This window comes from Oncorhynchus gorbuscha, linkage group LG03, assembly GCF_021184085.1.
Source record: "Oncorhynchus gorbuscha isolate QuinsamMale2020 ecotype Even-year linkage group LG03, OgorEven_v1.0, whole genome shotgun sequence".
Classification (NCBI taxonomy): Eukaryota; Metazoa; Chordata; class Actinopteri; order Salmoniformes; family Salmonidae; genus Oncorhynchus; species Oncorhynchus gorbuscha.
In genome coordinates this window covers 31,040,736-31,094,179 of record NC_060175.1, presented here as the reverse complement: position 1 = coordinate 31,094,179, position 53,444 = coordinate 31,040,736, and the positions used below count along the sequence as shown (strand labels likewise).

The following is a 53,444-nucleotide window of genomic DNA, read 5'->3' as shown; positions in this document are numbered from 1 at the left end:
TCCGTGCATAGTTTAAAACAACGTAGGCTAGTTTACAACGTGAGGTGTTCTATAGTTTTTACTTCGCCTTCTTGTAGAGAGGGGCTCCGCTATTTTATAATACAAATGTAGTCTATATGAGTGTTAACACTGGGCACACACTGGTTGAATCAACGTTATTTCCACGGCATTTCAATGAACTTACGTCGAACCAACGTGGAATCGACTTTGAATTGATTTCTTTGCCCAGTGGGTTGTTTCCATAGCATAAATCGCGAATATAGGGCCTAGGCTACACATTGTTGACGTTACCAAATAATTTTTAATAGACTAATGCAATCTTTCGGTCACTGATTTGAGGCTATTGTGAGCCGAGCAGTGCGCTATATTATTTTGGTCTAGCTGAGTTGGTGCTCTATGTTGTATTTTAGATGGGTCATGCTGGCCATGTGTCGTGGGTATGTAACCCACAGCAAACGGTGATACAAGTGTTCCCCCTGTGTCATGGTGCTATTTTTGGACACCCTCTGGACGCCACACTAATTTGCCGCGTAATCCTTTGCATCTTTTAGCCGATCAGTTCATTTGAGGTGTGTGAAGTATATTTTCTGGCGTTTATTTTTCTTTCTTGGTCGCTGGACTAAATTGGCTTCCCCCTTAAGTGTCAAAACAATACTGACAGGATACAGAGATTTTAGAGCCCAATATAGTTGAACATTTCCGTTGTGGTGCACAGAGAAATGTGGGGTTTTACGACCCTGCTTCGGGCAGCGCTGTTCGTCTTGAATGCAATCTAACAAAGCAAACCTAGCAGAACTGGCTAGACGTCTAGGCTAAATTACTTTATTGTTCTTATTTCAAGGTATAGTGTGCTGGTTTCAAAGGAGGCTTATTGCACTTGTTTTTGTCTGCTGCAAACGTGACTCCATCCTCCTTTATTTACCCACTTTGGTAAACTTTGTGTGGCAGAAGGGGAAATAGGAACACATGAAAGGCCCCAAATTGAACTTCCTTTATTCCAAATCTATATGAACAAAAATATAAACGTAACATGCAACCATTTAAAAGATTTTGCTGAGTTACAGTTCATATAAGGAAATCGACCAATTGAAATCCATAAATTAGGTCATAATCTATGGATTTCAGGGGCATAGCCATGGTTGGGACCTGGGAGGGCATAAGCCAACCTACTTGGGAGCCAGGCCAAAGCCAATCAGAATGAGTTATTCCCCACAAAAGGGCTTTATTACAGACATATATACTCCTCAGAACCCCCCCACATCCATCCCGGATGATCCCGCAGGTGAAGAAGCCAGATGTGGAGACATACTGCCTAATTCTCTTATGGTAGAGAAATTAACATTTGATTCTCTGGCAACAGCTCTGGTGGGTATTCCTGCCATCAGCATGTTAATTGCGCGCTCCCTAAAAACTTGCGACATCTATGGCATTGTGTTGTGTGACAAAACTGCACGTTTTAGAGTGGCCTTTTATTGTCCTCAGCACAAGGTGCACCTGTGTAACGATCATGCTATTTAATCAGCTTATTGATATGCCACACCTGTCAGGTGGATGGATTATCTTGAAAAATGATAAAATGCTCACTAACAGGGATGTAAACCGATTTGTGCACAAAATTGGAGAGAAATACACTTTTTGTGTGTCTGGAAAATTGCTGGGATCTTTTATTTCAGCACATTGTAGCACAATGCAACAATATTCTCTTGGAACACTGGCACTGTCCCCTGTCGAATACCCCCTGATTCAGTCCAACCCATAACCATGTGTCTTTATGACTTTGTTTTAGGCTATATATGACTACTGTATACATGTCCGTCATTTCAAGTTTTTTACTATTGGGGCCATATGGCAAAAATGATGAGGACCCCTGCGATTTACAGAGATTTTATTAGAGTTGTAACAGATATAGATATCCTCATTGCTCATTATTATATGGTTATTATTTCTACTTTCGCTATTAGGCTATAGTATTCTTATACTATATCCCTTACGAGGATTGGCATTTTATCAAGCTAGCAGCACTAGCAGTAGGCTCAGTAGTGGCAGAAACATTCTATTCATATGATTCATATTATGTATTTTAGTTATTGGGTACTAATTAGGCCTATGGTTTAAAATCTATCGCCGATCCAATCTTCCACTATCACGATATACCATATGTGTAGGCCTAGCATATATCTCACGAAATAATAGCCTCTGATGGTTATGTGAAAGTACTGTAGGTCTAGAACAAGTCCAATTAGTGCAGTACAAATCACACAAAAAGACCACTGGATGTCGCTGTTGACTAAGTATTTAACATTTTCGAGCCCATGTGGCCTGTTTACCTTTTGTATGGGAACCTTTGGGGGACTGGAGGGAGAAAATGTTCTTAAAGGCTGTTCTAGGGTTACTAGTCACAAATGTAGAGATGAACAACTCATGCGTTGAGCTGAACAACCAACCGCGTCCGTTTTCTCCAAACCTATTATTAATCGTCTGCATATAACCTTTATCGATATTCCAAATTATTTAGCCTATGTCTATCTACAACCATTTATTTTGTCAGTTTATTTTTATTTATTTTTATTTCACCTTTATTTAACCAGGTAGGCTAGTTGAGAACAAGTTCTCATTTGCAACTGCGACCTGGCCAAGATAAAGCATAGCAGTGTGAACAGACAACACAGAGTTACACATGGAATAAACAATTAACAAGTCAATAACACAGTATAAAAAAATGGGCAGTCTATATACAATGTGTGCAAAAGGCATGAGAGGTAGGTGGGTCTCTATCTCTGTCTTGGTGTTGTTATGAAGAACAATTATTTTAGTTATAACTGATCAATGATCTTTTACCGTTGTGTTAATCGATAGCCTATGTTTAGTGTTAAGTAGCATAAGGTAGGCTACATTTACTATGGGCTCAAAAGAACATCAGAACATGTAGGCCTAACTTAATGTCAAAATGTATAGTCTGTAATTGTGAAACATATTTTCATATTTTTATGAATTTTTAAGTAAAGACCAAAAATTCAACCAAACACGTTTATTTCACTTTTATTTTCATGAATAATCATGTAAATAATGAACAATAATTAATCAATGTCATCAACGACTATTAAGTATTATAAAATAATTCTGGTAACATAAAAAAAACATATCAAATCAAATATCTAGGCTGTATTATTAGCAAATACAATTTTGCTGCATGTAAACATTTTCGACTAAAATATTTTAATTGAAATAGGCTAGGCTACAAAACATTTCACAACCACTGGGTGTGCGCGTACATGTGTGCGTGAATGGAAATCATTGACGTAATGCATAAACCTTGCCTTCACAGAGTCAAGGGTCGAGGTTTTTGTCACTTTCTTAAGGGCAATAAACGGTAGGCCTATTAACTAGGGAGGAAGGTGTAGAACATTAACACTCTTTCAAATAGACAATATGTATAAGACTAAACAAAATGATAGTTGACACAGAGCCTAAGCTACATAACATATTCAAAATGTTATTGTATTGTAAAGCAAAATGCACAGTCCCTTCACGCTTGCCTGTTTCATGGTTTAGACGTCCGAGTTCTCAATGAGAATGGGAGGGGGTTGAAGGTTGGTGGTGAGAGAGGAGGGGGGTCGATGTCGTGAAGGGGGAGGGGGGGGGGTAAAAACGAAACGCTAGTGACTGTGTGTCGGAGGGGCTAGCCGCTTTAGCATCAACCATGCACGACATAAGAAGCTGATTTGAAGCACCAAAAGGAAAAAGCCAATAAAAACCAAAGGACTTCCTTTGGTAGCAGGGCAGTGTTTTAACAAGGGAGAGGTGGATAAGGAAACAGGCTTTATTATCTTATTCCTTAAACCTGTCTCTATGATTTCGTGGTTTCGTTCGTTGTATGTGTGGGGTTTGGAACAAAACTAAGGCAATACTTGGAATTGTCGTAAACGAAGTTCTTCCACTGTAACATTGTAAACTGTAACATGAGCTCCTATTTCGTGAACCCTCTCTTTTCCAAGTGCAAAGGCAGTGAAACGTTGGAACCAACTTACTACGACTGCAGTTTCCCTCAAGGCGTCACCCGGAGACACACGCTGGTGTACGGTGCGGGAGCGGCGGCGACGGGATTTCAGCACCCGCCCCATCACGTCCAAGCCTTCTTTCACCATAGGACGCCGGCGATCTCCACACCAGGCTACCAGCAGAATCAATGCGCCTTGGCTTGTCATGGAGATGGCACTACATTGTATGGATACGAAGCCCTTCCAAAACAAACGCTTTATGGTACCCAACAAGAGGCAAGCGTGGCGCTATACCCATACTGTAAATCGTCAAATGGCACTAACCTCGGAGAAGGACAAGGCCACCTAGATCAAAACCAGTCTCCTAGTCTCATGTTTCCATGGATGAGACCGCACGGTTAGTAGGCTACTTGTTTACATGTGAATTAGTGCAATATATTAGGCTTCTTGTGTGGTTATTTTGTTGTAGTTTCATGGCATGTAGCCTACATCCGGTAACATATGATAACGTTTTCGGAGCTTCACTTATCACTCTGTAGAACTTCGTCACTTAACCGTGGCACAATGATTCGCTCTCATCAGATCTTAGCTACTTTGATTACAGGCGTATAAATACCAGTAGATCTGCATCAGTGCTGTGCCATTAATGGCGGCTCAGTTGATCGCTAGTAGATGAGAAAATAAGCAGAGATTAATAACAACGGTAAAAACGAATTCAGTGAAAGTTCACCAGAAGCACTTGGCATGGCGTTTATCTTCACACACATCCGGACAGCTATCCAAGGGTAGAGGGTATGTATAGTCAAACACACACACACACACACACACACACACACACACACACACACACACACACACACACACACACACACACACACACACACACACACACACACACACACACACACACACACACACACACACACACACACACACACACACACACACACACACACACACACACAATTTATCTTATATTTCAAAAACAATAGTGAACCAGACACAGTCTTGCAACAATTCCTGCTTCATTGTATGTTCTATTTCCATTCTATAGCCCCCGGAAGACGGAGTGGCCGACAGACCTACAGTCGATACCAAACACTGGAGTTGGAGAAGGAATTTCTATTCAACCCTTACCTAACCCGTAAACGTCGGATCGAGGTGTCTCACGCTTTAGGGCTGACGGAGCGGCAGGTGAAGATTTGGTTCCAAAACCGACGGATGAAGTGGAAAAAGGAGAACATCAAGGACCAATTTCCGTGTCAAAGAGTAGAGACAGAGAACGAGGGTAATGGTGATGGTGAGGGAGAGGGCGATGATGAAGGCAATGATGATGGTGAAGGAGAAGAGGGAGACAAAAAGGAAACGGGAGTGGAAGAGGAGGCAAAAGAGTGATTTTTATTGCTCTTTCTTTTTATGGTTATATGGCTTAAAAGTTGAAAGATGGTCCCTGGAGAAGGAGATCACATTTTATCACAACCGTTTTACTGAGTCAACAAGATGAGAGAAAAATAACTGTTCTGGATTACAGCAAATGGCTCTCTCTATGAGGATAATAACTACTAATAATGTTTAACTTATACAGTCTCCAAACGCTGCAAAGGTTCTCATAATATAAAGATCTGAAGCACTTGCAAATAATTTTGTTACGCATATGTCCATATCACAGAATGCACAAGAGGATAGGATGCCTGGAAATGTTTAAATGTTCCATCAATGTTGTCATTCGAGGAGAAGGGTTCATTGTTAATACAAATTCTTTGTACTTTTTTTCCCTCGAGTATTTCTTTATGTGGGTTTGTGTGTGTGTATTGGGATGATCGGAGTTTTATTTGATTCATAACTGCCAGTTCCAAAGGTGGGGAAAAAAGGGTGGCAGTTGGCCCAGTGGTTAAGATCGTTCGGCCAGTAAGGGATATTTCATGTTGTTGTGTCTCAAATTTCAATCTATACGCCTATTATTTTCACAAATATAGGCCTACTATTGTGTATTGTAATGTAGCCTATATTTTGTAAACATTGTGAGCGCTGTCTGTTCTTTTGATCGCAAATGGTCCCGTGCCTATTCAATCCGATATCAAAACAAATCGGAAATTCGACATATGTAGAATATTTCTTGATTCTTGACCTAATTCTGGAAAATGTAAGATTCTAGAAGGCAGCAATAAGTTATTTTTATGTGATTGTTAGCCTATATTCGTTTTAAATAGACCGGGAACTCTGTACTACCTAGTAGATCTAGATGCACTTAGAGGTGGTGGTAAAATCTACCAAGAAAACGGTTTTGTCATTAGCAATGTTGATCTATACATTCTTACTGAAGGGACAAGCCAGTGCAATGATAGGCCTATAACACATTATATTGCACGATACTTATGGTGTTACTTGTGGCGGTATAGTAGGACCTATATTGATCTTCCAAACAAATGTCTCTGCGCCATACTACCTAGTCAGCTAAAGAACGGTGTAACAACAATTGGTATCCCAACAACTTAAACTGCCTTAAGTAGTGCACATTTATTTAACCAATATGTTATAATTGAACAAAGAATTGTACTTCAGCGTTTAAATATCATTAACCTACAATATTGTGCTGATGCAATAGACTCGTTTTTTATTGCACTGAATATGACCTCTGTATGTCTTCGTATTTCTTGTTGTATAAATCAGCTTGATTTTTATGTTTAAAATTAAAGGAGGGTATGTTGGTTGCGAGTGCACACACACTTGATTGGCATGAACATGTTCAAATAAATGGAAAAAATCTGAATTTCCCTTCCTCATTCGTGATACAATTTCGCAATTTCTCTGAACTGCAATAGACCAACACACACACATACACACACACACACACACACACACACAAATTAGGTAGACAATCTAAACATCTAATTATATCTGTTTTGTAATTGTATTATGTTTACCTAATAACATCAATGAATTCTAAGAACATTTAATCACAATATCTTACACCCAAACAAAATGACATTATAGAAAATATTTTTTATCATGACTTGTTTTCAGTCAGACCAATGGATGAGGGAATGGATACGCCTGTATTGATAGCGCCTGTATTGATAGACACAAACGCTTGCAACGTAGTTTATATTTGATAAAGGGAATATCCCAGCCCAATATCATGTATATAAGGAATTATTTTACCAATAAGCAGAGTGGTTTTATGATGTAGAAGATCCCCCTTACCTAAACGATTTCGTAGGCCTACACTTCGAGTGCACGTAATTATGCGATATCCATTTGAGTACTTCATTTATTATATTTATTTTACCTTTATTTAACTAGGCAAGTCAGTTAAGAGCAAATTCTTATTTACTATGACGGCCTACCCCGGCCAAACCTTCCCCTAACCTGGAGGACGCTGGAACAATTGTGCGCCAACCTATGGGACTCCCGATCATGGCCTGTTGTGAACCAGGGTCTGTAGTGACGCCTCTAGTGCCTTAGACCGCTGCGCTACTCATACGTCCAAGCTACCTTATAGGTGCCCAAAATACAGTATAAGTGATTGTGTGTGTGTGTGTGTGTGTGTGTGTGTGTGTGTGTGTGTGTGTGTGTGTGTGTGTGTGTGTGTGTGTGTGTGTGTGTGTGTGTGTGTGTGTGTGTGTGTGTGTGTGTGTGTGTGTGTGTGTGTGTGTGTGTGTGTGTGTGTGTGTGTGTGTGTGTGTGTGTGTGTGTGTGTGCGTGTGCCGGAGGGAGTTATATTCTTGTTTGAGACCCGCCTATACCAGAAGTTACTGACATCCACATTCAACCGCATTGGCGACCTTACTGTATGTTCACAGGACATTTCAAATACCCTCTACCCTTGGGTAGCTGTCTGGATACATGGGAAGATAAACGCCATGCTATGTTTTGTTGGTACATTTTCAACATAGCCTATTATGGACGTCAAAAGTATGTATACTCTTACCTCTTCAACACATAGTGTATGTGCACCACTATACGGAATAGAGGTATAAAATCACTAAATAGCTTAGTTATATTTGATCAATTATCTCAATTAAGTCGAGTAGTATATTATGTATATTATGCTATTTGGCCTACAAGACGAGATAAATTGTATTGTTGCCAAGTCAGTTGTTACACACTATATTAGTACTGTTTGACGTTATTTTTCTAGTTGTTGTTTGCCCAGTAACAAAAATGCAATCCAATATGTATTTTTTTTATGGAAAGAGAAACAGGTGTGTAGGCTTCTATGTGCATCTGTAATCTCATGTCGTCAATACGTTATTATGCAACGAGTATGCTACAGTGCCTTCAGTATTCACACCCTTGACTTTTTCCACATTTTGTTATGTCACAGCCTGAATTTAAAATTGATTAAATATAATTGTTTTACTGGCCTACACACAATACCCCATCATGTCAAAGTGGAATTATGTTTTCGAAAATTTTACAAATGAATTAAAAATAAAATTTGAAATATCATGAGTCAATAAGTTCTCATACTAAGCCTAAATGAGTTCAGGAGTAAAACATTTCTTAAAAAGTCACATAATAAGTTGCATGGACTCACTCGGTGTGCAATACAAGTGTTTAACATGATTTGTTAATGACTACCTCATCTCAGTACCCAACACGTACAATTATCTGTTAGGTCCCTCAGTTGAGCAGTGATTTTCAAACTCAGATTTAACCACAAACACCAGGGAGGCTTTCCAATGATTCGCAAACAAGGGCATCTAGTGGTCAATGTGTATAAATAAAATAAATACAGACATTGAATATCCCTTTGAGCATGGTGAAGTTATTGCACTTGGTTTATTAATACAGGCGTTCTTCCGAACTCAGTTGCTAGGGGAAGGAAACCGCTCAGGGATTTCACCAGGAGGCCAATGGTGACTTTAAAAAAAGTTACAGAGTTTAAGGGCTGTGACAGGAGAGAACTGAGAATGGATCAACAACATTGTAGTTACTCCACAATACTTACCTAACTGACAGAGTGAAAAGAAGAATACAAATATTCCAAAACATCCATCATATTTGCAGCAAGGCACTAAAGTAATACTGCATAAAATATGGTAAAGTAATACATTTTTTGTCTTGAATAAAAAACATTATGTTTGGGGAAAATACAATACAACACATTACTGAGTATCACTTTACATATTTTCAAGAATAGTGGTGGCTGCATCATGTTATGGGTATGCATGTAATTATTAAGGACGGGGAAGTTTTTCCGGTTAAAAAAACAGAATGGAGCAATCACAAATAAAATTGTAGAGAAAAACCTGGTTCAGTCTGCTTTCCACAAGACACTGGGAGATTAATTCACCTTTCAACAGGAAAATAACCTAAAACACAAGGCCACATCTACACTGGAGTTGCTGACCAAGACGATTGTAAATATTTTTGAATCACAGTTTTGACTTAATTCTACTGGAATTTTTTAAATATTTATTTTACCTTTATTTAACTAGGCAAGTCAGTTAAGAACAAATTCATATTTTCAATGACGGCTTAGGAACAGTGGGTTAACTGCCTTGTTCAGAGCATGGCGCTTGTAACGCCAGGGTAGTGGGTTCGATTCCCGGGACCACCCATACGTAGAATGTATGCACACATGACTGTAAGTCGCTTTGGATAAAAGCGTCCGCTAAATGGCATATATTATTATTATTATTATTATATTAAAATAAGGTGACCAAATATATTTGTAACCAGCGCAGTGTGGCAATTGGAATATGGTGCATATCCTATGCATATTTAACACCACCTAGCCTAGACTCAATATATTATTTTAAACCATCTCTTGGATTAAAATAAAAAAATGCCACATATAGCCTGCATTAGGTCTACGTAACACGACTAAAAACAACTCAAGAACAGCTTGTACAATGAGAAATCTACGTTAAATATATCCCGAGTGACGCAGCGGTGTAAGCCACTGCATATCAGCGCTAGAGGCGTCACTACAGACCCTGGTTCGATTGTAGGCTGTATCACAACCGGCCGTAATTGAGAGTCCCATAGGGCAGCGCACAATTGGCCCTTGCCGTTAGGTTTTGGCCGCCGTAGGCCTTCATTGTAAATAATAATTTATTCTTAACTGACTAAAATTCCAAAAAATATCCTTAACATGTACATTTACCGAATAAAACTCACCTTGTCAATCAATGCCGCCACAGTCAGATATTCAGATGCCTTCTTACCTACACTGGGGCACCCTAGTAAAACTCACTTGACTTGAATGTCTCCGGCTAGATTTAGCCTATTCTATATGCTATTTACTGCCGAAATTCCGGAAGTTTTCTGTAGAGTGACAATTGTCTGTGAGCATTGTCCACCCGTCTACCCGAGCATTGTCCACCCGCCTACTCGAGCATTGTCTACCCGTCCACTTCCGTAATAAGGTCGTAACCACCTGTTAACTTTATGGACGGCAAATAAACTCGACAGTGTCTCTGTGTTCTGACACACTAGTTCCCCGAAGCTCAACTTTGGACCTCGAAGCCAGTTCCACTGCATTTTTTCATTGTTCCCCTCTAATCACGGAACGATTTAGACCTGGGACACCAGGTGGGTGAAATTAATTATCAGGTAGAACAGAAAACCAGCAGGCTCCGGACCTCATAGTGTAAGAGTTGAATACCCCTGCACTAGTATACTGGTGCTTTCAGTGTAGGCCTCCACAAACAATACGAGTGTCTGGTTTTCTCTTCTTTGACCAGTTGTTTTTAAAGAGGAAAACCTAATACACAGCCATATCAACAATTCAGTCTCATTTTTGTTCTTTAAAAACTTGGTTCATTTGATAGCCCAACTTTAATGTATTTTACCGACTAATTTAAAGTGTACTGTGTACAGGCTACATATTCAATTGCTAGAAATCTTAAAAGGATATGTAGTAGGCTTACACGCTACAATGTAAATAATTCATAGAATTGAAAAATAAATCGAGTCTCAACTCTCTAGGTATAGGCTATCCATTATTGTGTTAAGTATTGTGTTAAGTGTAAACAATGATTGCCAATTGCTAATTCATTGTGCACACCGAGAATGATCTCCATTATGGCGGACATTTTTTCCCAAAAACTAAAATGCAATTCTCAATTATATTTTAGTGGAAAGAGGAATATGCATCATGTGAAGGTGGCATGCACCTTTATTCCGTTGTAGTCAAGTGATCGCCCTCATTACATCGCTTAATAATAACAGGTAGCCCTTTCTTGCAGTCAAATGACCTTGTGGCCTCATTTGTGGAATGTTATTAATATTTGTCATAATTGAATAATTAATAAAAACTAAAATAATTAAACAGACGACGTCAAAGTTTTTTTTTCAGTCTTCTGTGATGTGTACTAAAAAATATATACATTTCAACTCTATATGTGACATGGTACAGGTGTCTTCTTCTTTTTAAGCCCATAATTATGTGTGTGAGGTGTATACTTTTGTTTCAAATTAGATTTTTGTTCAAGACTCCAGCCACCCTAGTCATAGACTTTTCACTCTGCTAGCGCACGGAAAACGGTACCGAAAAAAAGGTTTCTTAACAGCTTTTACCCTCAAGCCATAAGACTACTGAACAGCTAATCAAAGGGTTGCCCAGAACCCTCTTTTACGCTGCTGCTACTCTCTGTTGAATATCTATGCATAGTCACTTTAACTACCTACATGTACATATTACCTCAATTACCTCGACTAACTGGTGCCCCCCCCCCGCACATTGACTCTGTACCCCTGTATATTGCCTCGCTATTGTTATTTTACTGCTGCTGTTTAATTATTTGTTACTTTTATTTTCTGTTTTCTACTTTTTTCTTCTTAAAACTTCTTAAAACATTGTTGGTTAAGGGTTTGTAAGTAAGCATTTCACTGTAAGGTCTACACCTGTTGTATTCAGCGCATGTGACAAATAACATTTGATTTGATTTGTTTAAGACTACACCACAGTAAAATGTTAACAATATGCAGAATAAAACTGTTAATTTCTATAGTGGATGAGTTTATTTTTCAATCCATGGTGCAACATGATCCTCCCTCACAGTGCAGTCAAAAACATGATTTTCCTGTTTTTTAAATATAGGATTGTTAAACATTTACCTGCCAACAGTACTTAGCACCTCTGAACAGAGTGTTAGCAGTCAATCTCTTTTGTGTTCACACAGCAAAGATCTTGGAAGTCATCAGCCATTTGTTAAAATAGTCCAAACCACAAGGAGGCAGTAGCGTTGTTTGTTAATGCATATCCATGCGTATTGCTTATGGTCTAGATTCCAAGCTATCTGCTTTAATGTATCTATTTTTTTAAAGCCTTTGTTGATACTAGCCAGATGGCCACAGCTAGTTAACTACCTAGCAAGAAGAGAAACAAACAATGTAATTCACTTGCCATAATCCCATACTGCCAGCGCCAGCCCATAGACAAATGTTTAGCTAGCTAGCATACGTTAGCATATTCACTAGCACAACATAACTAGCTAGCTAGCTAAGGACACTGCGCTAACTTGGCACCTAACACAGGCAGCTGTTTCTTGGAAACTAGCTAATCCATTGTGATTTAATTATAATGTCAATACTAGCTAAAGTGGATCACTAGCTTGTAGGAAGTATTTAGTGTTGTGTACATTGTGTCTGTGCACTTAGCTAGCTACCATCCCATAGCCTACATTGCTTATGAAGTGTGACTGGCTCATCCATGGATGTATGGAGAAAATGCCCTCTTTTATCCTTTTTTTGTAGGGGTTCGGGCTCTCCAATTGGCTGGTGGCCACTGACAAGCATTGTGTTGGTTCATCACTAACGTGTCTGCAAGTAGCAAGTACTGCTGTTGTTCTAGCAAGAGAAGGAACAGCCTCCCACTGTGATAAGTACCGATCGGCTGTTTATCGACAGTGAGATTCTCAGTGTGTTTCGTGTTTTAGAGCTGTTTGAAAAGACCGCCTGAAATTTCAGCCTGTTTTGGTGGGATGGAGTTTTGGCCTTCCATGGTGACATCACCATGCTGTAAATGAGTTAATAGACCAATAATAAAGATAGTTCCAAACCTCTCTGCCAGTAACAGCAAGTATTAAACAGCTGCATTAGACCATTATGAGCATATCATAGCCTATTACAATGTGCTCACATAGCCAACAAACATGTAGAGAAGGAAGGCAGGAATGAATACCAGGGCAGTCTCACATTAATAAGCAAACTATGCAGTCATCAGAATATTTTAAAATGGTATATAGACCATCTGACAATGTACTCAATAGGATTAGAATCAAATCAATTAGGCTATTTCTATTGGCAGAGTTAGACAATCTCATCCTGTCATCTAATCAATTTCTTGGAAATATATGTTTTCATGTAAACAAAGGTCTAAAACATGTTTTTTAGATATATTTCATAGCTGATCTCCATCATGTACAGAATAAGCTGCTGCTGCTGACCTGGGATGAAGGTACAGTATGCGCGTGCACATGTTTGGTGACGATATGTTTACCCGCATGACTGCGCATGTGGAGGAGTGGTTGGTGCATCTGCTGGATACATCCGCCGTGTAATTGCTGTATTACGCCCTGACTAAAATGTAGGCTATGTGACTGATGTTTTCAGATGCAGAAGCAAAGAAAAGCAGAACTATATTTATCGATGGAAATGTAAGTTGGCATATAGGAAAAAAATAACAAAATTAACTAGACTAGCTTTCATCGACACATACTGAATGAGATGTGAGTTTCTGGAGTTGTTGAGCTTATTCCATAGATAGTGAAGTGTCCTTATGCTAAATGAAAGATATAGAGAATGGGTCGGCCAGGCAGGAAGGAGGCGCAGCGCATTCCTGATTGTTTAGTGGGAAAGTTATAACTGAGTTATAAAACTTTACGACTGAATCGGAAATTGGATTGTCTGTAACTTGACATGTGACTCTCTCTCCATGAACATGAACTTTATACTGTTGTCTTCCCCTGATTACTATCTTTCTCAATCGGTACACGACCTGGACGTTTAAGCGACAGTATTTTTCGCGTTCTATACAGAAATGTGTTTTCTTTTGCAGCACACCTACATGTTTGCCATTCCATTTGACTGCTACTCCTTCTCCCCTCCCTCTCTCGCTTTGTGTCTCTCCGTCCCTATCCAGTGCTCCACTCTCTCTCTCTCTCTCTCTCTCTCTCTCTCTCTCTCTCTCTCTCTCTCTCTCTCTCTCTCTCTCTCTCTCTCTCTCTCGCTCGCTCGCTCTCTCTCTCTCTCTCTCTCTCTCTCTCTCTCTCTCTCTCTCTCTCTCTCTCTCTCTCTCTCTCTCTCTCTCTCTCTCTCGCTCTCTCTCTCTCTCTCTCTCTCTCTCTCTATTCCCTTTGCGCGATCATCGCTGTTAAGTCAGAAGTGGAACCTGAGTAGATTACTCGGATCCAGGTTGTGGATTGTTATACTTCAGAACCTGAATACCTTTAATTTCGTTTTACAGCGTTGAACAGAATACAAGCGACATATTGGATATTAACAAGTTGGGTTCCTCGGTCTGCTTGGTTTCCCTCCAGCGCTTGTAGCTGCTGGACCAGTGGATGTACGTCATTGTAGCAGCAAGGAGAACGTAGGTAAGTTTGGGTTTCTGCGTTCCTTATTGGTTTAAAATGAATCGAATGGTCTGTGGCCTTCGGATGTATTTACATTTGTTACATATATTTTTGCTTAATGGGGGGAAAATGCATCTAATGTATACTTGTATTGACACTGTAGGTCTATGGTATATGGACATATTGTTTTCCCCTGATATAGGTATAACTATTGTAACGTCATTAGATATGTTTGTGTAAACATCAAATGCACAAAATAAAGGTATAGTGTATGTATTATTGTTTAGTAATAAGCTACACACCAAGCTATATATTCTGCAATTAATCTACAAGTGGGACTGGGGAACTATTCATGATATTAGTAGTAGCTCGCTGTAACTCACGTGAGCAATCATTTTGATTCTGACAGAAATAGGCAAGAGGGCCTGTGTGCATCACTAGGACTAGCTTGTGGCAACGCTTCTTGTACCAGACCATAAAAAGTAACTGTTACCTGTGGGGTATAGAGCTTGCTGGTTGGTGCATTGATGCCTGGCATGATTTACTGTCATGGTTCCGACAAAATTTGAGCTATTTCATTTATTTAACTCTTGAATTGTATGTACATTAAATATCCAGTGTGATAAATTATGATACCCTGGTCTGATTCAGGAATTTGGTTTTCTCAGTTAGTCTGCAGTCAAGCATTCGATGTTAAAAAAAGGAACATCTATTTCATTACTACTTACTACCAGGCCTAGGTTATTATTTTTGCTTTAATGTTTAGGACCGATGTCTCTGTGTGACAATGTATTGCGATGGGACAAGCTGTAGCCTTTCTTATAAAGCTTACAATGATATTATATAGGTAGGTAAGCTGCTCCACATGCGTAAATCAAAGACCCATTGTTCAGTTAGTTACTTATCTGAACCATATTGCAACATGAGCAGGCAAAATAAAGTTACTATTGATGGTTGGTTGTGCTGACGGTTGTGGTGGTGTCATCATCATAACATTGTGCAAGTAAGTATTCGTTTTCTTTATTGAACTGGTACACTAATGTATAATGTGTATAATCTACATAGCAGCCGGTACACTAATGTGTATTGTGTATAATGTACAGGGGTAGGCCTTCGATAACATACATATATATAAATACACACTTCATAATCATGAATCACCAACGCAAAACACTTTATTTAGTTACACAATGGATAGCCTCACGATTCGAACACACCGACAGCGTAGTGTGCAAAATAGTATGCAGCATCGTCTGGATATGTATGCCACAAAAGTTTTAAAAATGCACTCTCTGCTACCATTTCTGTCAATTTTGACACATCGTTCGATAAATCCAATGTATGCACCACACCGAACGCACTGCAACTTCCTCTGCAACGCAATGATGCAAGGCAAACGCAGCGTTTCATTGGAAATTAATGTAATTCTGGTGTAACAAAATGCAATATCACTGTCGGTATGTTCGACGCGTAAGTCAATAACGCATCACAGCAATATACAATCAAACGTGTGATTGTCATGCACAGCATTTGGCAATAGCCTACAAATTCAGGCTCAAACTTTGATTACCTCTTTTCCCCACACCTAATATATATTACAGTCAACACTGCCATCTAGTGTTAGATCGCAGCACCTCAAAATCCTGTCACTGCCAATACTACTGTGTGATCGATAATGCGAGAACATACATACACACAGTAGGTCTATGTCAGTAGGGTGTGTTCAGTCACCTTGGTTTTATCTAATTAGATGTTAGCTTTGACACAATATGGGACAAAATAACAACATTATGTTGTTTGGGTAGCCCACAGTAAGCTGCACGCGGTTTTGTTCGTAATGCTCCATATATATTTTGTGTCATAGTATGGTCTATTGTAAAGATGCACTGTTAGGAACCTATATGACACGTGGCAAAAACCGTGTGACTACACTGCAGCAACCAACAACCCACTGGCTTTACCGTACTAAAGTGCCATTCCTCGCCAACATTGAGGGTTGTAGACTTCTTTCTATTGAAGATGTATTATTATTATTATTATTATTATTATTATTATTATTATTATTATTATTATTATTATTATTATTATTATTATTATTATTATAGCTTCTGTTGTTGCTGCTTTCCCAGTTCTCTACGGTTGAGAGCCAGGTGTCGCTTGGCTTTGTTTGGGATTTACATTTTATGGATGCATAGTCAACAAGTGAGGAAACTCTTTGTAGGCCTATAAGTGAACATCTATCATCACCAAAGGTTGGCATGCATGCCTGGCCTATAGAGAATTGAATCATAGACAACAGATGTGTAGGCCTATAGCCTACGTGTGAGTAGCCTACTAGACTACAACATTTCATAAACATAAACATTCTCGCTACTCAAGCTCAATATGAAAAATGAAAATCAAGTACAACAAGAGTATATATTTATTCGAGTCATCAAATTCATGCCACAAATTCATGCCACGAATTCATGCCACGATAACATTGTGGGTGTCTAGACAGAACCTGTGCGTAATATTTGGTTGAACCCAAAACGCTGCACCTAAAATGCACGGGCCTACTAGAAAAGCCATTGATTTTCTCTAGACGCACTCTGTCTATACTGTGGTTGTTTTCACATCAGTTTAATGTTAATTTATTTTGCTGTAAAAGCAGGTGGGGGGTTGCAGGACATTTCAGGACATTTCTAAAAAACTGATGAGGGTTTTAGAGAATGGCATAGGGTAAAGTCACTTTTAAAAGCTTTATACTTACAGGGGTAGGCCTTCGTTCAAATTATTTAGAGATTGTTGCACATTCTGCTATTGTGCTTTATTCAAATGTTAGAAATATTCTGAATAATTATATTCTATAATAATAATATGAAAGTGCATTGAAACAAAAGCCTTATCGTGATAATGTGAGAGAGACTATTGTAGCCAAGTTATGTGATCATTTTGGACAGCTGCTTTTCTTAATTTCTTTTAAATAGCCTACGTTTAGGGTTGTTTTGCCCATATAAGATAATATTGTAATTTAATGATGGTTTTATATAATATCTCATCTTAAACCAGTAATATTGAATATAACTATAAGTATAGTTATTTACTAACCTATTATCTTCGTGCTACTGGCGCATAAGACAGAGTTAGAGTTGCAATAGTTTGTTTTAGAATGCATAATTGTGCTACTCTTGTATGCTTCTAATGGTTTTAGTCCGTTTTAGTTGCAGACCTCAAGACCTCCAAAGTTGTTTTTGGGTGCAAATGCCAGACTGTCTTCCACAAAGGGTGCAATAAAACACTTCCCCATACACTTCCACTTCCATAGTACAATAAAAACCACTACCTCTCCCCCAACCCAATTCACGTTTCCTTCACAGATAGCGCATCAGCCTTGCAACAACATATGTTTTACGCGAGGAAGAGAGAAGCACTATTAAAGAGATAGATATAGGTTACTCAACGTGTATAATCTAATATTGTGTGTATGAGGAGGGGGGCTCAATTAACACATGTATTAATTATCTAAAGTTGCATGACAAACTAGCCCTACAGAGATACAAGGTTCCATGTAAGTTCTCTATTCAATTTACAGAAAGGCTCACCGATAACATCCCACTGCATTCCAACTGCTGCGTTTGTCATATGGCCCGCATTAAAGCAATAGCCCTTTAAAGGCGTTCGGATTTAGAGATCAAAGGCTGTTTGGGTAACACCACGTTTGTATCCGACAACTTCTGCCAGACCCGCGAGCTCATTAGTTCGATTAAACTGAGTGCTGAACTTTTATTTGGAAGGCAGAGTAGGATTGATTAGGCTATGTGAATATCAATCGAAATCATCAAACTTGTCATAAAAGTCGGGTTTATCTTTCCCATGTTACTCCAAGAAGAATAGTCTACCACTGTCTTGTCTTACAAATAACGTTAGATAGACCTACGTTGTTTGTGTGGAAGTCTAATATTTTGATTTTGATACCGAGGCCAAGACAAAACCGCAACAGACACATTTGAAACACATATTAAATATGTTTAGTGGATATTTGAAAATCAAGATGTTAGCTATATTCGTTTTTCATTCTTTATTTTGTATTGCATTGTCCTACAATAGACCTATTCCGACAATGATTCATATTTTCCATCTCCACACTGGCTTAGCTATTTCATCAAGAAATTATCAACATATTACAGTTACAACCCTCTAATGTTGCACTGCAATACTGTAATTTAGCCTATCAATAAATGTTGCTCTCTTGCTGTTGCATTTTATGCTGTAGTTTAGGCCTGTCGCCTTCTTTGTAGTAATACACGTTTTGTAAAGGCACCACTAAATGTCTTTAATTAAAGTGTATTTTCTTTCCATGCTCTAACGCTAAAGCCTTCCATTCACTAGTGCATTTAATTTATTTGTATGGGCGAGGATTTCCCACACGCGGATACACACAGTGCATGCAGGAGAAGAGTATAGACTAGAATCTGTCATTTGTCTGGTTTTATGACTTCTGCAGCTTTACACAGGGGTTAAGACATTCTTTCGCTCTAAAACTGCCATAAACCCCCCTCTTTCTGCCGAAAGAATAATTACTGAATAAAGGGGTAACGCAGCTAAAAGCCTCTTGTCCCTATATAAGACTTTTCTTACCTCTTCGAATAGGTTTCTCGAATTTTGTGCACCAGGTCTAATCTAATTCTTATAACACGTTGCCTATATCGGGCAACCTCACACGCTATCAAATGTAGCCTAGACCTGTTCGCTTTTTGATGGAGAAGCCACAAAAGACATGCCCGTCTATCCACAACAATATATACATAACTTATTTTTATGGGTAGCATTAGCAATAAGAGGACGCCTCTCTTGCCGTAAGCAATAGTGAACCCATTCCATTTTCGTGTCATACCAACTCTAATGAGAAAATAGGTGTGTGTGTGTGTGTGTGTGCGTGTGCGTGTGTGCGTGTGCGTGTGCGTGTGCGTGTGCGTGTGTGTGTGTGTGTGTGTGTGTGTGTGTGTGTGTGTGTGTGTGTGTGTGTGTGTGTGTGTGTGTGTGTGTGTGTGTGTGTGTGTGTGTGTGTGAGAGAGATGTGTGTGTGAGATGTGTGTGTGTGTGTGTTCAGTTATCCTGCCAGCCTGTAGCCTTCAAACAAAGCCTGTGTTAGGATTTATTTTATGTCAAACTGGATTAACGCAATACTTCCTATGTGGAAGTATTAGATCATTGTGTTATGGGCCATCATATTATCAGTAAATCAACACTCAGTCCATTCATATTAGGCTAAAGCATTCCCTATCTATCTATTTGTTGTAATTGTAAATAATATAATTAAAAGTCACCCAAACACGTTTTCTTGACTATATTTTAACAATTGGATTAGGCCCGCCTATTCCTCTTTTTTCAACATAAATCATGTTTTTTAATCCGTTTAGAAACTATGTAACCCACACCGAATAAAAACATATTAATCGACTTAAGAGGGCAATATTGTCAAGCTTTTTCGAACTGAATAATTCGATCACACTGTATTGCGGTTATAAACCCTAATCATCATTTTAATTACAAGAGACTGGACTCAAGTCAAATAATTTAAATAGAGCATGCTTGTCAGGCGATGGCATCTATTTCTCTCAATAATTAAATTCCACATTAAGGCTAATTCATTATTGTGAATGTTTATTGCTAATGGCCCATCTGATTTAATTCATCCACACACTGAATCTTCTTTATACCTTTGTGAACAGGAGTATTATTATGTTGCTATGGGATAGTACTGTACAACAAAGAATATGCGGTTGCAGGAGCAGATTGGCAAGAGAAGACGTGTGTGTGTGTGTGCGTGTGTGCGTGTGCGTGTGTGTACGTGCGTGCGCGTAAATGCTCCCTATGTATGTATTCCTTATGCGTGTGTGTGCACGCGCCTGTGTGCACGTGTTAGTTTACGATGACGTGTGTGTGCGCGCGCATATGCGAGAGTAGTTTTGACTGAGAATTTAAAAAAATTAAGTTACTTTTTCTCCCTCAGTCCCTATACTCCCTGCTTTTTATTGGAGCAAATTTGGTCAGCTGACATTGTCATCTTGTCCATCCTAGAGTGAGGCTTTAGCGACAACATTCGGCGGTGTCTTGTGTCTTTATTGGCGTCCAGAAATACATTATAAAGAAATCATACAGCGTGCCTGTATTAAAAGATAGACTGACAGTGAAAAAAGAGAGTGACTTAATGAGTGTGAGAGAGGGAGAGAATAAAAAGAGAGCTGATATTGAAAGGGAGGGAGGGAAAGGGAAAGAGAGGGAGCAAGGGAGAGAGGGAGGTATGAATTCTTATTTCGCAAACCCGTCGCTCTCATGCCATTTAGCTGGTGGTCAAGAGGTTTTACCAAACGTGGCCCTAAACTCAACTACCTATGACCCAGTTCGACACTTCTCCTCCTACGGATCCGCTGTAGCCCAAAACCGGATATATTCCTCGCCTTTCTATTCTCCCCAAGACAACGTTGTATTCGGCTCGACCAGGGGACCGTACGAGTATGGATCCAACGTGTTTTACCAAGACAAGGACGTGCTACCCAGCTGTAGGCAGAGCAGTTTGGGACAAGGTTCACAAAGCTTGCTCGCGCAGGATTACCCGTCTGATCAAGGCAGGAACGGCTCACAGGAACAAAAGGGGAACATTCAGATCTACCCGTGGATGCAACGGATGAACTCTCATAGCGGTGAGTAGGCCTATTACAAACTCCTAGAGATGAATTAAACGAGCTGGTCCGTTTTACGACTGGGGAAGCTACTTTTTATCACCCCATAAACCATTACTACAGCAGCACCCTGTCGCATGCAATAAAGGCCTTTTATCTTCGTAGGAAAAAGTGTCCCTCAAAACAAAATAAATATTTTAAGCTAATCCCTTTGTCACCCATATTAAAGAGTTCACGTTATTGTAAAACGAATAACCTATAATCTCTTCAAATATCACTCAGTGGACTGGGTTCCCCTGATAGCGAAGTGTATGTGTGTTGTGTCAGCATGCACCACCACTGTTGTTGATTATTTAGATAATTGCAAAACATAGGCTAGCATGTAAGAACTGACACAATTAGGCTATATCCTAGACATAGATTATTTCCGTGTTTTTTTGTGATTATGTGTGCGCGTGTGTTCGGCTAGTGACATTGCATATCCTACGCAAAAAAAATATTGATTATGCCAGATTATGATCATTCCAAACTGTTTTGTCATGTTGTTTCCATTCAGGAGTTGGATACGGTTCTGACAGGCGAAGAGGACGCCAAATTTACTCCCGATACCAAACTCTAGAACTCGAAAAGGAATTCCATTTCAACCGCTACTTGACGAGACGCAGGCGTATCGAAATCGCCAACGCACTATGTCTCTCGGAACGTCAGATAAAAATCTGGTTCCAGAATCGCCGGATGAAATGGAAAAAGGAAAGCAATCTAACGTCCACTCTCGCCGAAAGTGGTTCGGCAGGGGTAAGTCAAGACACAGGAAAAGAGGACACAGAAGAGGCGACAGAAGAGAAGAAAGAATAAACGACCTCATATCCTAGCCTACTATATGCATCTGTCCGCCGTGATGTGAGAATAACTTAACTACCTAGCAAGTACCTATCAACTATTTTTTAGCACAATAAAAAACACTAGTGTATTCAAAGATATGGCTGCGTTAAATGCAATGTGGATGCAAGATATCTTCAGACGTCAATGTTTGCCTTTAAAAAAAATCTGTATTGATATGAACTTTTCACATTGAATTTCTTTCCTTTCCTTGACATTTCCTCATATAGCCTACACAGACTGTGTGTAACGCGAAGACGTTCATTATTGTATTTTCATAAATGTTGTTTGACAACGATGCAAAACACATGGCTCTCAGATGTCTGTACACCTATGACGAATATGTTTTTCCAAAAATAATATGTGAATTAAACTTCAAGCGTTACATCCACTTGTGTAACTTATTGATGTTTTTTTGGTTTTGCTGTTCTGTTGTACGAAAACTATTCTGAATAATAACGACCCACACTACCTAAATCGTTTATACGTTTGTATATATATATATATATGTGTGTGTGTGTGTGTGTATCTGTTATACATGCCTTAGACCTGTGAGAGCATTTGTGTGCAACCCGCAACTTTTTTTGTAGTAAGTAGACCTACTTTTATTTATGTTTAGATATGTACCAGTAGCCTACATTGAGTATGGGGTCAAATAATAACTGACCGATGTAGCTTAGATTGTAGCGTTAGATGAAAATCTCAAATGAAACAATAACAGTGATGTATGACATTTACGTCAAGTCATATTTAATAAAACGGTTCATAAAAAAGTTGTCCATGTCTTTGCGCCCACCATACCAAGTTAGTCTCGTTCTCAAACAGCAGCATTATAGCCCTCCAGGTTAAATGTGGACACATGTCATTGTTCAAGTTTTTATTCGTCATATAATAGACCTAAAGCCAGCTACCCTTTAATGTTTTTTTGCCTTTCTTTTTTAAATTCAAAGCTTTGTCACTTAAAATAAATGAATGTTCTGTGGCTCTCTGATATTTGTCTGTGGCTCTCTGTGGTAGGGCTCATTGAGATGTAAAGCAATTGTAAAGCAATTACATTTATCCACATTTTTTCAAAGCCATGCAGTGAAATCTTTGAATAGGCTAGTCATTTCAAATAGCTACAGAAATATCGGAAAATGTGGATGGGGACTGGAGAGGAAACGCAAATCACACACAATTCGATAGAACATCACTGTCTGTGAGGCCTGTCTAATTTTCTAGTCTGAATAGACTTCCATTTCATCTTACACTGTATGGTTTAAGGTTGTAATTCGTGTTATTAGGTAGGCCTATATGTAACGTAATACCAAGCATTATACTAACAGGCCTTCTTAGTCACACACAAGCCATTATTTAAAACTATTGCCAGGCGATGTTACCGTTGTTTACGGAGGACACTGTTTGCTTTTGTCTTTTCAGATAAACCAGTGACGCAACATCAATAAAGAGAACTTTGGGTTTCATTTACTCGTATGAGAATTATTATGTTATTATTATGTTGGCATTATCATAATATTGGCATTATCATTCTAAGAGTCGTTACTCAAACGTATGCACGACTCTTTCGATTTCTGCCAAACCTGCCATGAGAAACTTGTTGCTATGATCAGTCAAGCCATTTAGAAAACAATTCCAGATACAATTCAATATAAAACATATAGCCATAGTGAAAAAAATGCGAACTTACAGTATAGCGACCCAAAAAAGGAAGCTCAAGTATTGCTAGTACGGTGACTGCATAACAGAAGGCCCAAGTCATACGCCATAGCAATGGATTGTTTAGCCTTCTATCATTATTATTATTGGCAGTTTAAAACCATTAAGGAAACCCTACTGACAATTGCTTAAAACTGTGGTCAGACATTATGTAGCCTGACAATTATATGAAAAGGATGTTGAAAATTGACCTTGTATTGTTTGGAGACCGATTACCTGCTCTACGCTACACTTTTAAGGCTGATTTCAAATCTATAGAGCAATTTTACTATTGTTGATTATGGTGGTAATCAATTAGCCATCAATGCAGTTCTATCCTACGAAATAACAATATTCTATGTGCGCGCATGCCTCGATGCGCATAACTGTGTGGTTGTTGCCAGGTAGATCAAGACATAGTGTGGCAGAGAGAAGGTGAGGGTGCCCTATGCCCTTGTGTGTTTTATGCTCTTATCCGTCCCTGGCACCAGGTGACGCTCTCGGCCTTCCGTCCAGCCCTGCTCCGCCAGTGCCCCATCAGGGTCCTCGGTGCCCGGATATCAGGCGTTTCTCCTATTGCCATTAATAACATCCAAGTGTAATCTAGCCAAATTTATGACTGGCCGATACGAGCACGTGATTCTTTTTAGACGTCCCATATTTGGGCAATGGGTAAAAAAAAATATATAAAAAAATACCCCACCTATAAATCGTTGTCATTTTTAGGATAAAACCCCATGAACTTCAAAAGAGCTACAAATCAAACGCAAACGCAATAACAATACCACACCGTTATAACTGCTATCTGTACATATTTTACAATTATCGTGTTACGTCAAAACTTTAATGCAATAATTTAGTCCGTATAAATGCTTCCATTTCGTTTCCTTTGCGTTTTCTCTTGAAATGAGCTCTTACGTAGCCAACTCGTTGTTTAAGCAAACTCACGATGCGTCAGCTTTCGCTTTGCACAACCATGGCTACGGATCTAACCCTGACCTCAACGTGTCCGGCTACAGTGGTTATGGAGGGCATGATCACCGCGGGTCATTTGCGTCCCCACGGTCCTCGAGTTCCATTGGCATGGGAGAGATGAACACTGTGCTGCGTGGCAATCCTGGCGACCTTACACCACCGCCAGAGTCTTCCACAGGAGACGCTACCCAGAGACACCTCATGAACGAGCAGACAAGCGGCCAGGGATCTCTAAATCTGGGACTGTATCGTCGAAAACCGGTGACGAACTCAGATTTGAGCGAAATGCCCATCCGCAAGACACAAACAGGAGAGATCAAAGTCGGAACTTTGCAACCCGTCCAGCCAGTAACACTAGCAAACCATTCGACTCAGCCACAAACCAGCGAGCAGCAACCGCAAATATATCCCTGGATGACTAAACTACACATGGGTCACGGTAAAGTTTGTTGTTTCTTTTCGCTTATTTCCTACAGAAGGGAGAGTGTCCCTCTCACCCTCTCTCCTCCATGTGTTCTATCTTCTTTACCCTCTTTAGTCCATTCACAGTTTTTCTTCTATGAGTTTTATAGGTCGTATTCGTAAATAATAAAACTCACAGTCATAAATTGTATGACAAAGGCATCAATTGCTCGTAAAACTGTCCTGTTACAACGAAGAGGCGATCTGCGTCCAAATTTATGACAGGGTAATTGGATAAGGGAGACACAAGTCTCTGCAAACCCTCAACAAACAATGTGTGCGTTCTATATTTAGAACCAAAACAACGTAGTATGATAAACATGATCCTTATTTTCGAGGATATTTGAACTGAAGAGTGAGATTGTGGATTTCACAGTATACGCTTTAACTGAACGTTTCTAATGTAATAAAATATGTATATAGGCTACTGGCCGTGGCAAGTTATTGTTTGTTATACAACAGGGCACGTAGGCTACTTTAGAGGGGGAAAGGATATTTATGTAACTGTGGTGACTCTTGCCCTTGTTTTAGTTATTGTTAAAAAAACACATTTGCATTATAATAACAATACAATTATTAGTCATAGGCCTAATAGTGATACAATCACTGTAGTTTCATTGAGTAAACCCGAATGGACACATTTTGGTAACTCATACAGCTCTATATTGATGATCATTTATCCAGCTATCCAGCCATCCAGCTATCCTTACGTTCATTAGGCCATACAGTAGCTTTAACACTTTAAAGTAATCTATTGACATGGGGATATAGTCACAGAATAGTGACTTACAGGCTGTGTTTTGCTATTCATTCGTATCTATTGGTAAACTACAAGTCATTGCATGTCCATTGACAAGTTAAGATATATTTTAAGTGATAATGTTTACTCTGTTTTTATATGAATATTCACATTTCCAGTGCGGTCACACATTTTCTCTCAATTACACCACAGAGGCTGACGGCAAAAGGTCAAGGACGAGTTACACACGCTACCAAACTCTGGAGTTGGAGAAAGAATTCCATTTCAACCGGTATCTGACGCGTCGTAGGCGCATCGAGATCGCGCATATGCTCTGTCTGAATGAGAGGCAAATCAAAATCTGGTTCCAGAACCGACGAATGAAGTGGAAGAAGGACTCAAAGCTTAAAATGAAAGAGTCCATCTAAAACAAGGGGGCATTTTCAAACGATATCAACGTTTCTGTTTGAGATGACATTCAAAGACTCTCATCACTACCCGTTTCCAAACCGTGACTTTTGTGATGCGATGTTTCAGTGTGATAATAATGAACATTCTTCGATGATGGATCTGATGATGTAATATATCTGTCATGTTGTTTGAATATTGTACTGTTTTATTTTATACCTTGGAATATGAACTTGTTCAACAGAGTCCTATAGAACTTTTGAGAATGTAAACGCTTGAAATAGATTAATTATAGAAAATATTACTTTAATAATTTTAACGTTTCATCCCTTCCCCTCTTTTTCCTTAAATTCATTTCAAGTCGAAAGTTATTGATATTATCGTATATTCCTGCTGTACTATCAACATTGTTTTCTCCGTGTGAGTTTTCTATTAATTTATATAAAACACAACCACGAAAGGTAAATTCATTGTAGTTAGCCTACTCTTCAAACTTCTTCTACATTTTTATTCTGTTTGTGTTTTTCTGTTGTTTTTTTTTTTATCAGGCCCGTTTAAACATCCAGGGATCTTAAAATGTAACAGACACATTTTAGTCAATTGCGGGGACTATATCATTCTCAATGACGATATTGTATTTGAAATATTTCATGTAAAATAGTTGATTTTGGCAACAGTGTCGTGAGAACAGTGAGATACTCGTACAATCTAAATAGTTTCGATAAAACATTAAACCTTACTCATATGAAAGGTATATTGGAATACATAACTTGCCAGTCGGCAGGAGATTCATATTTGGGGGAATGTGGCTAAGATCTGACTCAATGTGCCAAGTATGATCATGGGATGAGTTATTTAGCCTCAGCATTACAGTTGTGACAAATCATTATTAACAATTTATAATATATATTGTAAATCACGAACAATGCATGTAATAGAGGATTTCTGCTGAGAATTGGGCAATACCTGGACCAGTGTTCTGGTCATCCTACATTTCCTGCAAATGTCCCATTATTTTGGAACATGGAAAAATATACATTCATTTGCCCAATGTTTGAAAGTGAAGAACACAGAACAGGCCACCAACTAAGGTGAGATGTTGAGTTCACATAAATGTTGTCATGAGGCAGGAGGCTCATGTCAACAATGAGTAGCTAACAATTAAACAATCTCCTTCTCACCCTCATTTCCAATGTCTGCCACAAAACAGTGTTATGTCAAACTTTTCTCATACTCTGCATGGTTATAATTGCTCACAAAGAAAACTTTGAAGGCCTTGTAGGTAAAACGATTTCACATATTACAGTTCACATTTTCTTGTCAAATCCCTGTTTCACTTTGTGGAAATAATCATCTATTCAGTGGTAGAATGGGGGTTGACCCTCTGGAACAAAATGCACTTGAACTATTTAATGGCCTATTAATTCATCTAGAACAGTTAGCACCATGGTAGAGCCTATATTTTAAATTGCTCACCTTGTTTAGATAGCTGAATGAAGTGTTGTCTTTGAAGTGGACTGAAATCTTGAGAAGAAAGGCATTCGTTAATGTTTGTGTTTTAAATAATGAAATAAAGATGGGTGAACATGTGCTTCATACCACTGTCTTTTGACGATGTCACGGGGAAAACGGGCTGTGCTGGGGAAGTATAAGGCTATAGGCCTACTTGATTTTTGTGCAGCCAATTCAGTAGTCGTTTGATTACTCCAAGAAGTAGCTGCTTTTTTACTCTTTGGCCCTTAGCAATTCTCAACGTGGTCTCGGGTTTTGATCCCGGTTCTCTGTCAGCCTCCACTTCCTCAGTAATTATTTACAGTACAGTACAGACGGATGCCTGTAAAGCTTTATGGCCCTGGCGCATCATAAAACTTTACTGCTCTCCCTAACACCTCTCAAACAACGACAATTGTTTAACTAAACAGATGCACATTCAGCACGACTCTTGAATCTGAATACATAAGTAAACGCTATTTCCATTGAGTGTAGCCAATCTGTTCACTTAGATAAAATAATAAATGGTTGATGAACCCAAGGTTGATGAAATGAACATCATTTTCCCAAGGAAAAGTACACTTTTAATCAAAATCCCAAGCTGCAGTTGTGAACGTTTGAAGTACTTTTAAAATACGTTCTACTCCTAGGCTATTCCCAGAAACATTCAACACAATATCTAGGCCTAACAAACTTACGTGATAATGTTTTCTTTAGTCGTTTTGAATGATCCATCAGGGAAACCTTGTACCAGAAACGATAATTTATCCGTAATAATCAGTTCACAAGAGACCACCGGTATTCAAAACAGGTCCAAACAGTTCTTCCACATGTTGTCCATATCTGACAGAAATTTCTACACAACACACATTTAAGGAGCCACTTTGGATGGAAACGTCCACTAAACGTAACTTGTAAAGTTGAAACCGATGCATCGATCATTTTCAAAACCTCTGTTCAAAGTTAATTCTAGTTTGGTTAAACTTTTAGGGTCAACTACCATGTCGTTCCTGGAATAGTACCTACATGCTTTGCTTCCATGATGTCATTGGATGTGTCCTACACCGGGAGCAGTATGAAACCAAGTAAATCCCCTTAAGAGGAACTCTTGGAGCCGTCATCACACAGCATCAACCTTACTGTCTCCTCCGAATCAACACAGACAGGTAACAGTGCTGGACAACCCCACCCCACCCCTCTTCATGCCCTTTCACTTTTGAAGTAGCCTTTCCATTATACTATACTAGAGGGACAACTCTTGTCTAGCTACGCAGTCCTCTGCGACTTCTTGGTACAGTATTTTCCAAACACTATTTACACGTCAAAACCCCTGCTTCCACGTGAGAGAGAGAGAATGAAAAAAACATTACTCACCGCTATGTTATTGTGGTTATATTTCCCCAGGACGTCCTGCGTCTGACATCCCTCTCGGATATGTCTTACCGCATGGAGTAGGGTTGATTTGGTATTGGATACTTTTTGGTTTCCGTCTGTCTTTAAAAAAAACTTTTAAACTTTTGGAGGTTGTGTATGCTGAAGGCCCTAGGGTGCTGACCCTGAGTGGCTCACGGAGAACACGTGATGTCATTAAAGTACATTTTATGGTTTGGGAGAGCTGACAAACCAGCCCTCAATATATTTACATCATATATAATCTTAACTGTCGTGAATCGCAGCTGTTGGGTCCTCTTATCTGAGTGGTCGGAGAGGTATGAGGCGTTTAGTGAGGATTATCTAGCCCCCAATGCTCTGCACTCACATCGTTCGACTCCGGAAAATTGTTCCCAGACGATGCAGTAAGTTAATAATCTTGTTTATCTTGCTTTATAATGAAATAGACACCTGCCTCTTGTAACACCCAGCTAAGATTAAATTAATGCTCTAATTTAATGTTAGCCTGAGAAATGCCTTGGTGGTCTGTCGCCAATGGTTCTCAATTAGGCTCTTGACATGTTGGCATTTTCTCTAAACTCAGAATACCTTTAAAAGTAGACTAGTTGCTTGTGATATAGATGTGATGTTATGGGCGTTAACAGTTCAGTATAGGCCATGTGCGTTACCTTCAGTTAGTGTAGCGTGTAGCATATCGGAAGCCCCCTGTGTTCTCCTGACATGTGCGTATATGTGTGGTTGTCATTACATAATTATACTTCAACATTGCAATGTTTTTGTTGATCCGCCAGTCAATCAGCTTTGATTCAGCAATCAGCATTTATACTGCATTTATACATAGGCAACTTGAACATAGAACACAATGAAATTAAACATGAAAGCATGGCAATTGTAGGCTATCAATTGTTAGTTAATTGTAGGGGGGATGCCAGGACACCAAAATGTGGGCTAGTTATAATTTCTTTGCACCTTCTGGTATGAGACAATAGCTCATACAATGTCGACTGTAGACTATTATGCCTATATTATTGTACTGAATAATCCAACCCAAAATGTGTTTAAAATGTGTATGATAATGGTTCGAATGTGAATGTGAATTTTGCAGCTGACAATTTTTGGAAATATTTCATACTTCAAATTAACTATTGACTTCAGTAGAAGAGTAGGCCTACGGCCATCCCCATCCTCAACGCCCAAGCAAGAAGCAAGCATACTTGATGGTAATAGCTCTCACCATTGCCCCTAGTGGCCGGTATTAAAGGAATCTCCTCCTGGGCGAATGTCGAATACAGCACTGGATCTGGTGTGACTTGGCTGAGCAGGCGACTCGGAGATAACAATTATTCCCTCTCAAATTGTTTTAGCGAAGATAACAGCAAGTTGGACCATTAAACCCTGTGATGCCTGCCAGTATCGCGTGAACCCCATTCATTCATTAGAGACTCCTATACTGAACACAGGTACAGATTGTGTAACTCTAATTTTCCGGACCTCTCAATTTAACTTTAAAAAGTTCCAGCTGTGTTGGCTTCGTGGTTTCCTTGTGTTTTACGTTAGATGGCGGCTTGCTTTTAGTTCAATAGACAGTTTTCACAAATGGTGATTTGTTTAATTGTTTAACATAGATTAGGCTTCACCAGTAGCCTAAGAAATGTAGACACATGTTCCTAAGAGCTCATTTATGAATTAATTTAATATCAGCAAGCATTTAAATATTTCTGGAATTAAAATGTTACATGACAGATACAGTCAGAGCCAGAGTACGGCTCAAGATATAACTTAGTTTAATTAGGTCACGATTGGGTCACGTGACGTCATGTCCGATTGACAGCTCTAACCAGACTGCTGCAACTCATGGCATCATTGACATCACATTGGACTGGCACCTGTGATATTCAATATTATAATAGGTCTTAAAAAAGTCCACCACTACAAGCCACCCCTATACATTTGGAATAATCTTGCCTCTAAAAGGCGATGTTGAGTGTTTTATGAGGTTTCGCAGAAGTGTAACCTTTGTGTTCATATTGGGGATGTTAGCTATAGTGTTGTAAAATGTAAGAAAAAAAACTGCTGGCTTGATGTTTACTTGATCATAGCACTCAGCCTCAGTCTTCACTGTTGGTCTCCTCAACTCTCTCTCTCTCTCTCTCTCTCTCTCTCTCTCTCTCTCTCTCTCTCTCTCTCTCTCTCTCTCTCTCTCTCTCTCTCTCTCTCTCTCTCTCTCTCTCTCTCTCTCTCTCTCTCTCTCTCTCTCTCTCTCTCTCTCTCTCTCAAATGTACCTGATTAATTAGGGTTATCAATTGACTGGAAGGTGATAACCTGGTAACATAAGCCTTAAACATATGCTGATTGAATAGTAGGCTATGCAATGATAATAATAATACAACATCAGGCCTGAGACAATGTATCTTTGGTGCATGAGGTCAATAGTAGTTGGGTCACGTTTGATGAGATCTGGTAGGCCTAGCTATTCCATTGCTATTTGTGGGAGCTAAAGCAAATTGATATTGGATCTTGATAGCGACCATTCAACTGGAAGGAAAATGGCGTATGACTAGAAAGAATGCCTCCCCTGTAGGACGGCCTTTTTTTGGAAGTAATTATCTCGCTACTTGGAGAGAAAGATCCTGGAATTTCAGGCAAGCAGGAACTCTGATGATTGAAAAAAGGCAGAGTGTATCTATTTAGTTTGAAAATATGATCATTCAAAATGTTCAACACATATAACTAGGATATTATTTAGTTATCATTCCATTAGGGAACTAAATTACATTTTACAACAAAATCCTGTTATCCACATTTTCAGAATCTTAATGCGGAAACAATTAAGAGTATATATCAATGTTGTATGTACTTCAAATGCCTGGCTACAGAACCCACTTCTGAAATTATTACATTGCTGATCCCACACCAAACGTATGATTACTGTGAATCAAAACTATTGCAGGGAGCTGTAACATCCTGACTAGAAGAATTGGAAAGTACCTTAGTCTTCCAACTTGATCAAACGGCATCGACGAGAACTGAAAATACATTCCAAAACCTTGCCCTGGGATTTATAATCCATAATACGACAATTACCTGCAAATGTCTTTGTTGGTTACCTTATTGTTTTTTTCTATCACTGAAAGCTATGGCAACAGGTGAAGGACTGCCCAGTCAGCTTGTCTGTTTGATTGAATAAAATGGCATGTCGTTGATCTATTACTGCAATAAATGCAAGTCACAACGTTTTAGATAAATAGATAAATGTATAGTCCCTGTGGAGGATGCAGACAGAGTAGTGCTGATTTTTTTTCCAAAAGCATGCGTTGAGTTGAAGTAGCGTACATATTGCAACAGAGCCCATATAGATTCAAGGAACGTCATTTTGCCAAATCTAACACGATTTAAGATTAGTTTACTAAAGGGGTTAATTTTTCCATCTCTACCTATACTCAGTTATTGAACGAGGTAACAGGTCTAAATGGCATTTGTGTGGAGACTCATTTCATTGGTGATTCTTCATCAATAACTCCTTGGCAGTGAACTATTGGAACGAGTCGAATGCAAGAGGTGAAACACCAGTCAATCTGTCTAACTAATATTAAAATGAGCCTTCAGCGAGAGAGGGTGAGAGAGAAAGAGGACCGTGGGGGATGGGAAATAAAAACGATAGTATCCCCCCCATAAGCCTATTGGAAGTTACTTCATAGTCACGGGACTCTTAGCCTATTCGTATTAAGCAGACTAAGGTTATCAAATAGAAACACATATAGACGACGGCATATTACTTTTTTTTGGAAAATGTTGATTACTGTAATTCTTCATATTAATATTGTTATTGCTCTTGAGGTTTATATTTTTTCATTGTAGCTTATATTCAATGTATTTTTTCTGGGGAGTTCACTTTTGATATGTTGCAGAGGCATAGTCTATTGAGTGCGTTCAGCGCGCCACACTCGGGTTACCCAACGGTCAGTATGGTAATGAGGAACACAATATACCTCTGGGATAATAGAAAGTTATTTTTCATCTCTACTGTCACGTGGCCCCTTTGTGTCCTCCGTTTTTCCAAACTGAATATTTATGATTAGGAAGGGGTACCCGCAAGGTTATATTCAGGGACATGTTGAATGACATTTGATTATACATTTGACTTTTGCGCATGCATATTCACTTGTTTGTTGTGTGTTTTGGCTACTTCTCGAAGTTCCTTTGTGTAGCCTATACATTCTAGGTGGAGGCCAAACATAGGACATTCAGCTAAAGGCATACATTTTGTGCAATGAAAGATTCAAGTCTTGCCTCTGCTTAGTAATTTATGGGTCTAATAGACACTTACCGCGTCTCACAGTGTGTTGCGGACATTTCTCAAATGTTTTTTATTGTTGTCTACATCATGTTTAGCTGACACTATGATGACAGAAATCTTAAATTCTATATAATTATTAACACTTTACCATCACGTGCAACCATTAATTATTAGCCTATAACATATTCAAGATATATGCCACTATGTGGTGTGTTATGTGTATTGACGCTTCATAACCTATACGCTAGGCTGTGAGAAAGTTTCTACGAGCTGAATACGTGCTATCTCTACAATATGCCCTCATGACATTGGCCTACTTATTATTCTGAGTGGGATTTATTAACAGTTATTTCCAGTTTTCACAATCACTGCTTGCAGCATTGGAATGCAGTTCAAGTCGTCTATATGCACCCTGTAGAACCGAATTTGTGTTTACAATTAACAACCGCAAATTCGCCTCTACGGGAATATATGGGCGATTTCAATACCTCTGTGTCAGATAGAACGTAGTAGCCAATCAAGAACATCTGATAATTCTTCAATGGATGTAAGCAAACGTCTAACATTTGGAAGATGGAGAAGGAGAGGGAAGGTGGGGACGCAAAGAGAGAGAGTGGGAGAGACGGAGCGAGATAGAAACCTGGAGAGAGAACGTTCTAGGAAACCATAAAGCGCGCGTGCGAGCGGGAATCATTTGAAGCGATTGATTTACTGCATTTACAGCCTAATAAAACTCAAACAACAAGGGGGGTTCTAATAAATAAGCCATTCTAACTTTTATGTGTCGTTTTTATTTTTATTCAATAAAAACTGACACGGCAATGATGCCTGTTATTTAGGAAGTAGACAGTTAACCTGGAGGTTCAGCTCTCAGTCTCTCTGATATAGATCGTGAAGGGGACTCCGTCTGTAATTCGCCAGGCCATTATCACTCATAGGGTCACTATACAACCATAGCTGCTAATCCATTGCAACTACAGCTGCCAACTACTCCTTAATTTACCAGCAATACCACGACCTATTGCTATATTATATTCATCGGTTTACACAATATAAAAAATTGCAATGGCAATATTGTTGTTGTTATAACAAGCCTACAATAGGATAGTAATAGCCTAATAGCCTACTAAGCATATTAGTGTAATTATTGGCCTATTCATATCGTGAACATTAGCAGTAGAAGTATTCTATCATCATATTCGTAGCATTGTACTGGTCGTAGCATCATCTACATTGGTTTAGAATGGTTGAATTGACCCTGTGCGTAATGGTCTCCAAACGATTGGCTTGTCAATTATCAATACGGCCCAATTAATTAGACGTGTGTTATCGTAAGAATGTTGTCCTGTTTTCCCTAAATCCTAATTTTCTTCAGATATCTGTTATCTTATATCATTGTTAGGGTGTGATTCTGAATGCATTCTGCTGTCATGGTTTAAGAATAGAGTGGTTTATCTGTACTTAACCGCAAAGTTCACACCAATTTATGCCATTGTTACTTTGTTCTGTTTGTTTTGGTGTATATTTTTCCGAGTCATGTCAGGATACCTTTGCTCTCCTCAGTCCCTGCCTGAGATGTGTGTATATATGACTGTCTGTTTCCTCACATAGCCTCCAACGGATATTCGCCACTTTCTGCCCTATTCAATCATTTCATACTGATCTTGGTCGAAGATCCGAGGCCTTGCCTGGAGAAAACACTCTCACACAAAGGCTACAAGAATATTCGAATAAATGTTTGGTTCCTTATCCGGTAACAACATCGCCAGCTGCCATTGGACTGCTTTGTCACGTGGTTAAAGTAACTTTACAGGGTCGCTTGCTAGTAGGAGGGCTTTATGGACCAGAAAAACGACAAAGGTAGAAAAATTATTTTTCACTCCAGAAATTAATGATCATGAGCTCGTATTTGATGGACTCTAGCTACATCGATCCGAAATTTCCTCCTTGCGAGGAATATTCACAAAATAGCTACATCCCAGAACACAGCCCTGAATACTACAGCCGCACGAGAGACACCGGCTACCAGCATCACCACCAGGAGTTGTATCCTCCGCGAGTGACCTACCAGGAGCGCCCGTATAACTGTGTAAGCATCCCCGAGCCCGAGCCCCAGACCGGCCATGGGCTCACACACTCGGGGAATCTGCTTGCGGGTAAGGCACATACATCTCCATGTGAACCCTTGCCACTGTTACCCACATCCCCTACCACCCCACCGATTGCGCCGGCTGCCTGCATCCAAGCCGCCCCGGAGCAACCCACCAGCTCTGCCTTGGCTAAGCAGCCTGTAGTGTACCCATGGATGAAGAAAATCCACGTCAGTATCGGTAGGCAATCTGTGTTGTTATTCTCTTTACTCGCTCTCCCTACCTCTCGTGCTCTCTCTTCCTCTCTTTCACCCTTATTTTACCTATATTGCCTGGCCTATAACCGGCTCGTGCGACGTACGTTGAGAGAGCAGCCCCTTTGAAATGGCACATATGATGTAGATTTACGAGTCAGCATTGGCAATTACACCCGCCATAAATTTTATAGCGGAGGCACTAGTCTGGACAGTTGTATTGCCATGTGGCTTTTTCTGTTATGTATGTGTCAGAGGGAGGAGAAAGTGAGCGAGGAAATGAGGGCTAAGGACTTTTTTTAAATATAATGTAGAATAAATAATTCAGCTGCTCTCTCGCAGTGGAGAAAGTGCTACCCATTATAGAGCCCAGGAGTCGAGTCCCTGACTGTGAAATATTTGATTGGGGATTAGATAATAGTGATTTCATTCTCCATTCACATCGCTATTTCTTTTCATATTTCAATTCACGCCAATCTTGCTTCCCTCCTATTTCTCCTTCTTTTCCTTTCCCTTTCTCCTATCTTCTACTGACCTCTACAAATCTCTCAGCGAATCCCAATTACAATGGAGCAGACGCAAAGCGGTCCAGGACTGCTTACACTCGCCAGCAGGTCTTAGAATTGGAGAAGGAGTTCCACTATAACCGCTACCTAACTCGGCGAAGACGCATCGAGATCGCCCACACCCTGGTTCTCTCCGAGCGCCAGATTAAAATTTGGTTTCAGAACCGAAGAATGAAGTGGAAAAAAGACCATAGGCTACCCAACACGAAAGTGAGATCTTCCTCCTCATCCAACACTAGTGCGACCTCCGGGTCCAACACAGCGTCCACAACAGCCAGCACTCTCCCGCGTGCTGTGGGCTCCAACACCATGCCAGCTTCCCAGGAACTCTCTCGAGTGTCCGTAGTCGAACGAGACCAGGATATTACAAGGTTATAGACACAAAATAGTATCTGACAAAGAGGATGAAAAAACAACGGATTATTTATTTAACAAAAAAAAAATATTTTCTTTTTTATATATATATATATATATAATTGTTCCTATAGTGTTCTTGTGCGTAAACGGGTTTTTCTTCTCAGTCCACAGTTATTCAAGTATGCATGTTATATAGCATGGATTACTGCAGATACTGTGCCAACGGATTATTACGGTTATCAGGGTTTATTTATTTATTATATTTTTTTGTGTTATTTTTTAGTAAGTTGTTCTGACGGATAGTAATAGACATTATCAAAGTATTTGCCTGTGGCAGAATACGTAGCGGTCAGTAGACTTATACAAACACAATCGTTTTATTTATTCTCTGAAAAATAATGTTAGGGTAATCTATTTATTTAGACTATTAATCTCAGAGGTGACAGTTAACAATAGCCAGTTTTTATTTTTCACTACATGTGAATCAGTGAAATGTTGTGATTTATTTTTCAGCACAACCTCTTATCAAGCAAAGTCAGTGAGAGTAGTGTGTTTTGTGATTACATTTTGTGATTTAGGTCTATTTTAATTGATCATTGTAAAATGCAACATAATAAGTTTAGTGTTTTTGTGATAATCGTAGTGTTCAATAAAACCGTGTCGAGTAGTTTAGAATACATTTGAGTCATCTTTATTTACGTATTCAGCATAAAAACCTAGATTCTATTTACATGTGACCTACACTATGTTTTGAAAATGTATTAATGTAAGAGATGGGGAACCCTTGAGAGTCCCCATTGCAAACGAAGAAGTGCTCGGACCTTAAAGTGGTAGGCCTTGGCCTATATGTCATCGGAATAACTGATTGATAACTTCCCTTAGAGTAGTTCCATTATTCTATGAGTAAGAGAGGCAGAGGGGTTTCCGAGTCATCTCACATGAATAGCCCTTTCAGAGTTCACCAAAAGGTTGAACATGTTTTCCCCAAATTCAAATGCACATTATGCTTAGTTAAAACTTAAACTAATGACATAGAATGTGTTTGCAAACAAAGTTTGATTCATACGAGCACAGGTGACGTGTTCCAAGCAGGCTACCAACAATGTTCTGGACCTGTGTGCGCATTTCCATAAGCCTACGTGCAACTGGACTATTACACATAACTAGACCTATGAAAGCCTCAACAAATTGGCTATAACTTTTAAAATATGTGTATATTGTATTATGTTATTTCAAAACACATTTTTAATTGTGGAAAACAATTACAAATAGTTTAATTGTAGAAACTACTGTATTCGTCTAGTTATTCTATTAAAAGAAATATTCATGCTCACAGTCGTACCTCAAATCAAACCAGCTAGTATGTCTCTTCAATCTAAAGTGATTTAAAAATGTATAGGTTAGACTGATATTAGTAGCGTTATAAAACTCACTGCAGCTTCGTAGCCTACAGATTCACTTTCAATCTACAATTTGCATGAGTTGTATTCCAAGCCATTTTCACATGCAAATAACACTTGATATCTTCTATAGGTTATCTGTAGTGCTCAAGGGGATGACATTCCAAGCAAAAATACTTTTCAAAACTGTTTACAAAGTCTGATATGACAACAAAATCATAACTGTTTTGTTATAATAAGTTAATAAGAAGCAAGATGTCTACAGATTGTGGCGTTAATTGCCTGAGGCCCAAATACTGCTAGTGAGCATCACCATATAGACTGAAGTTGTAAGCCTTGATATTCTAAGTCTTAAAGGAAAATACCACTCAATATCGTTTGGTATTTGTTTCATTAGTCCACTGTTGATACATTCCCAAAATGTTTTGCATGTCAGTAATTAGGTTTTCAAAATATAAAACTGTCAAAATACAGAAAAGGTGATGATGATGTATGATGAGTTTTGCAGTTTTTGAGTGGAATATTCCTCTAATATACATGTTCCTATCTTAGCATGGATCTCTCAGCTCTTTCTTATAGAACAAAGCGACATGGGCCTTACTGAGTTTCACTTGGCCATGACTTTCGGGGAGAGTGGAACCCCTCCAGATCCACCCACCGTTCTGGCTGCCATTATACTCCCGGACACCGGTGAGAAATGAGGGTGTATGCATACCAAAATCGCTGCCTCTCGGTGATCTGTTTTCTATAGCCTACCACTCTGTCGCCCTATAGCGCGGCTGAAAAGGGCAATCGTATTGAATTTTTTTTTCAGGCGGACGGTATAAAAGACGGGTTCAGGCGGGGAACACGTTTTCTGTGCCATTAGCTTAATTCCAGTCCGAGATGCTCGACCTTTTCAACGGCCTGACATGACCGGTCAAGGTCCCTCGACTTGTAACTTCGACTTGTAACTTGTGTGTATGTCTTCATGGGGTTGCCTTGATTGTGGATGTTTGTTCTACGTTATTTGACCCATGGAGAGTGTGTGTGATGTGATTTGTTAATTGTCCTGATGTTGTAACCTATCTGTGACCTCTAACTACAAATATGAAGCCTAAAATCTCATTATGCCGTAATACCGTAAATGCGTGAGTAATGTCTGAAATGAATAGCCTATAACAAAGCTTCGTTTACGATTATTAACATGTAATACACCTGAGGCTATTTAACACACAAAAAACCGTATAGGCCTGTATAAAAACATACAAGATTTATGGGGAGAAATTGGTCCTGTACTGCAACGTCAGCATCGTGGGTTCGATTCCCACTGGGGCCATCCATACCAAAATGTTTCTAAGCACTATTGTAAGACACTTTAGATAAAAGTGTTTGCTAAATTACTGAAGTGTATTTTTAGGTATATACACTGAGTGTACAAAACATTAGGAACACCTTCCTAATATTGTATTGCACACCCTTTTCCCCTCAGAACAGCCTCAATGTGTTGGGGCATAGAATCTACAACATGTCGAAAGCGTTCAACAGGGATTCTGGCCCATGTTGACTCAATTCTTCCCACAGTTGTGTCAAGTTGTCTGGATGTCCATGGGTGGTCGACCGTTCTTGATACACACGGGAAACTGTTGAGCGTGAAAAACCTAGCAGCAGTTGCAGTTCTTGACACACTCAAACCGGTGCGTCTGGCACCTAATACCATACCCCGTTCAAAGGCACTTGAAACTTTGTTCTTGCCCATTTACCCACTGAATGGCACGCATACACATTCCATGTCTCAAGGCTTAAAAAACCTTCTTTAACCTGTCTCCCCCCTTCATCTACACCGACTGAAGTGAATTTAACAAGTGACATCAATAATGGATCATAGCTTTCACCTGGATTCACCTGGTCAGTTTATGTCATGGAAAAAGTAGGTGTTCCTAATGTTTTGTACACAGTATATTTAGCATTAAATAGTTTTTTTTATTACTTTTGGTCAAATGATACATAGTACAGCTAATAGCCTAGCTTTAAATTGTGTTTTTAAAATTCAATATTTATCTCAATGTGTCGTCCTCTCAGTACGGGCGTTAGCCTACCAAATATATATCCGAGCATTTTAGCGTACCAAATATATCCACTATAAATGAGCCTTTTTTTGTTTTTGCATCTTTGGTAAGTGAACATAGGTGGGGTGTGAGGACTGCACGTTTCTGGTGGTACGGTCAAGTCTCTGGATTTGTCTGCTGTTTGCGAGCAATTATAAATATTTAAACACCCAATGACATGTTTACTTGTTAGTTCGTGTCTGGCAACGAAAAGGGTCATGACCCTACTTGAGACAGGGATGGACACTTTAAAAGAGAGGGAGGAGAAGAGGTGCAGCAGAGACCCCCTTCAGCGCTGTGGTATGGGTTATGGACCACTGGCTGTATTGACACCAAACTAGGCTATTATGCAGGTGCCATGGGCATGGCACACGGACAGACATTTGCTCTCGGGTCAACGAATCCTTCATTCAGATATGATGCGAGGAGTGATGAAGGATTGGATCGAACTTTGTCTTTTTGTAAAACGATTTAGCCTATGCCTATAAACAATATGTTTTTAACTTTTAAGTTTAAATTGATTTAGTAGTATATAGTATTTTGACTTTTCGTGTAATTTGGTAGCCTACAAAAATCCTTGTGTAGGCTAGGGGCTAGAAATAAACCATTATTTCTTAAGCCTACATTTCCCAATAGGGGTCTTTACGACGTGATATTGTCATATCTTAAACAATATCTCCGTCTTCAATTCAGACAGCCTCATGTTGGCAAGCACCCTTGATAGTTTTGTGTCTATATGCCTAAGGCCGTTTTAATAGGCTGAGAAAAGTGCGATCAAACTTGCAATTAGCTCTATAGGCCAATTGGTTTAACCATAAAATTACTCAAAACATTCTGCTTTGTGTAATTCAGTGGGTGTATATACAGCTTTATGTGTCGCTGCATGCCTGGAGGAGTCCCCACCCCCTGGGCTGTTTTGGAACTGTGCAGTGTCTTTCCAGCATTCCTCCTTCTCATTCTGATTTATGGCAAGTTTTGCTCTCATGTCCCTCAAAAATGCGGAACTCTTCCACAAGACATGGAATGGTTTTGGAATAGGCCAGGCTATGTGGGAGGATATATAGGCCTACAGCTGCAGCCAATGGCTTCCTAATTTACACAGCCTTTTTGTGTTTATCAAATGAGCAAGTTATTAGAATAGTTTTTTTTCTATAAATAGGTTACCATTTATATTTTATTTATATTTATTTATATTTTATTTATATATTATTATTATTATTATTATTATATTTTACATTGGTAGCTTAGCTGATTCCATCTCTATTGGGAGTTCGCCGATGGTTTCATTGTGCAGGAGAGAGAGTATTATGTGCATCATGGCGGTAGTATAGGAGCCCAGGGTTGAAAGAGAGGTCGTCTGGCTATTGAACAAAAAGGGAGGCACTCTCAATGGCGATGTGTTATAAATCTAGCCGCTTCCTTATTCAAACTCCGAAGCACAGCAGATGTTCCCCTCTCCCCGGATGCGTACGCGCGCGTGCGTGTGTGTGTGTTTATTTGTATTTGTGTGTGTGCTTGTGCGTGCGTGTGTCGTTTCGGACCTCTCCCTGTAACCCATCACACGTGATATGATGAAAAAATATTATTTAGCCTACATGAAACAAAACTATTTGTATATTATCATGTGTTATCCGATGTACTTCACAGTGTAAGGAATCATTTTTGCGAAAGGTGGCTAGTATTTTCATGTAGGTCTACAAGTCCCCTCACAAATCACATACACACTCTTAAGGAAGTTTTGCAAGTCAAATAATCTGGTGGCTGTGTCAACATGTTCTCTCAGAAATTATGTGGTCTAAGAGAATGACAGATTTATATTACGTGCTACTTTCAAGTTTACAAAATTGTAAGTTATTCGCCAAAAGCCCGTTTTAAGTCATGTGATGGATGACAAATAGGATACTATTGCAGAACAAACTACTTGGCCTATCTTCAATATCTTTCCATGTCAGTTGTCTTTAAGATTATATTCCTGTAGGCTAGTTAAACACTTTGGTGGAATTTTATTTAGGTCCATTTGTTAATTGTTTTATTTTGAGGACTCAATGGAATGCCAAACATAAGGAAATTCAGTCGCATGGTAGCCGCTGGTCGTTGGTATTCCCTCAATGGATCCTCTGTCCACATGTGTCTAACTCACACTTTACACTACAACTTTGCTTGTGGGTAGGTTTATGGGTATACCATTATATTCAAAAAAGGATTGTTTACATGAGGGTGGAGGTTGTGCTTCCTGAACCTTAATTCCAATTTAATGTGGCTTATTAGGAGGATCCACAGTTATGCCTTGACAAATAAAGTCTTGTTTGACTCTCCCTCCAGGCCCATTGGCGGAGAATAATACCCAGTCCCATCTAGTCCAATGGACAAAACATTTGACTATTTGAGGAGGAGGAGAATATCAAATAGGAAACCCTCTATGTGAATGAGCAATACAGTGAGGTCAGTCAGCCTATTCATCCTATCCCGTCACAGATGCAGTGTGAAACATGTCAAAGGAAAATGTCACTCATAAGATATTTCTACTTCAGATGTATGGGTGTCAACAGTAATCAACAGTAGGCCCGTGCTCTGATACATAAAGCTTTCCCCACACAAACAGTCATGACTGTTTCATCACCAGTGATTATTCTGTCTTGTCAAGACATTGAGTGAAGATGGTGTGTGTTCAAGGCTCCAGCAGTTACTATGACCTCATCATTAGATGGGACAGTAGGGCTAGCAGGTTATGCTAATGTCTATCAACTAAGTTTATCTGGGTAACACACACACACACACACACACACACACACACACACACACACACACACACACACACACACACACACACACACACACACACACACACACACACACACACACACACACACACACACACACACACACACACACACACACACACACACACACACACACACACACACACTCACACATAGTGGTGGAAAAAGTGCCCAATTTTCATACTTAAGTAAAAGTAAAGATACCTTAAAATAAAATGACTCAAGTAAAAGTGAAAGTCACCCAGTAAAATACTATTTGAGTAAAAGTCTAAAAGTATTTGTTTTTAAATGTACTTAAGTATCAAAAGTAAAAGTATGAATAATTTAACATTTCTTATATTAAGCAAACCAGACAACACGATTTTCTTGTTTTTTAAATTTACAGATAGCCATGGGCACTGTTCAACACTCAGACAAAATTCACAAACGAAGCATTTGTGTTTAGTGAGTAGGGATGACAGTAGGGATGACAAGCGAGGTTCTCTTGATAAGTGCATAAATTAGACAATTTTCCTGTCCTGCTAAGCATTCCAAATGTAATGAGTACTTTTGGGTTTCAGGGAAGTGTAAGGAGTAAAGAATACATTATTTTAAACGTAAAAGTTGCTAAAAATATAAATAGTCACGTAAAGTACAGATATCCCAAAAAACGACTTAAGTTGTACTTAAAATTATTTTTTCTTAATAAGTACTTTACACCACTGTACACATATACAATGATAGCTTATATTGTCTATAGTCTAATATTCCTCTAATGAACTTGCAACAAATGGTCATAATATTCCTTCATATCACACACAAATATAACAATTTAGGTCATATTTAGGTCATATACTGGTATAGGACAATGTAGGACCTTTTAGCTATCACAATAAACTCTAAACCTATAGTCGGGACATGAGATAATAGTCATGTAATAACTGTTAATGAGGCCATTTATAATGCTTATCTAGGTTAAGTGTGGATAATACCTTGTCAAATTAAAACAGTCCCACTTTTCCACCTGTATAAAAGTCCTGATATGTTGTGAGGATAATTGTGGGTGAAGATTTCAAATTACCTAAACGCCCAATTTAAATTAGATAACTAATTAGCCTACATACATTTTGTATTATAATTTAAAACCTGTGCTGTCTTGAAACAAGGATTTGCCATCCTGCGAAACGGTCTATAACGTTATTATTGGTCCAACACAAAAATTGGTCTCCTCAACCGTCCGCCAACCCAAACTTTTTTCTTTTACTCGCCGTTGTTTACAGCAATAGAATGCGATGGAGTCATAAATCTTACCCTGACTGCACCGAGACAGCGCCATTTGTATGCATGGTTCTATGCACGGTCTCCCCAGCTCGCCTCTTGCCTGCTCTCACCCTCAGGTCAGTCTGTACCCTATATAGACTATCATACCATTTGACCCCAAGGAGAGTGACTGCGTTTGCCTGGGGCTGAATCAAAACGTCTTATTGATTGTTTGTATAGTTCATAAGTCACTATCTGCCTGATAAATTCACTAAAGAAATTAATAATAAACTTATTGTAACATGTGAGTATTTTGTCTTATTGACTACATGCCTATAGTTACCAGCAGCACACAGCCAGTTTGACTTATTTGATTCAAATCTTCTTTAATATTTAATTGCAGTTTTTTTCTAATTCCTTTTTTATTGATATTTCTTCTCGATGTCCCCTAGACCAGCTCAAAGGCAGGACTAGACATTATAATGGTTTGACAGGGTGAGCTAACGGCAGGCGCGAGTGATGGGAGAGAGGAGAGTAAAAAATGATTTATTGTCGCCATCCCAGTTCACACAGAGTTCACGAGGAGCTGCAGCCTGCTTGTGCATGAAAGGACAGGAAAGGCTTGAGCTAGTTTAGCTCTCTGAAGAAAGAGAAAAACAAAATAGAAAATATCTTTGCAAATTATTACAATTCAAATGTTAGTGTAATGGGGTCATACTCTATAAGTAATAATAATACTATGAATAATAATACATTTATAGTTTTTTTGTCAGTGTGGTCAAGCAGAATTGAAAGTGATATGGCAGAGTAGTTTTGCTACTGAATGAAGAGATTGCGGGTTAAATAATTGTACAATATTTGCATGATTTCTTTAAAAAATCCAAGTGTTCACTTTAACAATATGATATATTTATAAACTTTTCCAAAATGTCCAAAGGCTTTGAGAAGGCACAGTTTTGCATAGAATTATAATAATTTGACATTTGAGATCTGATAAGCTCAATTTTAGGCAAAATGCCAAGAAAATGACTTTGTTTAGGCTTGTCTTTTATGGTGTCCATGGCACATCAGTTATGAAGATTATTTAACATGGGAAATTGCTGTCAAACTTGGGAAATTGCTGTCAAACTTGCCTCTCTTTTGTCTAGGCAGAAAATACTTGTGGGAAATGTATGCATGGGCAGGGCAATAGCAAGTGCAATATCATTTCAATTTACAATTAAGAAGTGTTTGAGTTGTGTGATTAGCATATGTAAAGACTTTTTAGAATTCATTTGCATATTGCTTCTGCACACTTCTTCATTTAACTATTTAGCCTATACCTGTAATTTAATTTGGTGCGATGTAGGCCTATTGTCAGGGCTGTTGTTATTGTTTGACAAACTTGCTGGTATTGCTTTCCTAGTTTAAATAAACCTGCCCAGCTTGTACTTACTCACCTGCTCTATCTTGGCAACTTGATAAAACTTTAGAAATCCAAATTACTGACTACTGTCTACTGATTACAACAATAATACAAATCACAGCAAAATATGTACAGTAGAAGTCAGAAGTTTAAATACACTTAGGCTAATTGACATCATTTGAGTCAATTGGAGGTGTACCTGTAGATGTATTTCAAGGCCTACTTTCAAACTCAGTGCCACTTTGCTTGACATCATGGGGAAATCAAAATAAATCAGCCAAGACCTCCCAAAAAATTGTAGACCTCCACAAGTCTGGTTCATCCCTGAGAGCAGCAAAGCACCCCCACAACATGATGCTGCCACCCCCGTGCTTCACGGTTGGGATGTTGTTCTTCGGCTTGCAAGCCTCCCCTTTTTTCCTCCAAACATAATGATGGTCATTATGGACAAACAGTTCTATTTTTGTTTCATCGGACCAGAGGACATTTCTCGAAAAAGTACAATCTTTGTCCCCATGTAAGTTGCAAACCAAGCAGTGGCTTCTTCCTTGCTGAGCGGGCTTTCAGGTTATATCGATATAGGACTTGATTTACTGTGGATTTAGATACTTTTGTACCTGTTTCCTCCAGCATCTTCACAAGGTCCTTTGCTGTTGTTCTGGGATTGATTTGCACTTTTCGCACCGAAGTAAGTTCATCTCTAGGAGACAGAACGCATTTCCTTCCTGAGCGGTATGACGGCTGCGTGGTCCCATGGTGTTTATACTTGCATACTATTGTTTGTACAGATGAATGTGGTACCTTCCAGCATTTTGAAATTGCTCCCAAGGATGAACCAAACTTGTGGAGGTCTACAATTGTCTTTCTGAGGTCTGGGCTGATTTATTTGAATTTTTCCATGATGTCAAGCAAAAAAGAAACTGAGTTTGAAAGTAGGCCTTGAAATACATCCACAGATACACCTCCAATTGTCTCAAATTATGTCAATTACCCTATCAGAAACTTCTAAAGCCATGAAATAATCTTCTGGAATTTTCCAAGCTGTTTAAAGGCACAGTCAACTTAGTGTATGTAAACTTCTGACCCACTGGAATTGTGATACAGTGAATTATAAGTGAAATAATCTGTCTGTAAAAAAATACTTGTTTCATGCACTAAGTAGATGTCCTAACTCACTTGCCAAAACTCTAGTTTGTTAACAAGAAATTTGTGGAGTGGTTGAAAAACGAGTTTTAATGACTCCAACCTAAGTGTATGTAAACTTCCGACTTCAACTGTAGCCGAGTCTTATTTTCTATATTAATGACTGTCATTGCCTCTTTATGACTGTATGAGTACCTCTATGGGTAAAGGAATATTTCCTTCTGTTTATATTGTGTTTTATTACATTTGCATTATTGTAATGGGGCAGATGTTTGACTATGTATGACTGATGTCTCAGGCCATTACTAAACTAAATATTGTAGAGGGATATCTGTAAACACACCATTCCACCATTCCCATCCAAATGTAAGACAGGGTATTGTGTTTATTTTTCTGGCAAATGTGAAATAAATGCAATTTAAGTTTTTCAAGGTCTATGGTTATGCAAAGACAGAAACGATCCCTGAGTAGAATTGAATAATAATAATTTTTGCACTTTATATCAACAAAACATCCTTCAAACCACTTTAGGGACTAAGAGAGTATCCCATTCTCTTCAGTGTGGAGGCTCCATACATTATCTTCAGTGTGGAGGCTCCATACATTCTCTTCAGTGTGGAGGCTACAGACATTCTCTTCAGTGTGGAGGATACAGGCATTCTCTTCAGTGTGGAGGCTCCATACATTCTCTTCAGTGTGGAGGATACAGACATTCTCTTCAGTGTGGAGGCTACAGACATTCTCTTCAGTGTGGAGGATACAGGCATTCTCTTCAGTGTGGAGGCAACAGACATTCTCTTCAGTGTGGAGGCTACAGACATTCTCTTCAGTGTGGAGGCAACAGACATTCTCTTCAGTGTGGAGGATACAGACATTCTCTTCAGTGTGGAGGCTACCGACATTCTCTTCAGTGTGCAGGCTACAGACATTCTCTTCAGTGTGGAGGCTACAGACATTCTCTTCAGTGTGGAGGCTACAGACATTCTCTTCAGTGTGGAGGCTACAGACATTCTCTTCAGTGTGGAGGCTACAGACATTCTCTTCAGTGTGGAGACTACATACACTCTCTTCAGTGTGGAGGCTACAGACATTCTCTTCAGTGTGGAGGCTACAGACATTCTCTTCAGTGTGGAGGCTACAGTCATTCTCTTCAGTGTGGAGGCTACAGGCATTCTCTTCAGTGTGGAAGATACAGACATTCTCTTCAGTGTGGAGGCTACAGGCATTCTCTTCAGTGTTGAGGCTACAGGCATTCTCTTCAGTGTGGAGGCTACGGACATTCTCTTCAGTGTGGAGGATACAGACATTCTCTTCAGTGTGGAGGCTACAGGCATTCTCTTCAGTGTGGAGGATACAGGCATTCTCTTCAGTGTGGAGGCTACAGACATTCTCTTCAGTGTGGAGACTACCTACAAACATTCTCTTCAGTGTGGAGACTACCTACAGACATTCTCTTCAGTGTGGAGACTACCTACATACATTCTCTTCAGTGTGGAGGCTACAGGCATTCTCTTCAGTGTGGAGACTACCTACAAACATTCTCTTCAGTGTGGAGACTACCTACAGGCATTCTCTTCAGTGTGGAGACTACTTACAGCCATTCTCTTCAGTGTGGAGACTACTTACAGCCATTCTATTCAGTGTGGAGGCTACAGGCATTATCTTCAGTGTGGAGGATACAGGCATTCTCTTCAGTGTGGAGGCTACAGACATTCTCTTCAGTGTGGAGGCTCCATACATTCTCTTCAGTGTGGAGGCTACAGACATTCTCTTCAGTGTGGAGGCTCCATACATTCTCTTCAGTGTGGAGGCTACAGACATTCTCTTCAGTGTGGAGGCTCCATACATTCTCTTCAGTGTGGAGGCTACAGACATTCTCTTCAGTGTGGAGGTTACAGACATTCTCTTCAGTGTGGAGGCTACAGACATTCTCTTCAGTGTGTAGGCTACAGACATTCTCTTCAGTGTGGAGGCTACAGACATTCTCTTCAGTGTGGAGGCTACAGACATTCTCTTCAGTGTGGAGGCTACAGGCATTCTCTTCAGTGTGGAGTCTACAGACATTCTCTTCAGTGTAGAGAATACAGGCATTCTCTTCAGTGTGGAGGTTACAGACATTCTCTTCAGTGTGGAGGCTACAGACATTCTTTTCAGTGTGGAGGATACAGGCATTCTCTTCAGTGTGGAGGCTACTGACATTCTTTTCGGTGTGGAGGCTACAGGCATTCTCTTCAGTGTGGAGGCTACATACATTTTTTTCAGTGTGGAGGCTACAGACATTCTCTTCAGTGTGGAGGATACAGACATTCTCTTCAGTGTGGAGGCTACAGGCATTCTCTTCAGTGTTGAGGATACAGACATTCTCTTCAGTGTGGAGGCTACAGACATTCTCTTCAGTGTGGAGGATACAGACATTCTCTTCAGTGTGGAGGCTACAGGCATTCTCTTCAGTGTTGAGGATACAGACATTCTCTTCAGTGTGGAGGCTACAGACATTCTCTTCAGTGTGGAGGCTACAGGCATTCTCTTCAGTGTGGAGGCTACAGACATTCTCTTCGGTGTAGAGGATACAGGCATTCTCTACAGTGTGGAGGTTACAGCCATTCTCTTCAGTGTGGAGGCTACAGACATTCTTTTCAGTGTGGAGGATACAGGCATTCTCTTCAGTGTGGAGGCTACAGACATTCTCTTCAGTGTGGAGGATACAGACATTCTTTTCAGTGTGGAGGCTACAGGCATTCTCTTCAGTGTGGAGGATACAGACATTCTCTTCAGTGTGGAGGCTACAGACATTCTCTTCAGTGTGGAGGCTACAGACATCCTCTTCAGTGTGGAGGATACAGACATTCTCTTCAGTGTGGAGGCTACAGGCATTCTCTTCAGTGTGGAGGCTACAGGCATTCTCTTCAGTGTGGAGGCTACGGACATTCTCTTCAGTGTGGAGGATACAGACATTCTCTTCAGTGTGGAGGCTACCGACATTCTCTTCAGTGTGCAGGCTACAGACATTCTCTTCAGTGTGGAGGCTACAGACATTCTCTTCAGTGTGGAGGCTACAGACATTCTCTTCAGTGTGGAGGCTACAGACATTCTCTTCAGTGTGGAGACTACATACACTCTCTTCAGTGTGGAGGCTACAGACATTCTCTTCAGTGTGGAGGCTACAGACATTCTCTTCAGTGTGGAGGATACAGACATTCTCTTCAGTGTGGAGGCTACAGGCATTCTCTTCAGTGTGGAAGATACAGACATTCTCTTCAGTGTGGAGGCTACAGACATTCTCTTCAGTGTGGAGGCTACAGGCATTCTCTTCAGTGTGGAGGCTACAGACATTCTCTTCGGTGTAGAGGATACAGGCATTCTCTACAGTGTGGAGGTTACAGCCATTCTCTTCAGTGTGGAGGCTACAGACATTCTTTTCAGTGTGGAGGATACAGGCATTCTCTTCAGTGTGGAGGCTACAGACATTCTTTTCAGTGTGGAGGCTCCAGGCATTCTCTTCAGTGTGGAGGCTACAGACATTCTTTTCAGTGTGGAGGCTCCAGGCATTCTCTTCAGTGTGGAGGCTACAGACATTCTCTTCAGTGTGGAGGATACAGACATTCTTTTCAGTGTGGAGGCTACAGGCATTCTCTTCAGTGTGGAGGATACAGACATTCTCTTCAGTGTGGAGGCTACAGACATTCTCTTCAGTGTGGAGGCTACAGGCATTCTCTTCAGTGTGGAGGCTACAGACATTCTCTTCAGTGTGGAGGATACAGACATTCTCTTCAGTGTGGAGGCTACAGGCATTCTCTTCAGTGTGGAGGCTACAGGCATTCTCTTCAGTGTGGAGGCTACAGACATTCTCTTCAGTGTGGAGGCTACAGACATTCTCTTCAGTGTGGAGGCTACAGACATTCTCTTCAGTGTGGAGACTACCTACACATTCTCTTCAGTGTGGAGGCTACAGACATTCTCTTCAGTGTGGAGGCTACAAACATTCTCTTCAGTGTGGAGTGTGGAGACTACAGACATTCTCTTCAGTGTGGAGGCTACAGGCATTTCTTCAGTCAGTGTGGAGACTACCTACAGGCATTCTCTTCAGTGTGGAGGCTACAGACATTCTCTTCAGTGTGGAGGCTACAGCCATTCTCTTCAGTGTGGAGGCTACAGGCATTATCTTTCTCTTCAGTGTGGAGGCTACAGACATTCTCTTCAGTGTGGAGGCTCCAGACATTTCTTCTTCATACATTCTCTTGTGGAGGCTATTCTCTTCAGACATTCTCTTCAGTGTGGAGGCTACAGACATTCTCTTCAGTGTGGAGGTTACAGACATTCTACAGACATTCTCTCTTCAGTGTGGAGGCTACAGACATTCTCTTCAGTGTGGAGGCTACAGACATTCTCTTCAGTGTGGAGGCTACAGGCATTCTCTTCAGTGTGGAGGCTACAGACATTCTCTTCAGTGTGGAGGCTACAGGCATTCTCTTCAGTGTGGAGTCTACAGACATTCTCTTCAGTGTAGAGAATACAGGCATTCTCTTCAGTGTGGAGGTTACAGACATTCTCTTCAGTGTGGAGGCTACAGACATTCTTTTCAGTGTGGAGGATACAGGCATTCTCTTCAGTGTGGAGGCTACTGACATTCTTTTCGGTGTGGAGGCTACAGGCATTCTCTTCAGTGTGGAGGCTACATACATTTTTTTCAGTGTGGAGGCTACAAGCATTCTCTTCAGTGTGGAGGCTACAGGCATTATCTTCAGTGTGGAGGCTACAGGCATTCTCTTCAGTGTGGAGGATACAGACATTCTCTTCAGTGTGGAGTATACATGCATTCTCTTCAGTGTGGAGGCTACAGGCATTCTCTTCAGTGTGGAGGATACAGACATTCTCTTCAGTGTGGAGGATACAGGCATTCTCTTCAGTGTGGAGGCTACAGACATTCTCTTCAGTGTGGAGGCTACAGGCATTCTCTTCAGTGTGGAGGCTACAGGCATTCTCTTCAGTGTGGAGGCTACAGGCATTCTCTTCAGTGTGGAGGCTACAGGCATTCTCTTCAGCATGGAGGCTACAGGCATTCTCTTCAGTGTGGAGGCTACAGGCATTCTCTTCAGCGTGGAGGCTACAGGCATTCTCTTCAGTGTGGGGTCTATAGGTGTTTCCATTTACCTAACATTGTGACTCAGGGGGTGGAAGGCAAGCTATATGTGGCATGAAGTCTCCCAAATATGTACACAATAGTTGTATGAAAGTGGCAAAGCAGGGTAGCTTGTCCTCTAACTGTGGTGTTGGTTCAAGGCCCTGGATGGAAAAAAGTATTTCTAAATAACCTAACTAGAATGCTTTGTAAAATGTGAAAAACTCTGCAAATACAAATGTTATTTTCTTCTGTAATACAATTTTTACATAAATTGTGTGCGAAGCATTGCGTTGCATCATGTCACCAAAATAGACTGATAGTCCATAATTTCTAGTTTTGTATATGTAACCTCAACCCTATGTGTTTTTTTCCCCTGCTTTCTATCTCCCTAGGAATGTCACCTGAGAGGCAAAGTGAGGTGGATCCTGTTCAATTACAAAGACAGCAGATGAGCCTAGTTCACCTGTTCCTCTTGGACGGCCACAGGGATGGATGCTGTGAGGAACCTGGCTCTTGGGCTCCACCTTGATATGATTCTCTAAGGGAGAATGTGACTGCCGCAGCACTTCACTCAGTGCTCTGACAAGGACCTAAGTGTAGAGGCCTGCACCAACCTCACTCCTGCAGCAAATGGTGCATCCTCTGATCCCCTATAGTAAACAGTGCTTCAGCGTTGGGAAACAAGAGGAGCAAACAAGGCTGAACTCTAGAGCTTAAGGGGGGATCGTTGTTGGATCAGCAGTGATTACGAATTAAGTTGTGTTGTCCGTAAGCACATTAGGTTATGATAGTGAGGGCCGTTGAGAGCAGAGTGCTACACCTCTGAGGACTGTTGTCGACCGGCATGCTAGTGAACTCTCCAGCTCCACGGATCCTTACCCGTTCCAGTCGGGTTAATATGATATGTGATGCTACAGTTGGGACATTGATAGAAGCCTCTCACTATGACAAGTACCTCTGATAAGATTGTTTTGAGGACACACACACACAAAATATTTAGCTATTTTGCAAACTACCACTATCCAGAGGCACATTGTGATTCCTCAAGTGAGTTGTTTTCTCATTGCTAAAGTAGATTAATGCATTAATTGTATTTTGCTACAGTGTATAAAGATATTCATATTGAATACTGAAACAATTTATATGTTAAACATATGTATATGTGTTTTATACACCTGTGATAATGACACACCACCAAATATTATGGAAGCCTATGGAAAAAACAGATTGAAATTAAATTTGTTGTACAGATTGTGAAATTGTTTATTAAATACTTTAATATGAGAGATGATGGTATTTCTCTAGTTTGTGTCTTTTGAACTGAGCAATGTAAATGTGATGCATGTTCAAATTAGAAATGCAAATAATAAGATTACATACTGTGAAATAGAGTGATTCATTACCAGTGGTAAATAGACAGTCTGTGTTCCTTGTTGTATGGAAAACACACTAAAAACACACAAAACACAT

At 39.8% G+C, this 53,444-nt stretch overlaps 4 protein-coding genes across 5 annotated transcripts; all 4 read left to right on the top strand.

Annotated features, from left to right (window-relative positions):
• The first annotated feature begins 3,663 nt into the window (after positions 1-3,663).
• Positions 3,664-6,770, top strand: LOC124031219 (homeobox protein Hox-C8a-like). Of its 2 annotated transcripts, none has more exons than XM_046342241.1 (2): positions 3,664-4,395; positions 5,053-6,770. In XM_046342241.1, exons 1-2 carry the CDS (start codon positions 3,960-3,962, stop codon positions 5,391-5,393), a joined length of 777 nt encoding a protein of 258 aa, XP_046198197.1. In that variant the 5' UTR covers positions 3,664-3,959; the 3' UTR covers positions 5,394-6,770. The 2 variants fall into 2 exon arrangements, 1 of the variants encoding a protein (XP_046198197.1); XR_006838093.1 differs by having other exon boundaries at positions 4,252-4,790; positions 5,053-5,193.
• Positions 6,771-20,798: 14,028 nt separating this feature from the next.
• LOC124031216 (homeobox protein Hox-C6-like) lies at positions 20,799-23,828 on the top strand. The gene is made up of 2 exons (XM_046342239.1): positions 20,799-21,213; positions 21,749-23,828. Exons 1-2 carry the CDS (start codon positions 20,814-20,816, stop codon positions 22,045-22,047), a joined length of 699 nt encoding a protein of 232 aa, XP_046198195.1. The 5' UTR covers positions 20,799-20,813; the 3' UTR covers positions 22,048-23,828.
• A 681-nt stretch (positions 23,829-24,509) lies between these two features.
• LOC124031215 (homeobox protein Hox-C5-like) lies at positions 24,510-26,890 on the top strand. Its single transcript, XM_046342238.1, has 2 exons — positions 24,510-25,180; positions 26,156-26,890. The coding sequence occupies exons 1-2, from the start codon at positions 24,673-24,675 to the stop codon at positions 26,368-26,370; spliced, it is 723 nt and encodes a 240-aa protein (XP_046198194.1). The 5' UTR covers positions 24,510-24,672; the 3' UTR covers positions 26,371-26,890.
• Positions 26,891-34,849: 7,959 nt separating this feature from the next.
• On the top strand, positions 34,850-37,395 carry LOC124031217 (homeobox protein Hox-C4a-like). Its single transcript, XM_046342240.1, has 2 exons — positions 34,850-35,861; positions 36,428-37,395. Exons 1-2 carry the CDS (start codon positions 35,423-35,425, stop codon positions 36,817-36,819), a joined length of 831 nt encoding a protein of 276 aa, XP_046198196.1. The 5' UTR covers positions 34,850-35,422; the 3' UTR covers positions 36,820-37,395.
• Positions 37,396-53,444: the final 16,049 nt, after the last annotated feature.

Excerpts from the sequence above, each read along its gene's own strand:
- LOC124031219 (XM_046342241.1), top strand. The coding sequence starts at position 3,960 with ATGAGCTCCTATTTCGTGAACCCTCTCTTTTCCAAGTGCAAAGGCAGT. Across the intron at positions 4,396-5,052 it reads TCCATGGATGAGACCGCACG|CCCCCGGAAGACGGAGTGGC; the intron begins GTTAGTAGGCTA and ends TCCATTCTATAG.
- LOC124031215 (XM_046342238.1), top strand. The coding sequence starts at position 24,673 with ATGAGCTCTTACGTAGCCAACTCGTTGTTTAAGCAAACTCACGATGCG. Across the intron at positions 25,181-26,155 it reads TAAACTACACATGGGTCACG|AGGCTGACGGCAAAAGGTCA; the intron begins GTAAAGTTTGTT and ends ATTACACCACAG.
- LOC124031217 (XM_046342240.1), top strand. The coding sequence starts at position 35,423 with ATGATCATGAGCTCGTATTTGATGGACTCTAGCTACATCGATCCGAAA. Across the intron at positions 35,862-36,427 it reads GAAAATCCACGTCAGTATCG|CGAATCCCAATTACAATGGA; the intron begins GTAGGCAATCTG and ends CAAATCTCTCAG.
- LOC124031216 (XM_046342239.1), top strand. The coding sequence starts at position 20,814 with ATGAATTCTTATTTCGCAAACCCGTCGCTCTCATGCCATTTAGCTGGT. Across the intron at positions 21,214-21,748 it reads ACGGATGAACTCTCATAGCG|GAGTTGGATACGGTTCTGAC; the intron begins GTGAGTAGGCCT and ends GTTTCCATTCAG.